Genomic DNA, 72,089 nt, shown 5'->3' with positions numbered 1-72,089 from the left:
CACTTCGATGTGCTTTGGAGCAGGATCCATTGAATTGGGCCCCCACACGGTTGTGAATTCGGCCGCCCAGAGACAGAGTGACTATCACCCCGAAAAGCTATTGTCTAGAGGTTAACCGATTGCCTAATAAGCGATTGGTGAAAGCAAAGGACACTAGCCCGGAAGGGACAAACCCCATCTTAAATTTTTGAAATGTGAAAGTCAAATGAGGTCAATTTTTGAATACTAGTCATATCCACCCGTTGTGTATAAAGATTTGAGCATTTCATTCCCAAAAAGCCTTTTTGTCAAGCCACTTTGTCGAGCTTGGGACGATCCATGACCTTTACTTTTGTAGAGAATTCGAGACTTGTCATGTCATATGCTACTAGCATCATAGGGATCATCATTCCACCACCATCCGATCGCTCTTGACGAAAGCATTTGGAAATTGCGGACGAAATTAGTCTAGTTTAACACCATTTGGAGGTGATTTAGTGCCATCCTCTTAGCCTTAGTAATTTGTTGAACTAGTATTTGTGAAGGATTACATGCTCTTAAATTTGTTCCTCTTTAGTGCCTCCGCCACTTGATGAGGAAGTGGCTATTCCTTTTGTAGATGCATCCATTATGTGATTTTGTGTGCTTAATGTTTGGATGTGTCGCCATTTTGGCAAGACCCACCTTGCCTTGCAAGAAGGCATCCTACCTTATGGTTGTCTTGTTGTGAGTTGAAGGGGCGGAGTGAGACCCGCTAATTGTCTCATATCGGCTATATTATTAGGTTAGTTTAAATAATGGTCCTAGTCTTTGTCACCTCTTTACTCGGGACGAGCAAAGGTTCGGTTTGGGGATATTTGATGTGACCATAATTAGCGCATATTTAGCCCCCGAATTAGCCTTGTTCCCATGCTTTTTAGTGCATATTTGGGTCATTTATTATCTTTAGTTCTTTGTTTTGCATATTCTTTGAGATTTTGATCCCTTGGTAGGAAAGGAGTAAGAATCTTGCATTTTCATGGCAAAACGAGACTAAATTGATCGAATCCAATGACCAAGCATCAAGGAGAGACAAGATTAGAAGGCCTTTGTACATATGATAGTAGATGAGCAATGTTGAGAAAGGATCCTTGAGTCCCCAAGGAAATCCCCAAGGAATTTATGAAGACAAGGGAAGAAAAGAAGAAGAAATCTTGCTGGGGAACAATCCGTGCGGATTGTCTACAATCCGGCCGTCCTCACCATGCACAATCCGTGCGGTTTCACCAGAAGACGCTCGGGTTCAGCCACCACAATCCGCCCGGATTCCTCCAAAGCCGCTCGTGTTCCACCGCCAGAATCCGCCCGTCCCGACACTAATCCGCTCGGATTCCTCTACAGCGCGATTTCCTCTTCTCCAAGCTACAAAGAAAGAAGCCCTTCCTTCGAAAAATACCGGCTCCTCCCTGCTCAATCTAAAAAGTGTAATTACTAGTTTAGCCCTTAGTTAACCCTAATGCTTCCTCCTAATTTCCACTATAAATACCCCATTAGTCTAATTAGAAGAGCATGTTCTTCTTATCAATTCTTAGAATAGTTAATATCAATCAAATCTCTCTTTAGTTTTGGAATCAACAATTAATCAAGTTTTAATACAAGTTTTATTTCCTTAATCTCTCTTTTGTTCATCTTTATTTTGGGTAATTGAAGATTATTTGGGTTATTATTGGGAGATTGACAACCTCTCAATCAAGCATCAAGTACTTCTTTTATCTTTGCTTTATTATTGGAATCATTAGTAGGTATAATTCTCTTAATCCCTTTTTAATTATTGTTAATTACTTTCATTTATTCATCATGTTTCATTTTGTTGGTATGATTGACAACCTTGCTAGCATGATCAACATGATAACGAGTGAGTAGTCTCTTAGCTAGGGTTAATGGGTGATTAGGGGAAACCAACATGGGGAATGATTCATGCTTCAATTAATATGCTTTCATGTTTTATTTGCTTGCTTGTTTTGATCTCAACTCATGCACATGTTATGTTTGATGAAATGCGAGCCTATGAATCCTTGCATTTTTTACCCATCACCTATCTTTTCAATGAGACTTGTAAGACATAAACCAACTCGAGTCTCATTAGACCATGCATGTTGTTGAGTAGGGAAGATTAAGTCGACTTGTAGGTGTTGTACAATCTAATCGATTCGGCTCCGGGACCCAAACTTTCCTAGGATTGTAAGATATAACCCAACTCAATCCATCACAACAATAATTGCTTGCTTATAATTTGAGAACATGTTTGTATGATCAATTCCCATGATTCCCCTATGATCCCATGACACCCTAGTGCTTTTTATCAATTGTTTACAACCCTTTTAATTCATCTTGCTTGTTTATTTTCATTGCTATTTTAGTTAGTGATCTTCTACATCAACCCAAATTGTGACACCCCTAAGACACCACTAGTTTCAATAGAAATCTCATCTCAATTCCCGTCCCTTGGGATCCGACCTTTACTTGCCTCTTTACTAATTGTAGAGTTGTTTGTGAAGCTATAAATTGTGTTTTGATTCGGACGTGACCCAACGACCACATCTATTTATTTGTGAACACGAAACGGACCGATCACTTACGCTGCAATCAACCATACAAATGCATAACAAATACCACATTGTCACCTACAACAACAATCACATAATTCCAATCACTAGCTGCAAAACCCCATTTCCCCCAATTCATGATTAAAGGCAAACCCTAGAATTAATCATCAACAAACATGGGAATAAAGACTTACCGACGAAAGGATGAAAGATTGAATGCGATTGCTAAGATTGTCCACACATACAAAGAGGAGAGATTGGGAGTGATTAGAGCGTCGTACGTTTGATTAGGTTTTGTAAAATGATGTTTAGAAACTGATTATTAAAATTATATAACCTCTAATTACTCCCGAATCAAACCGCTGAAATATTACTCGCGGGCCGGATACTCGGTCGAGTATAGAGTATACTCGGCCGAGTATCCTCTACTCGGTCGAGTATTCATCATACTCGGCCGAGTGTTCCTTGTCAGTAGCCAAGCCGACTCCGCGACACACACTATTCGACCGAGTAGGCCATATTCGGTCGAGTACCAGCCTATAAAATCCATAGTATTACAGTCTTCCCCCATTAAAAAGAACTTCGTCCCCGAAGTTCCAACCCAACCTATAAAACATGAACACCTAACACTAACTCCACCAACCACGCTTACTAGTTAACATATCCTCTCGATATTGACTCCATAATATTATCGAATAACCACAATATACTGTTGCCAACCTTGTCTCACTTCCATAACACTCAGTAGCAACTCAAGACCAAGAGAATCCACAAAATAAGATCAACTATCAAAACGGAATGTTACATTCTACCATCCTTAAAACGAACTTCGTCCTCGAAGTTTACTCACACACATAAACATCCTCACACAATCCGTTACTCACACTCGTAAACATCATACTACTACGAGCACTGCCATTACCTGTAATAAAACCGACCATCACACAAATCCATCCTTATTCTACACCAACACTCAAACTTCCAATTGCCACCTGTATGACCATCAAACTCTCTTGTCGCATCCTACTCCTCTTAAGATAAATGTTACATCCTCATAACTCACTAATACTTGGTCCTTTGCTATACCTCCCATAATCCTCATTACTACCGCATGACAACGATAACCCACTATAACCTCAACACCTACAACCATTCCTATATCCAGGACTCTCTGTCTCTAACAGTTCTCGTGCCTCCAATTATTCTGTACTCCCATAACATATATCATAAAATCCTCAGTATAATCACCACTCCATCTCTTCCACATTACGGCAAAACAACATACTTCCATATACATATACACTCATCTCACGATCTTAGCTCACAATCCACAATTGTTACACATACTCACATTAACTTCTCAAGTTTATCTATTTTATTACCACAAAACTCACCCTTAACTTGACATGATGCTAAGTCCCAAAACTCCGTACTCGCTGTCCCAAGAAAAGGTGCTAAACCATCTGTAGTTTCAAGTTCAATACCACACATGTTCCACAATTTCTTTTCACAACTATGTCCACCAATGCCTCGTCTAACACAAGATCAAAAGTAATCCAACAACCTCTCACAACGTTGTCCCATTAACAGAATATTACTTTACCATGACAACAACAGAACCATATCCAACTCTCTTTTATATCATCCTCTATACAAACCAATAGGAACATACCCATACCGACACTGGTAAGAAATATCGGGAAACAACACAACGGTCTATATGCCCCGACCGACACAGACAAGAAATAGCAGTAAACAAACAACGATCTATGACAACACAAAAATACTCGTATCACAACACGAATTACCGTGCACAGTGCACAAAAACCACATCGATAGCCATCACAACTTTTACAATCTCATAACACTGACTCAGCACAACTTCCTTGACCACAAGACTTTCTTAAAACTGCTCTACCAGATCACGACGCAGCATATTAGACGGGATCACAAATACCAACCTTATGAATATCATCCATACCATGACTCTTGAGGCCAGAACCTCACACTATTACTTACAGATATCATACATACACATACAAGTATAACATATGACGCGGAGCACACATATAACAACTCATAACTACCACACCATACCATTACTCGTGAGGTCAAGACCTCACACAAAGATTTACACACCTCATGGACCCATAATCGAATATAACTAGCCAATCCTGATTACGTAAGTTACCACTTGATAATGAATACCTCTCATCCGGACTTAACTCAGGTGCCTTTCATAACATATTCTCTCATACACACAATTATCACCCCTCCGTCAAATGTAGCCATAACATCAGTACTTAACATCCAGCGAACACCTCATATATCCACATCTTATACTCCCTCACAACCAAACATACTAATCACCTCCACAAAATCAACCTCATTAGAACAACTAACTTTCCTAAAGTAACATCATCCTCAACAACTAACGACAATACTATGACCGCTCTAGTGACAACAATACGACAATACGACACCACCATCCTTCATGTGACCGCTCTCTCACTATCACTTCTTTATACAACAGTCTATTTCCTCTTTTGGTTGTCATCCCATATAACGAGCATCCGATCCATCAACAAAATTTTCCTCAACATTATTCCCAATTCTATCCTTTATCGTATCATAACCTAACTCTCCACCAAAATCTCAGATCGCGCAAACACTCTACAAGCTTCTTATTCCCTTAATACCTCGAAACTCACGGCTAACACGTCGTCCTGTTCTCCTATATAACCATTAACTCACACCCTTCAATGAGGCTGTCGTAAATTTCCATAATTTCCTACTTACTTCCATCCCTCTTTCCCCCTTTTTACTCAATAATACCAATTAATAATTCATCTCCTTTCTCTTTCTACCTAACTCTTTAGTAATTTGTTGATTTTCCCATACCTCCACAACTTTAATTCCATTAATTCATATCAATATCTTATCATTCTTTCTTATCATTTATCCTCTCTCATCTTGCTTCTCACTCACCCTTGTCACCATCAAGTCTACACACTAATGGTTACTCTTCCATTAGTCGTATCTCCCTTTCGTATCTCTAGGAAACCAAAAAGTTACCTCATACCGTTAATTTCCCAAGGAATAACATACTAGGCTCACCTCTTGATATTCCAAATTTTCAAATCAACCACTATCTACTCATCGCGGCGTAACTCGATCTCACTATACACCATTCGTTTCCATCTCTCTATAGCGACCTTTTATCACATATATCACATATATCCTTAAGCAACTCAATCCTAACCGTCTCCCTCCATAAATCCTTACACATACCACTATGTCACTATTCATATCCCTCATCTCAATCTTTTATTGTCACGTTTCTTTACACTTACATCACCCTTGCCCCTATACACTTAATTTTATATTACTCAACACACTATTATGTTACTCATCATATCTCACAAAACATGCTCTTTACCTCAATTAGCCCATCAATGTACTCTTTTCTTATTCCACTATCCCTCACAACCACATATAACTCATGTCCTTTATATCCAACACCTATCCCTCATAAGCCGGCATTCTCCCTATCATAGCATTTGGTAACTTACGTATCAAGACCGTCACATATATAAAAGAACGCTTTAAGACCCAAAATATACGTGTGCACATACCCCATGACTCAAAACAAATGTAAGAACATAGCCACCGACTCAAAACAAAGGTAAGAACATAGCCACCGACTCAAAATAGCCGTCCATTGAGGTACTCGGTCGAGTACATAGCATACTAGGTCGAGTACATGATACTCGGTTGAGTAACTATATTACTCGGCCGAGTTTTCGACTCCAGAAGCGAACGCAATTGTCACATAGGATTACTCGGTCGAGTATTGGGAATACTCGGCCGAGTAGCCCTTACTCGGTCGCGTATTACTTTACTCGGTCGAGTACCAACACAGTTCTCAGCACCGTCCAGTTTTCGTAAAACAGTCATATGTCACTCGTTACTTGGTCATTCTGGGCGTGTGACCTATCGTTGGAATCGTAAGAAGACAAGCTATCACCTCAACTTGAAATCACAGAAATATAATTTCTAGAACTCGACTTATTACAGTTTTAAGACAACCCTTTCGTAATTGGTTTTCATACAAATCAAATTTTCTAAACCAAAACAATTTTGAACATGCATAAGGCAACAACAACCACTCAATATTTCAATAAACCAGTACATAATTGAACTCTTATCATACCCACATGAAAATTAAACACGACATTCGTATCCTACACATGCTTTTCTATCAAAATATACACGTGCACAACTACCCTTTTTAAAAGCCACGTATTAAACATATAACATGCTCAACATACTTCAAGCTCAAGATCTATCATATACAATTTCACAATTCACCTTTCATATACTACCATGTTCCAACACTGTCACCATTTCATCCAACCACTTCACAATGCTCAAGTTACAAGTATCACACACACACGACTCAAACATACAACATTGACCAAGACTCCCCCATGTGACCGGTTAAAGCTCGTAAGGGCCTTAGTGCGACTTCGGGACGTCTCCCAAGTCTTTGCGGTAGCTCCAAACAACTCTCCCCGGGTTCATTTTATTTAGACTCCCTAAGTTCATTGGATTGATTAGTTTTAGGTGCCAGAATCTTCGGCTCTGATACCACTTTGTAACACCCCCTCATACCAAGGTACCTTACCAAGGACTACCCTAGCATGAAAGACTGTTACCATCTCGGTTTCCCGAGGTTAGTATATCAAAGTTACCAATTCCAAACAACCTTTATTAAAGTATGAAGAGTTAGTGATTACATGTTTCCAAAACCAAACCAAAGTATAACTGTGAAAGGTCTAACAACTACAAAGAATGCAAGCTAAGTCTCTTGACGGCGGAAGCTAGACTCGAGTGATGACTTCCCATGACTGTCTCATAGCTAAACATCTGCATTACCTGTCACAATCTGCTCACCATTCCCGAATGGATCACCGCAGGTTTTACAAACAACAACGGGGTCAGTACCGTTCAATCAAGATAAGACAAACAAATAATGTAACCGGTTGATCATCCTCTATAGTAACTGACTACACACCGAAGTGTGTAGCCTTGCCGGCCGATTACCCATCGCAACAAGTAATCCACTCCGCCGGTGAGGGACCGCAGCCCATCCCCACCAAGTCCAGCTCATCAACGAGCGACTATCAATCCCTGTCCCTTAATGTGCACATCCCCTCCTGTGACGGGTTCCACGGAGGGCAAACTAGGGTGTCAAGCCACTCCCGCAAGTGACTCCACCACAATCACACAACACCACAGCATCACAGCTGTCACAACACCACAACCGTCACAACACAACCACATCACCACCGTCATCACAACACTCATACTCCGATGATCAGCAGATAACAACAATTACAACACAAGCACAGTCTTAAATCAATTAACAGTAACTGAGTAAGGAAACCCCACCTTTTCGCAATTCGCTTACGCTACAATCAACCATACAAATGCATAACAAATACCACATCGTCACCTAAAACAACAATCACATAATTCCAATCACTAGCTGCAAAACCCCATTTCCCCCAATTCATGATTAAAGGCAAACCCCAGAATTAATCATCAACAAACATGGGAATAAAGACTTACCGACGAAAGGATGAAGGATTGAATGCGATTGCTAAGATTGTCCACACATACAAAGAGGAGAGATTGGGAGTGATTAGAGCGTCGTACGTTTGATTAGGTTTTGTAAAATGATGTTTAGAAACTGATTATCAAAATTATATATCCTCTAATTACTCCCGAATCAAACCGCTGAAATATTACTCGCGGGCCGGATACTCGGTCGAGTATAGAGTATACTCGGCCGAGTATCCTCTACTCGGTCGAGTATTCATCATACTCGGCCGAGTGTTCCTCGGCAGTAGTCAAGCCGACTCCACGACACACACTATTCGACCGAGTAGGCCATACTTGGTCGAGTACCAGCCTTTAAAATCCGTAGTATTACATTCTGAGCCCGAGGTAGGTGAGGGGAGTGGGGGACCTAGGGTCCCAGCGGTACCCGAGTACTCTTCCGTTATCTTTGCGGACTTTACGCAAAGAGATACTTTTGTTGCTTTGCAGAGACGTCGTACGCGACCCACCTGTTGTATCGACGCCACTCTTTTGACTAACTTGGGGATTGAGACTGATGCTAGGCATATCTTCGAGACCTTGGGCATGGCTGGGTTGTACCGACTCCGGAAATACTCTTATGCTTTTCTAACCCTTGAGTTCATGAGTTCTTTCAAGTATGATGCGGTGGAATAGACCGTTGAGTTCCGCCTTATGAACACCAGTTTCTTCCTTACCATGGATATGTTTGCCACTCACCTCGGCTTGGCTAGACCTGCGAAGGGAGCTCTTAGGAACATCCCAACTGAGTGTGGGGCTAGTAGCCTTATGCCTTGCTTTACCGGCAAACCCGCCCCCACCTCTAGCAACATGTTGATTAATGATGTTCAACATGTCACCTTGAAGATTTTTCTCCGCGCTTTGACCTGTCTGCTTTATGAGAGGAAAGATGTGAGTAAGCTTAACTCACACGAGGTGATGTTGCTTGTGGCCTACCTTAACCCCACCCGATCCCAGAGAGTCACCTTTAGTGCCCCGGACATAGTGTGTGCCAGCTTGGCCTTGATGGCCTCTTCTGATGCTCGTTTTCTGAGCTGTGGAGCAATTGCCACTCGGTTGGCGGAGAGGCTTACCTCTTTTGTAGCCTCCTCGGCCTATACACCCTTGACTCCAGCGGTCCCTACCTTGGACCGTGAGTACTTTCTTGACCTCAAGTGGTTGAGGACTTTGGAGGATGGTGGGTTGGCATGAAGGGTTTAGGGGATGAGTTGGATGCGGATACCTGCTCCCGAGCACCTTCCCGAGACCGAGCCTTTACCAGCGGCAGTAGTGGCTGCCGACTATGATGATGAGGAGGAGGGGGTTCCTGATAGGCAGCTATACCTCATTGACCCAGATATCGTGGAGGTGATGCCTGAGCCGACGAAGGGGGATCGTGTGAGGCCTGAGGATGCCCAGCCCAAAGTGGGGAGAGGACCACGACGAGTGAGGGAGAGGGTGGCTGAGACCCAGCCGGAGCAGCCTGTGCCTCCACAGTACCAGTACCCCGGTTACCCTCCCTTCTATAGCCCTGAGATGAGAGTGAGCGAGCTCACAGAGAGGGTGTCTACTACCTTGACACTTCGGAATCTCCATGAGATGGCGTATGTGCAGGGCATCGGGACTGAGGCAGCTCAGCCCGTGTGGTGGAGGGGCGTTGGGGACGACAGCGGAGTCTTCCACTCTTTTGGCGTGGAGAGGTCTACTTGGGGAGAGCCCCAATCATATCCCTACGGTTGCTTGGCCCCATGGCATATGGGAGCAGATACGGGTGTTGGTGGCGTCGCAGGTCATGGTGCAGCTGGAGCGGGCACGTCAGGTGGTGATGGTGGTGACGAGGTGATGGATGATCAGGATGTGGAGTGATGACACTCCTTTTCTTTCTTTTATATATCGTTTCATGGATTTGTAGTTGTTAGTACTTATTTGGTTGACACTTTACTAGACTTTGGTTTGTACTTTGGCCCTAAGGCCGTATTTTGAGTACTTTTAGACTGTTTATGCAGGATTTTGGGGTCGGGAGAGCATCCCGACTCGTGTTTATATGATTGTTTGGTCTTAACATGGCGTTTTAGGGGGAATATGGACCTGTGGCTACTCGATCGAGTGCCCCTCACTCGATCGAGTAACTGCAGGGGTAATGTTGGGGGAGTATTTTGATCTCAGCCTACTCAATCGAGTAACTGATAAACTCGATCGAGTAAGCCCAGCTCGATCGAGCGCCTTACCAACTCGATCGAGTAGCACTGTTACAGCTACTTTTCGTTTTAAAAATTTGGTTGAATCATCATATCTTTAAATGTTGTTTTATTATTTCTCGTTGTGGGTGTCTTATATCATTGTTTAGCCTCAACGGTGGTTATACTTTTGCGTGTGGTCGTACGATTTATACAATTTTCAACGCTATGTATATAAATTAAGATGATAAACCATATTGTTTCGAGTTACGTGAGATTCAATGGATGTATATATATATATATATATATATATATATATATATATATATATATATATATATATATATATATATATATATATATATATCATGTGAGTCATGTTTACGTAATGTCAAGAAAGTGTCGTGGCTGTCGTAAGTCGAACATACATGTTGGTGAATTTGTACAACTCTCGGTGGTATTTATATAATTTTGTATTCTATATCAAGCCGTCTTAGAAAGGTAGTTTACAATGATTGTAATTTTGTTGCATAATTGGAGTAATCATATAATAAAGTAATCGATGACATGGTTCCTAATTGGTAATGGTATATCTTGTGGTGTGGTACACGTTTTCAGTGGTTTTACGTTTATACAAGTCAAGTTGTGTAATGTCAAAAAGTATATGGTGTCATCATGAGTCAAAGTTTGCTTTGCAGTTCATACGTAATGTCAATATGGTATAATATGTAATCGGTTTGAGGGACAGGAAAGTTGTTTGAAGGTGAACTTCGGGGACGAAGTTCCTTTTAAGAGGGGAAGAGTAATGTCGCAAAGGAAAAATGGCGTAATTATAACAATTTTACAGTATTTTTTTGTGATATTTTAAAGTATGTGAATGATTGTTTGAATAGTTTTATGGTAGTTATTGTGAAATTGACTAAGAGTTTATAGTTGTTGAATAAAATAGCATGTCGTTATACTTCATTTTCAGTAATTATTCGTTATGTTGTCATGAGAATTGTGTTGTGTGGCTAAAGTAATAGAGTGGAATGAATAATGTATGTTGTGAATCAATGGTAGGACCGTTGCTTTGTATGTTTTGTAGTTGGTAATCGGTGACAAATATTGGATGAAAGTATAGTGTGATAGTTGTGTTGGTGTGCGTTTGAATAATATTATGTACTAAGTGCAGGTGATAGTCGAGTTAGTTGTCCCGTGGTTAGTATATGTTCAGTGATTCAAAAGGAAGTTGGTAATTCGCTGAGAGTCGTGTTATGTAGTAAGTGCTAAGGTGGATGATGATGATGTCCGATGAACATACATAGTGGGATGATGTTTCTAAACGAGTATGTTGACCTGTGTCGGATAAGCAGTGGTGTTGACCTTTGATCCTTTGTCTTGTGTCGGAGAGGAGGATGAGTCGAACTTCGGGGACGAAGTTCTTTTTAAGGGGGAAAACTGTAATACCCGTCCTTTTACGGACCCGTTGACTGACCTTAGATACTGATCTTGACCTTGGGAGAACTTACGGGCGATATCTCGTCACGATGTGAGCTTTGGCTTGTGTGAGACTCGATCTAGCTGAGGCTACTCGATCGAGTAGCTTGGCAGCTCGATCGAGTAAGTTAGTTACTCGATCGAGTAACGGGTTTGCAGCGGGGAATTATAAATCGTGTTTCGTGAAACCTCAAATCATTTTCGCACTTCATTTCCTAAACCCAGATGCCGTCACTCTCCTTCTCCTTCACCATAGCCCTTGCCTTGAGGATGCTTACACCATGGGAATGGACTATCTTCCAAATCCAAGAAGGCGATGAAATCCAAATATGTCGAAGATATGACCCTCAGGTCGTGGCAGGTTATAAAGGATTATCATTTAAAGAAAAGCATTTCCACAGACGAACAAGTGAACTAGCGACCCTCAATGGAGTAAAATAATCTACCGTTGATGGAAGATTATTTTGCTCACTCACAGCAAATTGGCATCATACAGACACGTATCCTCAAAACTTTGTTCAAGAAATCAGAGAAACGCTACATGGCTTTCATAGCCAACATTCCTGGCCCAGAAGTCATTACGACCACCCAAGATACAGAGTAAATGGACATCCACGTATGATTAAAAAATATATTCCGGGTCTAAAAATATATATCAATGAATATATGTCCAGAAGTGAAGAAAGTGATTCTGATGACAGTGACAACTCAATGTGAACGTCGCCCTTTTCTGGAGACAGGGGGAATTAGACAAGGAAATGTTAATAAATAATCTAAATTTATCATTAGGGTAAATGGTTTGTACTAATCATATATGCTAGGTGTAAGCAATATATAAGTGTTAGGTGTAAGATAAATAAGCTAGAAAAGTGTCTTAGGAAAAGTGCAAAGTGTAACACCAAGGTATGCAAGGTGTATGATGCATGCTTATCCTATGCCCTTATGAAAGTAGTATAAATAGGGAAGGTTGGTACCTTATGTATTCAAGCTAAGTTCAATCAAAAAATACTTCTCTTATAAAATCCTTCCCTTGTACAACTTTCTTGTTAATAATCAAAGTCCTAGTTTTCTTATCATAAAAACTCTGATCCTAATTAAACCTCCTTTGTACTTGTACTTACTACGTGTTCGTAATCTTGGTATCAGAGCCATGGCAGTCTAAGCCTTGGCTCTTATCTTCCTAAAAAGTATTATAGAATAATGAGTTATCCCCTCTACTAATACCCTAAGTATGGAGAAGTATGCTCTGTGGTTGCCATTCTATGGATCCTCCACATCAGAAAATTCTTACTAGGCGAATGTAGACACCCAAATTTTATATTTTGGGAGATATTTATTAGATCGTATATTTATTATTTAGAGATAATTATCATTAAAGAATATGATATCTTAGGATAATAGAGAATATTTCCGTCTTGCCCTATAAGCTAACTAGAACTATAAATACAGCTGTTGTGTTTAGGGTTTGGGGGGAGCAGATGGATTAAGTCAAATAAACGACCCCGTCTTCCTACTACCAAATTGTAGGTAGGATGGAATAAGTCAAACAAAAGACCCCATCATCTCCATACGAGATTAAGTCGATAAGACCCTCGCAACACTATCAAAACCCTAAATTCTTTAGAGATGGAATCAAGAGAGTTATGGAAATTGTAACCTTCAATCTTTCAATAATAAAACTCTTGTTTTCCATATTATTTTCTTGCCTCTTTAATGTTTATTGCAGGTGTTAAATTTTTATGATTTACAAATTGGCACGCTCGGTGGGACAATTTTCGCTCTTCATCTCCATCTTCAAGGATCAAATTTAGTAAAAGGGGTTCGAGACCAAGTTGCAACCGACATCAAAGTCTCTACAACCAGTCTCGAGGGGGCATCTGTAGACACCGAAATTTTATATTTTGGTAGATATTTATTAGATGGTATATTTATTATTTATAGATAATTATCATTAAAGATTGTGATAATATCATAGGATAATAGAGAATATTTCCGTCTTGCCCTATAAGCTAACTAGAACTATAAATACAGTTGTTGTGTTTAGGGTTTGGGGGGAGCAAATAGATTAAGTCAAATAAACGACCCCGTCTTCCTACTACTAAATTGTAGGTAGGATGAAATAAGTCAAACAAAAGATCCCATCATCTCCATACGAGAATAAGTCGATAAGACCCTCGTAGCACTATCAAAACCCTAAATTCTTTAGAGATGGAATCAAGAGAGTTACGGAAATTGTAACCTTCAATCTTTCAATAATAAAACTCTTGTTTTCCATATTATTTTCTTGCCTCTTTAATGTTTATTGCAGGTGTTAAATTTTTATGGTTTACAGCGAAATAAGGTGTAAAAAATTAACTATGATGTTCTTAAAAACTTGTACCTTGAGACAAAAGTTAAGGTTATATGTTGTCTCGGTTTAGCAATTTAAGAACAAAAAAGTTAATCCTTTATCCCTTCTTATTATAAAAAAGGGAGGATAACTCATTACAATTTAAAACTTTGAAGGGTAGATAAGAGATAAGACATTCTGTTATGGTTTCTGGTCTCATATCAAAAATATGGAAAATACTTCTAATATCTTAGCACATACGTCTTCTTCTCCTTTTCGCAAATAAAATGCTAGTAAAATAGATTATCTTTATGAAGTAGAATATGTAAACTAAAATAATAAAGTCCCTATTACCCAACTTCCTTTGTTAAATCCACATCGAGCCTTTGCGAAACCAATTTCCACCTTTCCAAAAGTTATCAAACAAGCACTTGGCCCACATAAAAATACAGTTAGAGAAATTGTTCTGCCTCACAGTTAGAACAACATTTTGTTTCAGCTACGAAAGCAGAACAAATGATTCCCCTTCGACTCAATGAAGCCATGCTTCACACATGGAAAACAAGTGGTTACACCTACCTTCATTATGGAGCAGTACGTTTAGCACTAACTCTCCATGGTAGGAAGGGTCTTCCTATTGTAGCACGAATAGCTCTACTTGATACAAGGTACAAAGAATACCAACATGCTTGTATTACAACCATCCAGACAACCCTCAATGCAGGTACTGTATTTGTCACCCTATTTCGAAATTTTAACATGGCATTAGAAGATCCGCAAATTCTTCAAAATCTTCAAATCCAACTACAAATAACCGGATCTCCACAAGTTGCAAATACATATGCTGCAACTCTTCACCACCAAATGGCATATAGAGTTCAAAACTATGCAATGGATCTTAGAATTCCAAGAGATACAAATGATGCTCTCTTTATTCAACTTGAATCACAACATAGCCCATCTTGTATTCATATCCCTAGACAAATTCCTAAAAATGAACTCATCAAACTCCTCCCAGAGTCTTGGATTACCAATTATGAAAAAATACATGACACTAACACTCCTCTACAATCCCTAGACTCCAAAATTACCAAACAAAAAGATGGCACCATTGAAATATTTTTCAAAAAAGAACCAAGTAAAAAGTCTTGTCCATCAGTTTTCTGTACCGAAATAAATACTATCACTCCACTTTTCATCCCAATGAAACAAAATGAGAGTTATCTTAATATTCCCATACATTGTTTTAACTCTCTTGGAGACCCGGTATACGTATTTAAAGACAAATTAGGACACAAATTCTTTGATGTATGTGACTGTGAGAACTGCATGATGACAGACTCAGATGAAGATGACTATCCAAGGAAAAGAAATAGAAACAAAAAATCCTCCCAACAAATCCTTAAAGAAAAATATGTGTCAAGAGATCCTAGTGTTGGCCTCTTAGGAGAACCAACTGGGAAAACTTTTGAATATTATGTATGACACGGCTGTCGCAATCCTATCAAAAATAAAATCAACTCAACCTATATGCAAAAGTTTTATAATTTTTTTGTATTTTTTCAATTTTTGAAAATAAAAGACTATGCATACAAAAATTAAACGTGACAACAGAAATGCAATAAAAATAGTATGCAGACACAGATATGGATGCATATACCCTCCCCAAACCAAATTGTACAATGCCCTCATTGTACCCAAAATAGGGAAAGGAAATGCAAACTGAAAAGAAGAATGAAGCTGCAGAAAATTCACAAGAACACGCGAAGTAGGGACCTCCCCAAACCAGCCAGCAACAAGGGAGATCGCTAATAGCTTCATAGCAACATCATTGGAAGCGAATCCAAACAACGAACTTGATGGTACTCGATCGAGAAGATATAGTACTCGATCGAGTACATTGGGCTGCAAAAGTGGTCGATCGAGTAGACAAAGGTAGTCGATCGAGTGGTCGTCATCTGCGGGCCCTCGATCGAGAGCATAAAATGTTCGATCAATAGAGTAAAGTGCTCGATCGAGAGAATAGAGTACTCGATCGAGCTCCTTAAGCCTGAACTCCTAGGCGACCCTTGGAGCACCTGCAAACATGCAATAAACGACCACAAATACGACCAAAAACCAAGTCTAAAATGTTTCACAGTCTATAGTCTGAAAGCCAATTATTACATGTCCAACAAAAACTGAAATGTTTGAAAATTAAAGAAAAAGTTTTAAACTCCGGGTTGCCTTCCGGTCAGCGCTAGTTTCAGATAGGTCCCAGCTCGACCTTCTTTTCTTCATTTCAATTGCTCCAGTTGGTCACGATCAAAGCAACTCAAAGCTCTTAGCAACCGATCATAAATCTGCGCATGTGCTACACAAAAGCATAAGTAGCACCATAATACAAAAGGAGCATATAAAAGCAATCTGAGGTACCGTCTCACCCTAACAAATTTCCGATGACAAATGTGGTGAAACATTATTAACTTATTTGTCCAACCGAGAGAGGGTGGATCGTCAAAACAGAAAGTATAAGTCACATGAGGTAGTTTACTATCAGTCATGCCAATAATAATGAAGTTATCATTAACTACCTCAGGTCGGTTGCTCCCAACGTCGGAATCATTGAGAAAAGAGTATATTACCTCTACTGTGCTAGGAACATTCACTGACTCAGCTACCTTCTCGTTCCCCTCCTTTATGGGTTCTATCCCGTAAATTGCAGCCTCTAAGGCATCTAGCTTGGCTTTCCAAATGGGAGATTCACCATAACCATTGTCTTCCTTCGTATTATCATCCGAAATGGACCAAAATGACATAGCATCGCTCTCCGTGACCGTTGTATTCGATCGAGCAAAAATTGTACTCGATCGAGAGCTTTTCTGGCGAATAGTGCTCGATCGATCACATATAACTGCTCGATCGAGTGGCTCTTTGTGCAAAGTGTTCAATCGAATGTTGAATTCTGTTCGATCGAGCCCTCCCTCATATAATTCATTTGATCGAACACTGTAGCTAGTTCGGTCGAATTTTTGCTGCTGTACAGTGTAGAAGTCTTCGTATGATGCTTTGTTTTCAGATAAATCTCCGGATTCCGAGTCATACATATCATCATCGTCAATAGGCAACTCAGGTCTTTCATAGGAAAGACCGCTTCCGGTACAGGTAGTATACACCGTCTCCGAGTGCCTAAAGTCTAACTCGGCAGCTAATTGAGCTATTTGAGACTCAAATTCCTTGATATGAGCCTCTCTAGATTTATCATTTTCTTGCATTTGAAGTGCAAGTGTCTTCACTAAAGACATTCAATTCAGCAATCTCTTCTTTCTGTTTATCAGGAGGAGGAGCTTGTTGTTGCGGCGACCAAATAAATGGAGGCCTTTGATAGCCTCGTTGCTAAAACGGATGTGGTGGCACATATGCAAAGGAATGACTAGCTTGTCTACGCTGCTTAAATGCATAGACTTCGTCATTCTCCGCCAAACAAATAGTAGCATTGTGCCCAGCAGCACCACATCTCTCACAGTAGACCACCCGTTGTGCTATAGGATGGAACATAAGTGGAAGATCAAAGGTACTCAAGCCTTCCCTTTGATGATCTTTTACCTAGACCTGTCTAGGTAGGACCTATCAAAACAGAACTAGAAGAAAAGGTAAGAATTGCCTCAAGGAATAAATTCCTTGAGGCTAAAGACAGACAAAAATAAAGCAAGCAAATAAAATAGTTGCCTCCCCGGCGCCAAAATTTGACACGGCTGTCGCAACCCTATCAAAAATAAAACCAACTGGCTCTAACTAAAGCAGCAGAGGCAAGTCGGGTATCGTATCCACAGGGAGGCGGTCACTATCTACTCGCTATTCTAGTCTGTCTATGGTCACAATTTGGGGGTTTGAGTAATTTTGACTAAACTAAAGAGCAATAAAAGAAATAACAATTAAAGGGCAAGAGTAAGAAGGATTGAGGTCAAAAAGAGAGAAAGATGCCAGGATGTCGGTTCACCATGATAATACACAAATCAGCTAAAGGCAGGTCAGTCGGTCTGATGTAAGAAGGGTAAAGAAAAGGTCCTCTCGGTCCGCTATCCACCCTAAAATACTACTAACTTAGCTTTCACCCTCATTAGTGTATTCTATTGTTCATAACATGTCTATTCATTCCAATCTCTCGATCTAGGTCTGAATTTAACCAATTTAATTACTTCAGTTGCATGCATTCAACCTAATAATTACAGTTATATTGCTATTAAACAATTCTCACAACAAAACCTCCTAAACCAATTAAAGCATCATCGTTTTACTATCATGGCTCCCCTAATCCTAGCACTAAGGGATTAGCTACGCATAACAGTAGATGAAACAAGAACAAAAGATAAAGAAAGAACAAACATGGTAAAAACAGATGTGTAAAAGGGAAATAACATAAAAGAGAGAAAAGAAGTTACAAGAGTTCGGATCCGGAAAGGGAAGAGCAACGTCCAACAGTGAAGAGTTTTTTTCTGGTGAAAAAGAATTCATCCTAAACCTAATGACGTCTCTTCTATTTATAGGAAAGATAATTATTTGACCTAAGATACATAACAAGATACGAAAATCTTGCGTCTAATAACTAGTTACTCGATCGAGCACATTAGAACCACTCGATCGAGCAACTTCCTGCAAAAACCTCTCGATAGAGGAACTCCAAGATAGCACCTCTCGATCGAACAAGGAAACCATTCGATCGAGTACTGTTCCCCAACTAAAAGGTTTCGATCGAGTAAAATGGTCAGCGAAAGCTCTCGATCGATCAACTGCCACTGCACCAGCTCATTGCTTCATTGATTTAGCTTCCGAGACCACTTCACGCATCTCAAGGCAGTAGTATTTCCGCTTCACATCCACTCATCTCCTAAATGCAAGCTAAAAGGACAGTAAAAGGCTCGATTCTGCTTCTTTCGGGTCCATTGTGACACCCCGCGATAACGCGAAAAATATAACTAATAAATTAAAGCGGAAAAAAAAAAGAAATTTTTGAAACTTTAAAGCGCGGGTTCATTAACATCTAAAACACAAATAAAGAATGCGGAAGTAAAGTTTAAATTATACAAACGTGATAGTCATGGTGAGGGAAAATATATCCCTCGAATGACAATACAATAAAAGGTGAGTCTAAGCAATCCTAATAAACCGACTACTAGGCCAAAGTGCTCGCTAGCTCACACATGTCTTCACCCCATAGATGCACCAACTAATACCTGTCATTCATGTAAACATGAACGCCACAGTCAGTGGGGAGTAACTCAAGGTTCTCACAGCCACAAATTATCGAAATGAACATAACAAAGAACTAAAACAGGTAAATCACGTAAGATACTTACAAAAGATGTGAATATCAAGTTTATATGTAAACAAGGCAATCAGATGAGATGGAACAAGATAGATCAACATTAGCATGATCACGATTATAAAACTATTCATGTGAGACAATTAACTAATATGAAGGACAAGAATACGGTAATCTATACCAAAGCACGCATTTCAAGGAATTACAACCTGGATGTGAGATTAGAATCCGAATCATGTGAAGCAGTTAAGTAAGGGATCAACCAATGCAATTCACAAGAATAGAAATTGTAGTCATTACTTGGAAAACCACTTAGCAACCATTGCACGGGACGTGGCTACTAATGTCACATTCATACTTATGCTTGCATCTCACCATAAGAACGGATGGGAACATCAATCTCGGCGATCATATCGCAACTAGAAGGCTTGCATCTCACCTCTAGTATCCGATAGGACCAAGACTAACAACATAAGGCATAACTCTTGCCTTGAAAGATAGATACCAATATCTATAACCAAGCAAGACCTTTACTACTCATATAAGATATCCAACTCTCGGCAGGACGGCCAACGATAGAGGTGTCGAAAGAGTATAGTAACCAACTCTCGGCAGAGCGGCCAACGGGAGAGGCGTAAATAAAATAAGATATCCAACTCTCGGCAGAACGGCCAACGAGAGAGGTGTCGAAAGAGTATGGTAACTAACTCTCGGCAGTGCGGCCAACGAGAGCGGCGTAAATAAAATAAGATATCCAACTCTCGGCAGAGCGGCCAACGAGAGAGGTATCCAAAGAGTATGGTAACTAACTCTCGGCAGTGCGGCCAACGAGAGCGGCGTAAATAAAATAAGATATCTAACTCTTGGCAGAGCGGCCAACGAGAGAGGTATCGAAGGAGTATGGTAACCAACTCTCGGCAGTACGGCCAACGAGAGCGGCGACCTAAGTCCAATGAATAGAACAAACTTAGCCCAACAAGCAAGCTAGACAAGTCCAATTAAATTAACAAGACAAATCCACTTAAATTAACAAGACAAACCCACTCAAATTAACAAGACAAATCCACTTGAATTAACAAGACAAACCCACTCAAATTAACATGTCGGTTAAATAAAATAAATAAAATATAACAAGTGATAATGAAGGTTGGCGCGACAATTAAAACGTGACGAGTCCAACATTTAAAACATGTCAAGTCCAACAAATGGATTATATGCTGCCCAACAAATCAATCATATAAAGCCCATAAATTAATCATATGAAGCCCAAAAGTATGATCATATTAAGCCAACTTATAAATTAAGCAAGTCACCAAAAAAACAAAGAAGAGGGAAAATAAGATGGGTAATCAACACAATTGGCCCAACAAATAAAACTTGACAAGCCCAACAATTAAAACATGACAAGCCCAAATAAATAAATATGTAAATATTGGTCATCCAATATGTGCTTCAATATTATCTTAGTGGACCATGTTGCAAGTTTGTTGTGGGCTCGGATGATATAAACAAAGGAAGCAAGCAACACCGGATTTTGGTCTTTTGTGATTTTCAAACAAAAAGAAAAAAGGGGAACGAGGCATCACAATTTCACATTTGGATAGAGGCCTTCATTTTCATTGGTTTTTAGTGATTGGAAACAAAGGAGGCGGCCGTCATTTTGGAGGGGATCATTGACTTGTTTGTGTTCTGGGCAGTGAGCCTGCATTTTGAGACCGTCTTAAGACGAATTTTTAAGCATGATACAAGACGGGAATTAACCATACAAATGACCCATATCATAATTGGATACACACTTTGAGATGGAATTAAGAGAGTTGGCTCGAACCACCAACCAAACATAGACCAAAAACCGTCTATGAGACCGTTTCACAACTCCATTTTTCACGTTTGAGCAGCCCCATTTTTACAATATTTCGACCCCCATTAAGACAAGGTTTAAGACGGAATTTAACACGATAAATTCGAGCATACAAGTGAGAAAAGCATAAAGAACCAAACTTTATCAAACAAGGACATACAAAACGACCCATAAGACGGAAATTTCGACATTTGTCGAGTAACCTATCACCGTTACCTTATAACTTCCTCAACGAGCACGATTTCCGAGTTAAACTGCTCCGGGTCTTCAAATCCTTCATCAGAGAGCAAGAAAAAGAAAGGATTGAGGCACAAATCGAAACTTTTATAAGACGGCGAAAAACGAAACCGTCACAAAAATGAGACTTTATTACCTTGAAAGATGAAGGAGGAAGTAAGGAGGAGGATGGTACAAAAATTAAGGAAAAAGGGTGAGAAATGGAGATGGAATCTCGGGTTGAAGCTTGGTAAGAATGGCGTTTATGCTGTTGTTGGTTTGCTGTTGATTTGCAGCTGATTCACAAAAGAGAAAGGGGAAAGCAGGGGGTGTGGGGACGAGTAGGACAACAACATTAATAATAATAATAATAATAATAATAATAATAATAATAATAATAATAATAATAATAATAATAATAATAATAATAATAATAATAATAATAATAATAATAATAATAATAATAATAATAATAATAATAATAATAATAATAATAATAATAATAATAATAATAATAATAATAATAATAATAATAATAATAATAATAATAATAATAATAATAATAATAATAATAATAATAATAATAATAATAATAATAATAATAAGAGGGTTATATAAATGTAGAGTGTAAGAGGGAGGTATGACTGTTGTCAAGCTTTGATTAGTCGAGATTAAAAATAGTTTCACATATGAAAATGTGACGGTCTATTACTAGACGGAAATTCGCCTTAAACCTACTATAATTTAAGACAGAGCTTTATTATTATTACTACTGTCACCATTATTGTCCGATCAAAATATATAAATACATTTATTCTTATATAAATTATGCCTTAAAAATATAATTTAATAATACGTACTTTTATATAAATGAGCCTTTATATATTACTTTTATAAAAATCGTGTTTGACATAAAATTAATTAAATTAAATAATTCAAAAATATAAAATAAGGTAATCAAACGGTTTAATAAATTTTAAATGTCAAAATGGGAAATTCGCGGGTGTTACAATCACCCCATCTTTTAAAAAGTTTCGTCCTCGAAACTTGAAAGTAGAAATGAAAGGTTATATAAAAATATAACTGTAGTTTTGAAAACGGTAGTCAAAACATTTAAGAGGTGACTTATCGTAAGGATTAAAATTCCTTCAAAAGTTTCAAATAAAATTTTCTGACAAAACCAAATTCTCATCAAAGGAACGGAAGTGCTCTCGTTGCGCATTCAAGAACATCACATTCCAAATCAAAGATAAGGTCAAAAAGCAAATCATTTGTATAAATTAAAAATCAAAATACTTTCAAAAACATTAATGAAGAGTTTTCAGAAGTAAAAGTCTCATTCATGGAACCAAATTGCTCTTGTCGTGCACACAAGAACGCTAACTTTCCAAGTCAAAGACAAATTTAAAACAATAATCATTCGCCGACAAGCGTAGAACAAGTTATTAAACGTCTCTAATAACGAGTTCTAACATCCGATCAACGTCAAAATCAAAAGAAAAGATAATCTACTCAAATTTTCTTTTGCAAAAGCCAAAATAAAAATTAAGGTTTCACCTTTAAACTCAAAAAAGGCGTTAAATTCCTGAAAATATAATATTAAACTTTGACAAAGAAATCATAAATAGATCAAAGTTAATAGAAATTGGATAAAATTCAAAGAAATCCCGGGTTTAGCAATTAAAATCATGATAAATAAGTTTATATTCAAAGAACAAGCAGGGAACTAAATCAAATTTTCATTTTCGAACCTTTTAAAATAGGTAAAGTTTTGTAAAAGTAATATAAACTTTTAACAACGAATCAAAACTGGTAGCTTGAAATGTTTAGAAATTTTACGAAGTGAAAAGTAACTTAGATAGCATAAAAACAAAGTACGTTAAGAGAGTTCAAACTTAACTAATCAAAAGAGCTATGATGAACTTCATAGGATAAGAATTAAAGTCAAAGTTACAAGGATGTAAAAGATACGAGTTTTTATAGGTCACTAGCGTCAAACTTAAGGGAGGAGCAAGATGAAGCAAGGAAAAGAGGTATGAACGGTAACGCTTATGCTCAAGGAAAAAGGAAAATTAGACAACAAGGAAACGCCAGGTACTCAAATCTCAAACCACAACATCATCCTAAACGGTTCTGAAAACTTCCTAGTAACAAAACTTATGATCACAACACTCCCAAGGATTTCCCTCAAAACACTTACGTTACTTCATCCTAAGCTATCCCTTGAAACCAGGTGCTTCACTATCAGTGTGATTTCACCACTCCAAATTCTCACACGTCTACACACCACCTCCACGAGATCAAGGTCAAAACTTCTAACAAATTTATACTCATATCCAACTAGTGTCAACTACGAGTTTCTCAATATGGTAAACCATCAATCAAAATCGAAATTCAAAAGTTCTTTCGCACATTCAATCATCCCAAAGAGATCTTGTTATACTCTCGAAACCTAAAGCATAGATGGTGACAATCTCCAAATCACGAGACAACCACCCAAAACATTTAACTCATCTCAGCTCAACATCTATCGATCCCAACTTAGAATCACATCCCAAAGAACTATGGCTACTAATCCTCATTACCGCAAAGTGAATGCCCAAATGAGATTTCAAAACTAGCTACGACTCTCACTTAACAAGGTTTCTATGTAACCATCACAACACTCACAAAAGTATACCGATTATGCTAACCTCGAGCTCAACTCAAATTTCCAAGTATAAACAACAAGGCCAAGTTCTATAACCTTAGTATCATAAGCAACTCACACTTAACACACAGAATCCACCAATCAATTATACTAACTTTATCAATGAACTAGGTATAAGAATCACTAAGTATGTCTCAGCACATTACCTAAGTCTTTCTAACATCACAACCTCTCAAAACCAGGGTTATGGGTTAACCACAAACAAACTCCACAAAAGTCTAATTTTTCAACCAAGATTAACATTCCACAAAAGAAAGAGAAATATCTACAAGACGTTAAGGGAGGATAAGCAAGGAACAAGGACAAGTTGGGAGGTACAAGAGTAACTTCCAAGGAAAATGAAAAGAGGATTTAGAAGAAGAAATAAGCATCAAGATGTAAAGAATAAGGCATTGTACACAACGAATGAGGGATATCTTCGGGGAAGTAGAAGCATTCTTCAAAGGTTGAACGAATCTTCAATTCCCGGCAATAGGCACGAAATCTTGATCTTCACGTAGGTAAGCCCACGGTCATTGATCCAAGGGCACAACGATTATTAAATGACAATCAACAAACATGTTAGAACCTAACAAAGAGCAAACACACTACAGACTACCACCTTAGGTCCTTAAATCTACCCATCTCTCATTTATTATTCAAGGTCAAGTTCAAATTTAAATTTGGGGTACACGTGTGTGCGTCGGGAGCAACATAGGTTCTGATACCAACTGTGACACCCCACGATAACGCAAAAAATATAACTAATAAATTAAAGCGGAAAAAAAAGAAATTTTTGAAACTTTAAAGCGCGGGTTCATTAACATCTAAAACACAAATAAAGAATGCGGAAGTAAAGTTTAAATTATACAAACGTGATAGTCATGGTGAGGGAAAATATATCCCTCGAATGACAATACAATAAAAGATGAGTCTAAGCAATCCTAATAAACCGACTACTAGGCCAAAGTGCTCACTAGCTCACACATGTCTTCACCCCATAGATGCACCAACTAATACCTGTCATTCATGTAAACATGAACGCCACAGTCAGTGGGGAGTAACTCAAGGTTCTCAAAGCCACAAATTGTCGAAATGAACATAACAAAGAACTAAAACAGGTAAATCACGTAAGATACTTACAAAAGATGTGAATATCAAGTTTATATGTAAACAAGGCAATCAGATGAGATGGAACAAGATAGATCAACATTAGCATGATCACGATTAAACTATTCATGTGAGACAATTAACTAACATGACGGACAAGAATACGGTAATCTATACCAAAGCACGCATTTCAAGGAATTACAACCTGGATGTGAGATTAGAATCCGAATCATGTGAAGCAGTTAAGTAAGGGATCAACCAATGCAATTCACAAGAATAGAAATTGTAGCCATTACTTGGAAAACCACTTAGCAACCATTGCACGGGACGTGGCTACTAATGTCACATTCATACTTATGGCTTGCATCTCACCATAAGAACGGATGGGAACATCAATCCCGGCGATCATATCGCAACTAGAAGGCTTGCATCTCACCTCTAGTATCCGATAGGACCAAGACTAACAACACAAGGCATAACTCTTGCCTTGAAAGATAGATACCAATATCTATAACCAAGCAAGACCTTTACTACTCATATAAGATATCCAACTCTCGACAGGACGACCAACGAGAGAGGTGTCGAAAGAGTATAGTAACCAACTCTCGGCAGAGCGGACAACGAGAGAGGCGTAAATAAAATAAGATATCCAACTCTCGGCAGAACGGCCAACGAGAGAGGTGTCGAAAGAGTATGGTAACTAACTCTCGGCAGTGCGGCCAACGAGAGCGGCGTAAATAAAATAAGATATCCAACTCTCGGCAGAGCGGCCAACGAGAGAGGTATCGAAAGAGTATGGTAACCAACTCTCGGCAGTGCGGCCAACGAGAGCGGCGTAAAAAAAATAAGATATCTAACTCTCGGCAGAGCGGCCAACGGGAGAGGTATCGAAGGAGTATGGTAACCAACTCTCGGCAGTACGGCCAACGAGAGCGGCGACCTAAGTCCAATGAATAGAACAAACTTAGCCCAACAAGCAAGCTAGACAAGTCCAATTAAATTAACAAGACAAATCCACTTAAATTAACAAGACTAACCCACTCAAATTAACAAGACAAATCCACTTGAATTAACAAGACAAACCCACTCAAATTAACATGCCGGTTAAATAAAATAAATGAAATATAACAAGTGATAATGAAGGTTGGCGCGACAATTAAAACGTGACGAGTCCAACATTTAAAACATGTCAAGTCCAACAAATGGATTATATGCTGCCCAACAAATCAATCATATAGAGCCCATAAATTAATCATGTGAAGCCCAAAAGTTTGATCATATTAAGCCAACTTATAAATTAAGCAAGTCACCAACAAAACAAAGAAGAGGGAAAATAAGATGGGTAATCAACACAATTGGCCCAACAAATAAAACTTGACAAGCCCAACAATTAAAACATGACAAGCCTAAATAAATAAATATGTAAATGTTGGTCATCCAATATGTGCTTCAATATTATCTTAGTGGACCATGTTGCAAGTTTGTTGCGGGCTCGGATGATATAAACAAAGGAAGCAAGCAACACCGGATTTTGGTCTTTTGTGATTTTCAAACAAAAAGAAAAAAAGGGAACGAGGTATCACAAATTCACATTTGGATAGAGGCCTTCATTTTCATTGATTTTTGGTGATTGGAAACAAAGGAGGCAGCCGTCATTTTGGAGGGGATCATTGACTTGTTTGTGTTCTGGGCAGTGAGCCTGCATTTTGAGACCGTCTTAAGACGAATTTTTAAGCATGATACAAGACGGGAATTAACCATACAAATGACCCATATCATAATTGGATACACACTTTGAGACGGAATTAAGAGAGTTGGCTCGAACCACCAACCAAACATAGACCAAAAACCGTCTATGTGACCGTTTCACAGCTCCATTTTTCACGTTTGAGCAGCCCCATTTTTACAATATTTCGACCCCATTAAGACAAGGTTTAAGACGGAATTTAACACGATAAATTCGAGCATACAAGTGAGAAAAGCATAAAGAACCAAACTTTATCAAACAAGGACATACAAAATGACCCATAAGACGGAAATTTCGACATTTGTCGAGTAACCTATCACCGTTACTTTATAACTTCCTAAACGAGCACGATTTCCGACTTAAACTGCTCCGGGTCTTCAAATCCTTCATCAGAGAGCAAGAAAAAGAAAGGATTGAGGCACAAATCGAAACTTTTATAAGACGGCGAAAAACGAAACCGTCACAAAAATGAGACTTTATTATCTTGAAAGATGAAGGAGGAAGTAAGGAGGAGGATGGTACAAAAATTAAGGAAAAAGGGTGAGAAATGGAGACGGAATCTCGGGTTGAAGCTTGGTAAGAATGGCGTTTATGCTGTTGTTGGTTTGCTGTTGATTTGCAGCTGATCCACAAAAGAGAAAGGGGAAATCAGGGGGTGTGGGGACGAGTAGGACAACAACATTTTCTTCTTCGCGTGTTGCTGGTTGTTGCTGCTCCATAGTCCTCCGTCGTACGGCCACTTCTGCCACTGTTGTTGGGTTGTTGTGTGGGTGTTACGGGCTAAGGTTGTTGTGGGGTGTGGGTTACTTCTCGGTTGCTTTTGTGGCCGTTTTGGTTGTTACGTTGATTATTGATCTCCACCGGAGTGGGTGGTGCGTTGGTGGTCTTCTGGGCTGCCCTTTTGGTTGCTAGTAGCGGGTACATTTTGAGCTCTTAGCTGCTTGTGTGTGGTGGTTTCCGCTTAGGTGGTGTGTTGGTGGCTCTATAGTTTTCTGTGCAGGTTGGTGGTGTGTTCCTTCATGCCCGAGCTTGTGCGGTACCATTGTCCTTTTTCGAGTCTTCATGCTTGTCGGGATGGTTTTGGTAAGGGTCTTACTAAGGCAGCTTGGCAGAAACATTTTCAGGACCGACATTGCCAGAATGGTGCGTTGGACCTTACGCGTCAGACTCTTACTGATAGTTTGACTGTTTATTCCAATGCCGAGAGTGTTTTGAGACGGATGGGGCTCTGGTTGTGTGGGGTATATTTTATGACCCGTACCACTCGTGCTAGATGTCGACATAGTCGGGGTGATATTGTGCTGTCTCCGGAACGTGTTGATGGCCTCTACAGTTTTCATATTTATGGTATTCTGAGACCTTTGGCTCCCTCTACTTCGGTTTCTTCTGATGATGGTGTTGAGCTTGTTAAGTGGTCTATATCTTCCCTTGATCGTTTATTGTCTTTGGGCCTCCGCACCGTCAAATCTATTCCTCCTAAGTGTCGTCTTGGTTTTGCTCGGGCTTTGAAAGGAGCTCTGGATGAGGTGGCTGATTCCCCTAGTGATCTCTCCCGCTGGAATCGTTGCTTGTTTTACCGCTATGTCTGTTTAAGACTTTCTCTCCTCGGAGTAATGTTGAGTGTAGGACAGCTATTCGGCGCCAGCGTCAGGAGGAGAGTATTGCCAGGGCTATCCTTGCTTGGGGGGTTCCTGGAGGGGGGGGATTGCAGCTGTTGCAGGAGTGTTTTGATGAGGGTCCTTCTTTGTTTCATGTGGAGGAGGATCTGGATTTGGGTGAGCATAACCTCCGTCAATGTCGGCGGAAGATTTCTGATGGTCACTATACTGCTGCTGTTCGGGTGCTTTCTTCCTCTGGGGTCGCCCCCTACTCCGATGGCACTCTTGTGGCCCTGCGTGAGAAGCATCTTGTCGCCCCACCTCCTTCATTGCCTCCTTTGTCTGGGGATCATCATCCTTTGGCTGCCTCTGAGTCAGTGGTTTTGGATATGATTCGGAGTTTTCCTCGTGGTACTTCTTGTGGGAGGGATGGTTTCCGTGCCCAGCACCTTATGGATTGCTTGAGTGGCGGCTTTTTGTGGCTATTTCGATGAGTTGATCACTTCTATTACTAGGGTGGTTAATCTTTTTCTTGAGGGTCGGTGCCCTCTTGCTTTGGGAGAGTACATTGCCGCCGCCCCTCTCACGCCGCTTGTGAAACCAGGGTGGTGGGTCCGTCCTATTCTTTGTTGGCACGATCACGAGACGGCTTGTCTCTAAGGTTGGTGTTTTTATGGTGGGTCCTTCTTTGTCCTCTTATTTTGCTGGTTTACAGTTTGGGGTGGGTGTGTCCGGTGGAGGAGAGGCTATCTTACATGCCTTGAATCGGCTCATTGAGGCTCGGGGTGCGGAGGTGGGACTTTCCATGTTACTGGTTGATTTCCAGAATGCTTTCAACATTGTTGATCGTACAACCATGCTTCTGGAAGTCCGCCGACGTTGCCCGGTTCTCTCCCGTTGGGTGGAGTTTTGTTATTCCAACCCTGCCCGTCTTTTTTATGGGGAGCATTGCTTGTGGTCTTGTCAGGGAGTCCAGCAGGGTGATCCTTTGGGTCCGTTGCTTTTCGCTTTGGTTTTGCATCCCTTAGTATGCAAAATTCGGGACACTTTTGACCTCACTATGCAGGCATGGTACTTGGATGATGGTACCATTGTGGGGGATACTTTGGAGGTGGGGAAGGTCTTGGATTTGATTGTGGTGGATGGCCCCCGTTTTGGACTACACCTTAATGTCTCCAAGACGAAGGTCTTTTGGCCTGTTGAGGATTCTCAAAGTCGGCTCCCTGGGGTTTTCCCCCCCTCTATTGCTCGGCCCATGAGAGGTGTTACAGTTTTGGGTAGACCTGTCAGTACTTGCCCTGGTTTTGGCAGTGAGATTGTGGCGAGGAGAGTAACTAAGACCATTGAGCTAATGGACTTTGTTGCGAGGATTGAGGACCCGCAATGTGAGTTACTACTTCGAGCTTGTACTGGTATTTCTAAGCTCTATTTCTCCCTTCGTACTTGCTCCCCTAGTGTTTTTGGGTCCGTCCATCTTCCTTTTGATGCTTTGCTCTTCGTTCCGGCTTGAACGTATCGTCACCGCGTCGGCCCGGTTTTGGGGATTGCGGACTTTCCTTTTCATCTTGGTGGTCTTGGTGTCTATGCGGCGGGGGATGTTTTACATTATGCTTTTATTGCATCCCGTTTGCGATCTGGCGATTTGCGAGCTAAGCTCCTCGGACCCTCCGGTATTGTAGTCTGCCGCCCCGCTTTTGATGATGCCGCGCGGGGGTTTACTGCGACTATAGGCTCTGTATCTTAGGTAACCCTAGTGAAATTGCTGCCCCCAAACTTATGAAGAAATTGGCAGACATTTATTTCGCAACGATTGCTGCTGCTTCAGGGTCTGTTTTCTCTTTGACACCTCGCCAGCTTGCTTTGTGGCAGTCACAGCAGGGTTCCCACTCCTCTGATTGGTTGCGTGCGGTTCCTATCTCGGGGTTGGGTCAGACTATGAACGGGAGGACTTACCGTAGTGTGCTTGGGTATCGTCCGGGTGTTCCGTTATTCACGGTCTCTAGGCCCTGTCCAGCTTGCTCTCGGGTTTTTGATGATGATGTTTTTGGGGACCACGCTGTTTCTTGTACTGGTACTGTGGGCGTTAAACATCGGCATAACCTCGTCCGTGACACTCTTTTCGACATCTGCTATAGATCTGGTATTTCTGCGGGGAAGGAGGTTGATATCGGTTTGGTTGATGGGCATGGGGTTCTCTTCGTCCTGCGGTTTGCCGCTTTTATTCTTGGGACATGGGGCGTGATGTGTGCGTTGACTTGACCGGGTCTTCTCCTTTGACTCGGATCGATGACGAATTTTTGCCTGTCGGGTTGTTGCTTGATCCCGCTCGGCGTAAGTGTGCTAAGTACGGGGGATTTGTGCGCGTGCAATGTTATGGTTTCCTTCCTTTATCTTTCTCATCACTTGGGGAGTTGGGTTCGGATGCTGTTGCCTTGCTCAAGCGGATCCAGAAATTCTCGGTATCTCAGGATGCGGGGGCTCGGATGGCCGCTTACATTTTTACTAGACTTAGCTTTGCTGTTGCTAAGGGTGTGGGAGCCCAGCTTGTTTCTCGGCTCCCCACCAATTTCATGTAAACTTTTATTTTTCTATATATGATAGCTGCGCGCATCCTTATAATAATAATAATAATAAAATAATAATAATAAGAGGGTTATGTAAATGTAGAGTGTAAGAGGGAGGTATGACTGTTGTCAAGCTTTGATTAGTCGAGATTAAAAATAGTTTCACATATGAAAATGTGACGGTCTATTACTAGACGGAAATTCGCCTTAAACCTACTATAATTTAAGACAGAGCTTTATTATTATTACTACTGTCACCATTATTGTCCGATCAAAATATATAAATACATTTATTCTTATATAAATTATGCCTTAAAAATATAATTTAATAATACGTACTTTTATATAAATGAGCCTTTATATATTACTTTTATAAAAATCGTGTTTGACATAAAATTAATTAAATTGAATAATTCAAAAATATAAAATAAGGTAATCAAACGGTTTAATACACTTTAAATGTCAAAATGGAAAATTCGCGGGTGTTACATCCATTCCTGCAATAAAAGTCAAACGAACCAAAGTAGAATATTCGGGGCACTTCGTAACATGAAACTACGAGAATAGCATAGGAATACGTGCATAAGAGATATAAAAAGGCTATATAAAATGCACGTATCAATGTACAATATTCAAAACAAGAAAAGTCTGCCAATACACAAAAAGATACCCCTACATGTTACATGTTTGGTCCATCCTCTTCTCAAGACACAAATTTTCCACCAAGAGAATTTGAGGAAGAAAATAAAAAACATTCTTGGAAAATCAAAAATCCAGTCATCAAAAATTCAGATGGTTCAACAAAGCAAGTAAGTGCTGCAGAAGCAACATTAAACTGGCAATCGGAAAATGCACGAGCCCAAAATAATCTGTTGCAACAAATAGATCTGAAGATGATAATCATGGATCTTGCAGTAAAAGAGATATATCAAAAAATCTCTTCATTACACCAAGAACTCCTGCGATTTGCAACAACAGCTTCTATAGCCTCTCCACTCATTTTCCAAAAGGAGTCCGAATTAAAATCCTTAAAAGCACAGTTATTCTTCTTACAAAATCCATCAAAAACATCACCAAATATGCCATGCGACATATTTACCCCATACCCAGTTTATACACCACCCTTTGAAAAACATCCACAACCCCTTCATGTGCTCCCTCCAGAATCAAGCCCTTTCGGAGCATCGTCATTCCTTCCAACAAAAGTTCTTGATGAAAGACATATAACGAAAAAGAGGCAATCTACATCAAAAGATGGAGGAAAGACATCAACAATAACTCAAATTGAACCTCCTATAACTCAAAATCCAGAAGATGCCTCACAATTCATGCTCGAACATCATAATCCCATCTCCTCACTTTTAACCAGTCTGGCTAAACCAAAATCAAAGAAGCCTATGTCTCAAAATTCGGTAGACGAGGTTTTAATGCCAGAATTTATGATGGCTGAACCAAATCAAGTTGAGGAAGTTGTTGAAAGTGAGACAGAAAATCCAGAAGAACAAGACCAACATGATACTCATCCCCAACCCGGTTGGAACCCTAAAGGTCAAGATATACCAGGTCATGGTTTCTCTTTTGACAACATTCCTCCGTCAAAATGGAGAGACAAAATCTATGAAATACATGCCTGGTGTATCGCACAACTTCTTTATCCTGGAGCTAAACTTACAACGATGATAGACAAATTAGTATCAATATTTTATGGCCGTCTGCGACAATGGCGGATTAGTCTTGGAGCTTATCGACAAGTGCAAATCCGCCAAGCCTCTTCAGTTGACGCCTTCATTGGCAACATCTATAATGAATTTCTGGGTACTTGGGATCATTACACAACTCAAGCAAGAGAATAATTCCTTAGTATGAAATGTTGTTCATTTATGCGGAAAGACCTTGAACGACATTATGAAAAGATGTCCAAGCGTTTTTATGCTCTTGGAAGTATGGATAATGTAAATCTCAAACAAGCCTATTTAAATTCCCTCCCAGAACCATTGGGAAATGAAACATCTAGGCAGTTCTCTCTAAAAAAACATACCTCTGAGTACTGCTACATTTGGAGAACTCTATCAAACATCCCTTGCAGCTCTTGAAAAACTATGTAACCACCAGAAGTTTTTCAAGCAACTACAAGAACAAGGAAAGCTTTTAGGAAGAGCATGTGATCATCCAGAACTCTCCATCAAGTGCAGACCTAAAAAATGTAGATGCACGTCCTCCGAAGGAAGAAAAAATAAGGTCTACAAAAAGAAATGGAATAAAAGGTTCCTACGGTTATCTGAAAACAAAAAATGGAAATTTTTCAGAAAGAAAAAACAAAGAGGATTCAAAAAGTCTGATCGATGCTATATTTGCAAAAAGAAAGGGCATTATGCAAAAGATTGTCAAAACAAAAAAGAAAAGAGATAATCTTGTGGGATATTTGGCACAAATTGAAGATATTGATGATGCAGATATCGAGTCCATCTTCTCCCTTGATGATGAACCAACGGATGAAACCATTTTGGCAATGGGAATGGAATTTGAAGAAGATTCATCTGCAGACTCAGACCAAGATTCTGAAGAAGATGAAGGTATTACTGACCAATTTGTCAGGTTTGATCTTTGCCCCATAGAAGCCTGTAAAGCAGAACCACATGATGATATTATTCCAACTTACCCTTTCAGCCTTCCCCAAATGCAAAAATCTACATTTTCCCAAATAAATATGACAAACCCATACCTGTCATTGCATATTTTGATACTGGTGCTGCATCCTCCATCATCAAACCAAATATTCTCCCGCCATCACACTGGGAAGCATGTTCTGTGGCATTTAAAGCAGCAAATGGGCAGGTTTTCTATATATCTCTTAAGAGTAAGCCAATTTACATTCAACTATTTCCTGGTTACATGCTGAAAACTAGAGTATGTGGGTCTGGTCTTCCTGGAAAAGACTTTATACTTGGTTTTGATGTCTTACACAGTCTCAAAAGAGTGTCATGGCATCCAAAAGGCCTAAAACGCAAAAATCATTTGTTACCATGGACATTAACCCCTCACCTTTATTCTTGTGAAATCCTTCATCCCATAAGAGATAACATAGCCAAAACCCATGTGCTGCGTCTCACTCTGAATTTCTCACAAAATGTTCTCCCCATTATGGCAAAACCATGAATTCTTTATCACCTTGCCATTTAAAAAGAATGAAGACGTTAATCCAACAAAAGCCAGCCATATGGGAATGAACCCAGACCATTATACTCTAGCTCTTGAAGAAGTTGACCAGTTACAAAAAGAAAACCTAACTGAGCCAACAACCTCCCCATGGGCTTGTGCAGCATTTTATGTCAACAAGAGAGCAAAACAAGTACGTGGAAAGCTAAGGGTACTTATCAATTACCAACCCCTTAACCATTTCCTTACAGACGACAAATTTCCACTACCAAAACGAGAAGTCCTTTTCCAAAAACTACCCCAAGCACAAGTATTCTCAAAATTTGATCTTAAGGCAGGATTTTGGCAATTAGGAATCAAACCAGAAGAAAGGCCAAAAACAGGTTTCTACATTCCTGATCGACATTACCAATGGAAGGTTATGCCATTTGGGTTAAAAACAGCTCTATCCTTATTCCAGAAAGCAATGATCAAGATCTTTAAACCAATCCTCACAAATGCCCTGGTATACATAGATGATATTCTCTTATTTTCCACGGATATTGATTCACACTCTGCCCTGATAACAAAGTTTTTTGATATCATCCAACAATATGGGATAATGCTTTCAGAAAAGAAGATGGTCGTTGGAGAAACAAAAATTGATTTTCTTGGAATGCAAATTTCCAAAGGTCAATACTATCTCCAACCTCATATCGCTACCCAACTTGAAGAGTTCCCAGATGATAAACTCTCGTACAAGCAAATCCAGCAATTTCTTGGTATTGTCAATTATATGGCAGATTTTATTCATGACCTAGCAAAGCACAGGTCAATATTATCGGCCCAGTTAAAGAAAGACGTTGCTCCATTGAACCAGAAATGCACCGAGGCAATAAGAGAATTGAAACGCATTACAAAAACTCTCCTGGCATTAAAAATCCCATCTAAAGGAAAGAGAATTCTACACAGATGCAAGTCCGCTACATCATCAAATTCTTCATCTACCATGTTTGATTGTTTTCCAAATAAATTTCAACTTTTCACAACGAGTATGAACCTCTCCATTTCTTTTTTTCTCTATTCCCTTCTATTTCCTCTAATAAACAATATCTAATCATTAATCATTCTCAACCTCATAGAAAAATCGATTGTCGAATCATCTAGGAACAAAATCTAGACCATTGAGAGGAATTGGGAGGAAGTGGAGAGAATCCCAATTACTTTCCAACTAGATTTACATTAGAGTGATCAAGCCAATTAAATTCATCCATCCGTAAATCTTTTGTAAAAGCCATTGTTAAAGTGTCATCTGGTTAAGCGTCGTCTTACAATGAAATACCTTTCTTCTATTGGAAAAATGCATTCGTGTTGAATTCAAATTTACATAATGAAGTCAGCCAAAGCCAACGTGCCACACCGAAGCAACATTACTCGGTTACAATGTTTCTCACCCCAGAGTTTATCCTGTTAGCACAAAACTGCCCTTTAGACCCAAAAAACACATTCTCTACGTATATTGGTAAGAAATGAGTTAATAACACTGAAAGATATCTCTATACATGTCGATAACCTAGAAACAGTCCATCCACGACTCGTATTCTTTTCGATCCTTGTCTAGTCAACTGTTGCCCAAAACTTAGACGCCCATAGTGAATAGATAGATCTTGAGTGCAAGAGCCAGGGCAACTTGCAAAAAGAATATCGCAACCACGATCAGGAACCACCTCTCCCCAGCTGATGCGATGTGGGATTTCAGATTGAGTGCTACAAAGGATGCCGACATAAACCCGGCCACCCCTGTAACCACCCATCTAAATACTTCCAAGGGTACCACAGATAAACACTGCAATTTTATTATTATGTCATTCGACAGCTTGAACTAGTAACAAATAAATCAGTATAAGCGCTAGAAAGGAGAACCATCTATAAAAACAATATTCAAAATTACGCCAATGTGTCTAAGCTCCTAAGCTCTTGCAAATAGCGGGGGCAAGGGTAGGCGTACCCAGACTTATCCTTGTATAAGTGTGAGAGACTGTTTACAAAAGTGCAACCTTTTTTATGAGTCATTTTGCTTAAGTTCATAATAATCCAAAACCAAATAATAGCGAGCCTTTGGCTCCATTTGAAAAGGGAAACCATCAATAAAGCATGATACATTGCCTAGCATCACTGTCAGAATTATAGGAGCATACAGTATGTTCCTTCTATCCAAAGAAACGTCTCTTCTCATAAAAGACGGGCTCTCTATCTGATTCTTGGTGAGCACTAGCATCACTACCGGATTTGACAAGAAAACAGTCAGACAGCTGCTAATTCTGACGACCTAAGCATAAACCAAAGGGTTCAACTATAATAGGATGCCCAATTCTTGACAAGGCAACTTGATGTTCAAGCCTGCGGAATTAAATAATGAGACTAAATCAAGAGAGAACTTACCAAGGCAGGAATAAACACAAACAGTGAGTATCCATATAAGCAGAGAAGTTGAACGAAGCCAGATGGTGCTGAAAAGTACTTCAGGGCCACATAAAGACTCAGAGGAACAAGGGTTACATAGCCATAAAATAAACCAGCAGACCACGTCACCATGCTTATGTCATAATTCCAGTCTTTGCTCTGTGGCTTGTGGGTTACATATGAAACGAATGTACCTATAGAGGCGGCAATGAAGATTAAAGTAGTGCATATCCAAAACGGTCCATACCTGCTCAGTGCACAAACATAAGTGCAACAAACAATCAGTAGATATTACGAAGTCCATGCCATCAACGGTCAACCTGAGTAAGAGTGTCAATAGGTGAAACAGAGCCACAGAGCAATGCCTAAGTTCACAAAAATTGAAGTCGGCTAATATGTACCAAGGTAAAGGACAAAAGAATCGTGAACAACCACAAGACAAAAAAGAAGTAATGACAGAAAAATGTTTTGTGCCGTTTGTCTCATATTCTGGCATATAACAGAGCTCTTTTCTAATTGCAAACTTCAGCAACATTTATCTTCCTGTAGTAACATGTAAAGCATATTAGCATGAAATTGAAATTGAGATAATTAACACAGATGTTGGCAGAAGTATTAGCATGGAACTTTGTATACCATTCCAGCAGTATTTACCCCTCCATAAACACAAAAAAGAAATTATCATCAAAATCAGTGATGCACTGAATCATGTCTTTGAAATAACAACTTAGAGAGACTCACAATTGCACTTGATATGTATGGAGACAATTGTCAAATTTTGCATATATTTCCTCAATCCACATCACGGGATTCAATAATACATTTACCATCTAACACTTGCCAAGAATCTTCAGTTTTTATAGTTCTTAACTAATGGTACCTCAAATAACAAATTATGAAAAGGGAAACACCATCACACTGGCCCACGTGTAAAATGAAGTAGCACTACATTTAGAAGATAAATGCAACAATTACTCTACGAAACTTACAAATCTGGGTTGTTGGAGGTCATTTCGGTAAAAGTCCCTTTCCATGGAAGAAGTGATTCCTTGATCCTCTCCAAGACATCAGATGTATCAACATCAAAATATGGTTTGTAGGTAGCGACACTGAAAGCAGTAAACCAACCACCTGACTGGGGTTCATCAGAACCAACTCCTGGTTTTGAGAATGTATCTGTAACATTAGGCAGGAGGCAGAAAACTATGGTAAAATTATACAAAACCCTCCAAAAGCAAAATTGGTTAAGATACAAGGGAATTTGAGGAGAGCAAGGAACAACAATTGTGGCTGCGGGACAAAAGCACTTGGAAATTTAGGGCATCAGAATATTAGGGAATATATTATTGTTAGAGACAGAGAAAAAAATATATCTTGGGTTTGGACTTTGGAGTATTCTCAATATTATATTGTACTATAAATAGCTATCTACTTATCAATAATGATAAAGTCATTTAGTTATAATCTCCCTCTAATTATCCTACATGGTATCAGACTAAAACCGATACACACTACTCGAGTGGACATGAGTGTGGATAAATTTTAAGGAGGGAAGGGGAAGGGGGAGGGACGGAGGAGAAAGAGAGGAGAGGATGGGAAGAGGAATAGCACAAGTGAGTTTTCCTTCCACTTCTTTGATATGTTAGAGGAATTCTGATTAGGCTTGTAGGAAGGAAAATGGATCCTTCCATTTCCCTTCCAATCAAATTCCCTACAACCTACTCAACTAACCAAACAAAGGATTTGTCTTCTCTTTCCCTCCAAATCCTTCCATTCAAACAAACCCTTGGTTGTTTTTCCTACGATGGAAAAGAGAAACATTGTTTACAGCTTCAAGAATGGATTCTATTACCAAATCAAGTCTGCATCTAAACTTTGCATCGACAACTACAGCATTGCTAGGGGTCAGACAAACAAAATGTTAGCAAAGACATTATTGAAAAGCTTCTAAACACTGGCAGATTAAGACAGGACAAGCCACTAAATATGGCATAGAAAAGGTGACTTGTTTCTCTCTCAATCCAACACTTCAAGAACAATTCTACACTTTAAGAACAAATAGGGGACCTAATTTACCTATACCATTTAAGATCTAGCCTTTGCTGAATTGCCGAGAACTAGAACCTGTAAGGGGTTATTATCCCATGTTGCCTTCTTATCCATAGAGAAAAAGTTATTCTAAGCAAAATAGATTAAATTATAACGATTGAAATCTTTTCAGATTATTGATGGTGGCAAAATGGCAACTGGGTAAAACATAGAAGCTTGGGTGAAGGTAATTTTTCTTCTAGTCCTGGAAGTTTTTTTTATTGAAAATTTCATGCTAAAGCTTTTGAAATAAGAACCATTCTTCTTGGCCTCTTGGGCTTATAGAATAAGTTATCAGGGAAAAAAGTGTTGTACAATCAACATATCACAGAATTATTCTAACACCCCTTACAGAACTTTAACCTAATGAGGTCAAATGTAGGCAAGCCTGGTAATGGAGAACCTTATATCGTTGAAGCAACCTCTACTTTTGTATCTCCCCTGAAGAACGAAAATTTATGGCTTTCAATTTGTTCCCTGAATAAATTCTTTTAGAAATTTCTAAAGACCAGACTAAGAAAACATTGATAAATCTCTAGACAGCCCAAGCCTGAGGGATACACAAAGCAAAATTGCATGTACTCACACTGTTAACTGTAAACTGTTCACAGTTTACAGTTCCAAACATCTTCCTCAATTCATTCTGGTAAGAAACAGAAAGCTAGGCTTATTCACACTTACCGCCATAAACCATATCAGCAAAGGCACCTTCTTCTATCTAGATCACGTGAGTCCGTATTGGTTAGTATTTCTATAGCGGAAAGTGTATAAGAAAAAAAAGAGTAAAGACTAACACAATAAAGGAGAGACATAGATATCTCAAAATTTGCTTAAAAATAACATACGAAGGTCGCATGTATGTGTGTAATGGCCACAGAATTTCTACAGAATTCCCAAGTCCTACCATCATTACTTTCCACAATATATACACACTTGTTAACTGTAAAAACAACTATATACCCAAAAACACACAATAAAAATTTGGGTAACAATAAAAATTGAAACGTAAAGTAGCAAAATCGGACATTAGGAGACTATACGACATTAACCAGCATACTATCGCCAAGTAGAACTATATCGTCATATAACATTTATTGGAATACAGAAACAAGAAACTTGATTAGCAAAAGAAAGAAACTAGTTAGCCAACAAAATTATTGAAGAAACATTCGGATAAAAGGGTGAGGTCTCATATTCTATGAGAAGTTGAGAACACATTAGTTTGAAAGGCAAAACCTTTATCAGACAACACTTCACCATTTTATTAAAAAAACCGTAGACCACAAGCTATAGGTGGGATTGTCGAAATTCCAATTCTGTTCTATCTTATTTCCCCTACAAACTCAGGAGTTCCTTATGTTTCGGAATTCTTTTGAGCTTTCTATTATGACGACTTTTTTTACTCAGGTTTAATCTTGTTTCTCTATGTATATAATTTCCAGTCAATCCAAACACGAACTTCATCCAAGATTCATATTCCCTCTAACCAACCGTAAACAAAATTAAAGAATCTATTGAGTCAAACGTAGTAGTACATACGATTGTCGTTCTACTAATGGCTAAAGAACCGCATTAACGAATGAATCACTCAAATCTAGCAAGGCATTAACAAGCTTAGCAACAAATTAAAACAACATGCATTAACAAATGAGGTGGAAAAAAAAAAGAAAAATATACCGTCAGCGTCACGAGGAGGTCTACTACCAGCAGAAATCTTCCCGGAAGCTTCCGATGACAGAAATGTCTGAAGATTCGAATCTATTTTTACAAGTTTAATGATCAGAATGGAATTGAACCAAAAATACTACTTCCTCCGTCTCAACCGGAGACTTATTTTAATCAAAGGTAAACGAATGATTAGGACGGAACGAGTACTCTATAAGTAACACAAAGGTGAAATAACAACAAATGGCATATGAATTACCAGTGAATTGGACAGGGATAATGGTTGAATCAGAAACTGCCTGCAAAAAAACAAAAATATCAACTTTTGCGATCAAAGTTGGAACAATGAAAGTGATTAGAAGTAAATTAATGGAGGATTAATGCTTACGGCAACGGACCCGGAGACTTTTTGATTGTCGATTGAAGTGTAATTTCCAGACATCATCTTGCGTTCTTTGAATTGATCGCCCAAACTTTTAACAATATTTGGAGTTCGTCGATATAATGGCGTTTTCTATTTACGCGAAAGTTTCAAATTCCATTTTTGATCAGGAGACCACTCCACCTTCAAATAAGTAAAACAAATAATATACTTAGAAATTAGAAGTACACCATATATTTCACACCTAATTTGACATTAAACTCGGTTTAATAATGAGCAAATACTAATATTATTATATTTTTTTTCAGTTATTTTATCATAATTAAAATATGTATAAATTGTATTAAATCTATCATCTAATGATAACATTTTTTTAACAGAATCTAATTATATTATTTTCTCAGTTTTTTTTAAATAAACATATTATAATATCACTAATATATAATCCCCTTTATAAATATCGACGTGCTTAATATTTGAATGTTATTGTTTGTATTATGACAATACTTCAGAGATTCAAAAGATTTTGTGTTGATACCTAAGTTTCAATATGACTTATTTATAATCATAGGATCAACTCAGCTTATGATAATCTTTTGACGTGGGACAATTCACCTTATGACAATCTTTTGATGTAGGACAATTCCGCTATTTATTCGTAATATATTCATCACACCTACATTATTTTTCAACGTGGGACAAAAAATATACTTAGAAGTACGTCATATTTTTCGCACCTAATTCGACATCAAGCCCGATTTGATGATGAACAAATACTATATTATCTATTAATATCCGAACATTTTTTTCATAATTAAAATATGTGCAATTGATATAAAACTTATATTCTAATAATAACATTTTTTTACCACGAATCTAATTATATAATTTTCATAATTTTTTTTTACGATATTTTTTGCCAAATGAAATATATTAGTTTTTATATAAATAAAAATTATAAACATCGTCACTTGAATATGATATAGAAAATTATATCACAATGTGGAGAAAATGATACAAACTCATAAGAGCTATTTAAGACAATACTTAAGAGATTCAAAAGATTTTGGGTTGATATCTAAGTTCCAATGATGTTTCTTATTGTAGATACCTCATTTCTGCACCTCCCGCAAACCACCCGGTGATGATTGGGCCGCATGTTTGGTATACAAAACGATTTGTGACAGTTCGTAAGTTTATCGTCAAGATCGCTCAAACACTTGTGTCTACCTCTTAATTGTCATCTACGTGCCGATACGGTCGTTTTGGCAGTAATTAGAGTACATTTGGAGTCCGGGTCAAAAACCGTCTTCATTTTCTAATAGCCGAGTCAGAATGTTCTGGAATGTTTCGGATATTTCTATTCCATATTTTTTCCAATCTTTTGATCTTTGGTAAAATATCTCCCGTAATATTCACACAAAATATTAAGGAAACGAGATTAATCCGCTATTCCATAATAGAAACGCGGAAACCTTTCTTCCGCAGGAAGAAACCACTAAGGAAAGGACGCAGCAAGTGCTGCGCCTCTTCCAAGGGACGCAGTGCCTGCTGCGCCTCTTCCCCAGTCCTTTTCTGCGTATTTTCCGTATCTTTTCGAGATTCACTTCCAAAGTTTCTCCGAAAACCCTACTTCCTCCGTGTGATTAGTATAAATAGAGACCTTCGGTCTCACATATTTCTCACGCGAGTGTCCGCCCTTCTCTTCTCCCTTTGCATTCTAGATCACGTTCTTACTTTTTGGCGTCTACGTGCTTGAACTTTCGACCACGTAAGCTCGGATCCTTCTGAGTACCAGCCTCGTTTTGCATGACCGACCAATTTGACCAACTCCACATCAATCAACATTAATCAATCTTATTCGTTTTCCTCCTAGAGGGCACTTTCGTCGTACATTCGAGTCGAGCATCACTAAACGTTAACTTAGTTCATCTCGTTTCGTCAAACATGTAAGTCCGAGGGTGTAAATCCTTCTTTAATTATTGTTCTTTATTTTTTCTAATCAATATTGTAAGATTTATGTCGAAAATATGCTTAAAACCGATTTGTAAAACCTTGTTTAAAAACCCTTTTTTACGGATTATCAGAAGACAACCGTCGAGAAAGGACGCAGCAACTGCTGCGCCTCTTCGAAGGGACGCAATACCTGCTGCGCCTCTTCGTGAAGCTGCCACAGTTCCTGCTTCCTTTCTTCTTCCTTCGTCTTTTGTTCGTCCTTTTGTTTTTCACTTTGTTTTCAATTGTTCATTATTTCATTAACACGACAATTTAAGCATGATAATTTTAACCTGTAATTCATAATTCTTCATAATTAATTCATCTTTCAAATCCCGACCTAAACCCCTTATAATCCATATTTGCGGGTTTTCGTCATTAAAGTCAATTCGGTTTTTAGAGATTCGATTTACCCATATTGAATCTCTGGAATTCATCTTTGATATACTTGTATCTGTTATTTATCGTCACCATTTTTAATTCATCATTAATAGCCTGTTTAGTCTAATTAATTTGTTTGGTTTGTTTAATTCTTTAATTAGTCTCATGTTGTAAATAATTCGTTCCAATTAGTTTCATTCATGTTTTATCGTTTTTATGGCCTCATTCGCATGTAAATAATATGTAAATCACTTTCATCCGAGTCAATTATTCATAATCAACCATTAAATTCACCAACGAACATTAACGAGATGCAGTTCCGGCTTCACAGCCAGAACTCAGCCCAGGAACAGACGCAGCGACTGCTGCGCCTGTTCCCGGTTGATTTCTGTCCCTGAACTCCCGTTTCTGCCTTGACTTAGTTATTAATTACGTATTTAATTAACTATTAATCGTATTATCACCTAATAATCTGTTCGTTTATTCATTTATTCTTTCTTTTCCTAAAACCATCCGTTTTAAATGTATTTTCGACATAAATCAATAAATCCAATGTAATTATTGTAATTTTCATTATTGTATTTCTTTATTATTGCTTGTATGTTTTCACATGTAATCAACTCAAATTTCTACCTCGACATTAATTGTATGTTAAATTAATTGTTAACGACTTAGATAATTCTCACATGCTAGGATTAAGCTAATGGATGTTGCATTTGCACGCATATATTCGATAATATATCAAGTATAGACAATTTCCCTAATCATTAGTAGAGGCCGTTATCGAGGCGGGCGGGATTAGGTGTTCGATCAAAAGAGCTTCATAATATGTACCCTCACCCCTTACTCCAGATCTCTGTGAACATCCGTGTTCATTGGCATCCACGAGAGTCATTCTAGACATAGAATGCTAAGGGTAACGAGTGCTTAGTGTTCATGTCATTACTTTGTGTCTTGACATGACACGAAGTATTCGAACGGTTTCCAATTTTCCACAATAAATTGGTGGCGACTCCACAAATGCAAAACAAACCAAAGAGGAAAAGCTTGCTTCGCTTTTCGCCCCCGTGGGCCCGCGTCCACAGTTTGGCGACTCCGCTGGGGATAATACACTTACGTGTAGCTAAAAGGGTGAAACTTGAACAAGGTTAGGGAATAGTTTTTGCAAGACAATTGTCGGTTTTCATAACTCGGTCTTCCTAGATCGTTTCATTCGGCCTTCCTAGGCCCAACCCAACCCATTCGGCCAATCGTCCCATCTAAACGGTCCTAATTCTTATTTGGGCCTAAGGATGGATAACGATTGACGTCATCCATACCATGAGGAAATGTACTAGGAATCGGCCTTACTCTTGTTTGGTACGAGCCTCTCCACAGACCTCGGGTTTGATTGTTCGGTATGGCAACCCACCCTTTAAAACCAAAACCCTTTTAAATGCACTCAACATCCCGTTATAATGCTTGTATAATGTTTGTACCATATGTGATCACCATTTCTAAACAAAGCCATGACGATTTTTGTAAAATCAAAATCCCTTTCAAAATGTAAAAATTTTCGAAACGTAGGCCTAATATTAGCGCAAAACCAGTCGAAATTCTGTCCAATTGTCGAGTCAAAATTCGGGCCTTAAAACCCATTTCGAAACCTCACTTCGAGTCCACTCCTACAACTACACTAAAGTTGACTAGGACCAACATTTTCAAACTTTGTCATTTCCTCAAAACTCACTTGACACAAGTGGCACACTCCCACTTCACGAGTCAAAATATTTCTTTTTTCGAGTAAGTGTGCTAGAATGGTCGATCGTGTTTTGATTCGTCGTCGATCTCTTATCCAGTTCCCGAGATGCCTGAAACAAGCGACGTGAACTTCAACCAACTCCAGAATGGTAATGATCAAATCCTAGCCGCACTAGCTCGTCTCCAAGTCACTCAAGACTAAGTGTATGATCGCCTTGACACAATCGAGGGCCGAATATATGCCGTGGAAACAAGGATGCCTCCTCGAGAAAGTGAAGTGGCTGATGAATTTGTGAACAACTTCGAGGACGAAAACCCTCCCATAGGTATGACTACAGCTGAGAAACGACTCCAATACTTGGAGGAACAATTGATGTATCTCAAAGGGGATGACATTTATAGGGAAAATAATCGCAAATATGAAGCCGTAAGTTCCAAGTTGCCAACCAACTTCAACATGAAGGATATCCCTAAATTCAAGGGGCATGAAAACCCTTTGAATCATATCCGTGCTTTCAAGGATTACATGTCTATCAAAGGCATTAAACCCGAGATGTTCTTAAGGATCTTTCCTCCATCTCTTAACACCATCCCAAAACAATGGTTCTATTCTCTAGAGCACAAGAAAATTGCTACCTGGGACGATGCCGCAATTGAATTCGCCAAACAATACGCGGATAATGCTGAAATCCAAGTCAACATGCGCACTTTAGAGGTTCTTACCCAAAATGACAAAGAAGGTTTCACCGACTTCTAAGTAGGTGGAGGAAGACTAGTACTCAACTTGTTGAACGTCCAGATGAAGCTACCCTCGTGGAGAAATTCGTGGACAATCTAAAGCCCATCTATGCAAGCCATTTGAGGTACCAAAACATTAAGACCTTCAAAGACTTAACCGTACTAGGAACAAGGATCGAAGATGACATCCGTAAAGGGCTCTTGTCCAAAACGGTAGGTCGTGGATATCAAGGCTCAACAAGTCGTTCTTACGGCTCTACTAGCAAAACTGGTGAAGTTAACCTTCTCGAGCCATCTAAGAAGAGTACCCCACCAAGAAAATTCATAAATCTTGGGGACACATATTCCAATGCTCTAAAAAGGTTGATGAAACTGGGTAAACTTCAAACCATAGGTCTTACACCCGAACCAGAAAAGAAATCCAAGTTCTGGGATGAGAATTCGTACTGCGAATACCATAGAGGTAAGGGGCATGATACAAAGAAATGCTACAAACTGAAAAATGTACTTCAAGACATGATTGAAGACGGTCGTCTGCCAATACCGCCTGGAGGTAAGCCTAACAACACTCAGAATCCTCTTGGAATTCTAGTGATTACAAGTGAAGAATCTACCATAGATTGTTCACACCTCATTTCTCCAGTTGAAGATGAAATTCATGCAATAGAGAATGAAGGGAACTACTCTACCAGAGTACCATTTCCCCAACCATCACCGATTTCATTACATGGGCAAAAAGTGTGAATAGGCAAGTCAGGGAACTGGAGAGTGCAGTGGCCACCCTACGTGATCCCAACGCAACACCTAAAGAACGTACACCACTAGTCCTCTCTCAAAACACTATGATGTAAGAAGTAGCAGCCATGGTTGATGAATTAGTCGACCAAATTATCCAATTGGAGGTTGAAATCATAAGAATAAGGGAACTTGCTACTGTCAATGGAATATGGGCCGATGATGATGATGAAGATGAGTATCTCACTGAACACTACCTAGTCAAAATCAGCGAGCAAATAGTCCAAAATTGTGAAGATCAAGATGTAGACCACCTTACTCGTTCGGGACGCCCATACCAAAACACTTCTCAAAATGGTCCCATAGCGAATGGTCCAACCAATGTGGTTACACCAAATGATAATGAAGATAGCTCCACCAACCATTTGCTAAAGCAATTACAGAAGACAAAGGCTGATCTTTCAGTCTGGCAACTAGTGGCAAGCTCATTCCCACATCGCCAAGCTTTACTGCAAGCCTTGGCCAAACTAAATATGGCATATAACTCCACACCCGATGACGTAGTCAACTTGTTCTTCCAAGAATCAGCAAAGCTAAGTAATCCTATTACTTTCTCGGATGAAGATTTGCCACCCTTTGGTGCTAGTCATAATTTGGCTCTTTATATCACTGTCATTTGCTTAAAAAAGAATGTACCAATGACTTTGGTAGATGATGACTCCGCAGTCAATGTCATACCCTTGAAAACGGCATACAAATTGGTCATGAAAGAGTCGGATTGGACCCCTACCAACCAAGGTGTTCGCGCATATGACGGTACACGACGAAAGGTAGTAGGACTTATTAACCTAACCATAGCCACAAGGCCGATTGAGCGAAAGGTTAACTGTAATACTCCGTATTTATGAGTCTTGGGGTACTCTATCGAGTAGGCCTTACTCTGTCGAGTAAGGGAGTTTTGCGAAATAAAATAGTTTCTGACCTGTTGGGTACTCGATCGAGTAACTAGGGTACTCGATCGAGTAAGCCTTACTCGATCGAGTACCTTGGGTACTCGATCGAGTGTCCGGTTTTACGGGGGGATTTCTCGGGTTTTGTTAATTATGCGATTAAGGTATTTAGGTTTCGTCGTCATTGTTTTAAATCACTTTTACAAAACCTAAAACCCTGTTTAAGAGAGAAAGCAACAAGTTCATCTTCCTAATCGCATTCTTAGCAATTCCCGGAGTTCAGACGGTCAGTTCTTGTCGTTGTTTATATCGTTGGATTCCTTGCGTCGAGGGTAAGATCTACGTACCCTTTTTATTGTCTTTCCCTTGTTTTGGTTAAACCCTAATTTAGAGATTGGGGGTTTTTATGTGTAGTATGTGATGTGTAGCCTTTATGTGTTATATGATAGGAGGAGGGTTCGTAGAAGAGGCTTTTTGATACAGCTGTTGATAGCGTCTGACTGTTGTGCTTTCCAGGTAGGATTTCCTACTCAGTATTAGTCCCATAATGGGATGATTGTTGATGTGTTGAGATTGATTGTTAATATCGTAATTGTGTTGTGACGGTGGTTGATTGTGATTATTGATTAATATCGTAATTGTGTTGTGACGGTTGTGATTGTGATTGTTGTCTCTGGTTCTCGAGATGCGTTCTCGGCTGAGTGGAGTCACTTGCGGGAGTGGCTTCACGCCCTAGTTTCGCCCTTCGTGGAACCCGCCACGGAAGGGGATGTGCACATTAATGGACAGGGTTATCGCTCGGTATGATGAGCGGGGCTTAGGTGGGAACGGCTGCGGTCCCCCACTGGCAGGGCTGGTCCAGTGGACAGACAGTGATTGAGGTGATTGGACTTGGTGGTTGTGTGTGTGTGTGACGGTTAAGCTGTCTGTTTATCTTATTGTTGATATATTGAATTGTGTGATTAGTACTGACCCCGTTTAAATGTTTTAAAAACTGTGGTGATCCATTCGGGGGTGGTGAGCAGTTATTGAGCAAGTATGAGCTGATGCGTATGGGATAACTGGGAGGAGTCACCACGATGCAGTTTAGAAGTCTTCCGCTGTGTTTGATAGTTTTATAGTCTTTTGATAGTAGATAGTTTTGGAGAACTTGTATCTCTTTGTCAGTTTTGGTTTTTGGCATGTAATCACTTTAAACGTTAATTATTATTTAAATATGTTTCTTTATTGTCTTATGATAATCATTGCCTCGGGTAACCAAGATGGTAGCATTTCAATGCCTTAAGTGGTCCTGGTAAGGCACTTGGAGTATGGGGGTGTTACAAATGGTATCAGATAGACGATCCTGAAACCTGTAACCAATGAACCTAAGAAATCTAGGGAGTCAAATTAAAATGAACCCGGGGTAAAAGTTGTAGGAGCTAATGCAAAGGCTTGGGAGACGTCCTAAAGTCGCGAACTCGCCCTACAATTTTGAACCGGTCACCATGGGATATGAGTCGGGATCGCTATGTGTTTATCTTGTGAATTGTGTAACAATATGGTGATGTGTGGCATGAATAAGGGTGATTTTGTATGTTGTTGGTTGAAAGCATGTTGGATGATACTTGGTTTACCATGTTGATTGGAATAGTTGGAAAAGTATGTGAGAATGACGAATGATGTGGCGGAAAAAGGAAATAGTTTATATGTGATGAATAATGATGCGTAGGATGAATGATTTATAATGAGGCAATCCTAATAACATGTGGTTAGGGGGTGTGATAAGATTTGTTTTCATAGTTTTATTTGCGTAAAGCTATATATTAAGTTCGTATAATTGTCTACTATCGTATCATATGCGCTTGTTAGATGAAGTATGTGATTGAACTAGATGAATTGATTGGAAAAGATGAAGTGGCAATTTCGTAAGGATATGAATTTCTTGATTATGGAAGTGTTTATGTGACGAAGTGGATTTGTAATGTTGTTGTATTAGCAGCATGGAAATAGGATTTGTAGTGTATGGGTGTGGTTTGTGTCATGAAAAGTTATGAAAATTTAAAACATGCGGGTAATACATGATTGAAAGTTGAATGTTATATGAGCATGATAGATGGTAATGTTTGGTTTTGGTAAGTAGTAACATGAAGAATAGAGGTTCAATGATATGTGTTTTGTATAACAAATTGGATGAAACGCATGATGGTTGTTTATAACGTGGCACTTGATAACACGAAGTAGATTATTAAGTTGATTGTATGAGGAGTCGCGCAGATTTGAATGCATAGTTGTAATCATAATGCTGAAATAATAATGAATGCAAAGTACGTTGGGGGTATGTGAGATAACATGCGGGTAGTATTCACGAGTCTGCATGATTCGATCGAGTGGGTTTGATTCGATCGAGTGGGTATTTGTCGCTATTTTGACCAGAATCGTGTTTTTGGGCACTCGATCGAGTACCTCGGGCACTCGATCGAGTATGGGGTCACTCGATCGAGTAGCCTGGCTACTCGGTCGAGTAAGTCAGAGATCAGAAGGTCTGTTTGGGTTCTGGAGTCGGGGCACTCGATCGAGCATGTTGGGCACTCGATCGAGTAGCCTCAACTCGATCGAGTAGGTTCTGGTACTCGATCGAGTGGGGTCTGTGCAGGTCATATGCGTGTTTCGGGTCATATGTTTATCTTTTGACATTCGTTGCATATTACGTTTAATCCAAAGGTGTTGTATTACTTCTTTATGTATTGTTTTACGTATGTGTTGGTCCTGAAGCGTAAGTTACCCAATCTTATGATGTAAAGAGTGGCACTTATGATGAATATGAGTTCGGTGGGGAGGACATGAGTTATATGTGATTATGATGGATGGTGGAAAAAGAAAAGGAAGATTGGTATAGTTTATTGAGGCATAGAGCACGTTTTGCGAGACGGGATGAGTGATATGATTGTGTGTTGAGTAATGTAAAAGTAAGAGAATATGGGCAAGGGATGATGTGAGTATAATGAACGTGAGAATAAAAAGATTGAAAGTAAGGATGCGGATAGTGGCAGCTTGAGATGTGTAAAGAATTATGGAGGGAGATGGTTAGAAATAGAGTTGAGTAAGAGTATATGTAATGAAAGGTCGTTTTAGAGGAATTGAGAAGAGTGGTATATAGCGAACTTAATGGAGGCATGTCGCGACGTAGATTTGCAGATAGTGAGTGAGATTGGGAGATTTGGTTCATTAAGAAATAAAACTAATGTGTGACTTCCTTGAGCAAGTAAGTCATGAGAGATCAGGGTGAGTAATAGCATGAGGTGGTCTGGACTAATTTATGTTAAGTGTGAGTAAGAGCAGGATAAGAAAAGATTGATGGTAAGAAAGAGTGAGATGGTACTAATATGAAATGAGGGAAATTGAGTTTTGGAGCAACAAAAAAGGGTAACTGGTTTACTAAAGAGTTAGGTAAAAGGAATAAGGAGTGGAACTATTAATTGGTGTTATCGAGTGTAAAGAGAAAGGACGGATAAAAGTAAGCTGAGGAAAATGTTCACCGGAGTTATGTGATATAAAGGTAAGGAATCATCGAAATGTGTGATAGTATCACGAGGCAGTTAGCTAATGGTTATATAGGAGTTTCAGGACAACATGATTGATAATGAGTTTCGAGGAACTAAGGGAGTAAGAAGTTGGTGGAGTTTTTGAACGATACGAGATATTTGGTGGAGAGTTGGATGGCAATACAAATAAGATAGTATTGGGAATATGTTGAGGTAATTTTGTTGATGGGTTTGTTGTTCGTCGTTTGGGATGTTAACCAAAGATAGGAAAGAAATCGTGATGACTAGAGATGAGTGAAGAGGCTTGATGTCCGGACAGTGGTAGTTTTGTGGTTTTTGACTAATGGTTAAGAGTGACGGTATGTTAGAGAGATGGTAATTCTAAAGAGGCTGATTTTGCAGAGACTGAATTGATAAGTATGGTTGTGAGGAAGTATAAGATATAGTCTTGGGAGGCGGTTTCTCATAATGAGTGTTAGCTGTATGGTGATGTATGGCAGAAGGTGTTGGGTATGCGAATGGAAGAATGTGATGAGGGGCATGCGAGTTAAGCTCGGGTGACAGGTAACCTTGGTTGAGTGGTAACTTACGTGATCAGGATTGATTGGTTGGATGTGATTATGGGTCTATGTAATATATAAATGTTTGTGTGAGGTTCTGACCTCACAAGAAGTGGTATGGTGTGATAGTTATAATGTTGTTATCTGAATGTTCTGCAATATATGTTGAACACGGTAATTTAATTGAATGATATCCAAAAGGGTAATAATTTGATTGATCTGGCATGACTGGTTATACTTGTATGTATTCATGATATATGTTGATTCCGTGATGCGGTAAGGGGATGATATTCATGAGGTTATTATCTGTTTAATTCATATAATATGTTGCTTTGTGATTTAGTAAAGCGGATTTGAGTAAGTTTTTCTTGTTCAAGAAGTTATGTTGAGTCAGTACTTATGGGACTGTGTATGTCGTGATGTCTATCGATGCGGTTGTGGTGCCTCGGGTGGTGATCCGGGCACGATATTTAGTGTTTTGATGCGGGTATTTTCGCACTGCGGTGTGGCTGTTGGTGGTGGTGTTGTGATGCCGTCACCAGTTGTGGTGGAGTAGGTGGGATGATTATGATTCGAGTTTCGAAAGTACATACCAGTCATACATAGATTGTTGTTTTGTTTGATGTTGCTTCCTGTGAGTTTCAGTTTGTAAAGATATACAGTTGTTTTGTTATTGATGTTTCTTACCAAGTGAAGTTGGGAATGAGGGTAGAGTATGAGATGAAATAGAGTGGTATATGCTTTCGCTGTTGTCATGATATAGTGATAATCTGTTGATGGAACACGGTTATGAGAGGTTGTTACAGTACTTTTGATCTTGTTCTAAATAAGGCTTTAGTGGACATGATAATGGCAAGTGATTCGTAGAACATGGGTGGTAATGATCTGATATATGCAAGTGGTTCATAATCCTTTGTTGAGACAGTGAGTGTAGGGTGTTGAATAATTAGTGCCATGTTGAGTTATGTATGAGTTTTTCGGTAATGGAAGAAAGAACTTGAAGATCTAGTGTGAGTGTACGTAACAAGGGTGGATCGTGAGTTATGCTTTTGGCAATGGGAGTTTTATATAGTTTATATAGAGAGGTATGTCATGTTGCGGTAATGTGGAAGAGTTGAAGTTTTGGGTTAAGCTAAAGATTTTGAGGTATAAGTTAGGTGGTTTGATGAGTGAATTAAAGTATGAGAATTGTTTAAGTAAGAGAGCCTTAGATATATGCATGGTAAGTGTTTGGTTTATAGACGGTTATCTTTGACATGTGGTGGTAAAGAGGGTAATGATATGTATCTAGGATTTAGTATTAGTGAGTTACGAGGACGTAACATTTATCTTAAGAGGAGTAGGATGTGATAAAAGAGATTTTGATGGGTGTGCATATGGTAATATATTTGGAAGTTTGAGTCTTGATGTCGAATAAAAGGTTGATTCGTGTTGTGGTTAATTTTATTAAAGGTCATGACCGGACTGGTAGTAGTTCGATGTTTAGGAGTGTGAGAATATTTGGATAGTGTTGACAGTTGGATGATGATGGTTATGAGTTCGATAGTCTTGGCAGTTGGATGAGGATGTTTATGAGTGTGAGTAAACTTCGAGGACGAAGTTCCTTTTAAGGGTGGTAGAATGTAACATTCCGTTTGATGTTATGAGTATTTTGGTAGGGTATGGAGTTAGTGTTGAGAGAGATATAATGGAGTTGATACGATATCGTGAGACATGTTGTGGAGGTAGGAATAGTTAGTGGAGTTGGTGTTACGAGTTCATGTTTGGGTTGGAGTTTTGTTTTGAGTTCTTAGTCACGTTGTTGTGTCTTGATCGGGTTAGTATGTTTGTTTTTATGTATGGGTTGAACTTCGGGGACGAAGTTCTTTTTAAGGAGGGAAGACTGTAATACTCCGTTTTTATGAGTCTTGGGGTACTCTATCGAGTAGGCCTTACTCTGTCGAGTAAGGGAGTTTTGCGAAATAAAATAGTTTCTGACCTGTTGGGTACTCGATCGAGTAACTAGGGTACTCGATCGAGTAAGCCTTACTCGATCGAGTACCTTGGGTACTCGATCGAGTGTCCGGTTTTACGGGGGGATTTCTCGGGTTTTGTTAATTATGCGATTAAGGTATTTAGGTTTCGTCGTCATTGTTTTAAATCACTTTTACAAAACCTAAAACCCTGTTTAAGAGAGAAAGCAACAAGTTCATCTTCCTAATCGCATTCTTAGCAATTCCGGAGTTCGACGGTCGTTCTTGTCGTTGTTTATATCGTTGGATTCCTTGCGTCGAGGGTAAGATCTACGTACCCTTTTTATTGTCTTTCCCTTGTTTTGGTTAAACCCTAATTTAGAGATTGGGGGTTTTTATGTGTAGTATGTGATGTGTAGCCTTTATGTGTTATATGATAGGAGGAGGGTTCGTAGAAGAGGCTTTTTGATACAGCTATTGATACCGTCTGACTGTTGTGCTTTCCAGGTAGGATTTCCTACTCAGTATTAGTCCCATAATGGGATGATTGTTGATGTGTTGAGATTGATTGTTAATATCGTAATTGTGTTGTGACGGTGGTTGATTGTGATTATTGATTAATATCGTAATTGTGTTGTGACGGTTGTGATTGTGATTGTTGTCTCTGGTTCTCGAGATGCGTTCTCGGCTGAGTGGAGTCACTTGCGGGAGTGGCTTCACACCCTAGTTTCGCCCTTCGTGGAACCCGCCACGGAAGGGGATGTGCACATTAATGGACAGGGTTATCGCTCGGTATGATGAGCGGGGCTTAGGTGGGAACGGGCCGCGGTCCCCCATCGGCGGGTCGTCCAAAGTGGACGACAGATTGAGGTGATTGGACTTGGTGGTTGTGTGTGTGTGTGACGGTTAAGTCATCTGTTTATCTTATTGTTGATATATGTATTGAATTGTGTGATTAGTACTGACCCGTTTAAATGTTTTAAAAACTGTGGTGATCCATTCGGGGTGGTGAGCGATTATTGAGCGGTATGAGTGATGCGTATGGGATAACTGGGAGGAGTCACCATGATGCAGTTTAGAAGTCTTCCGCTGTGTTTGATAGTTTTATAGTCTTTTGATAGTAGATAGTTTTGGAGAACTTGTATCTCTTTGTCAGTTTTGGTTTTTGGCATGTAATCACTTTAAACGTTAATTATTATTTAAATATGTTTCTTTATTGTCTTATGATAATCATTGCCTCGGGTAACCGAGATGGTAGCATTTCCATGCCTTAAGTGGTCCTGGTAAGGCACTTGGAGTATGGGGGTGTTACATTAACTTCCAAATAGTGGACATAGAAGCATCCTTTAACATACTTTTGGGAAGACCTTGGATTCACGCTTCCAAAGCGGTAACATCCACCCTTCACCAGAAAATCAAAATCCCACTAAATGGTAAAGTGGTGACGATCACTTCGTCACCCATCAAGGCAATAATCGAAAAGAACTCAAGTAATCAAGTCCTTGCGGATCCAGTATATGAACTTGGGGGCTTCCATAGCATATACGTCATAGAAAGCGAGTTGGCACCTTTGTACTTCAATCCCTACTCTAATTTAGTGGTCAACCATATGCTTAAATCCCAGGGATACTTCCCAGGAATGCCTTTGAATCCTATCCGAAGGAACACCTTCGCACCCTACAAAGAAGGCAACTCACAAAGAATACCACTTGGACTAGGATACAAACCTACTAAAGAGGAAGTTCTCGAGATGCTTGCTCAAGTTCAAAACCGTAAGAACGTGGGAATCCAAATGCGACCTTACCTCCCTACCTTAAATGGATACTTCGTTAGGGAAGGAAGTCAAGATATCTTTCACGGATTTCCCGAACCTTGGCACTATCTCGAAAGGAAGCTAGCCGGAATCGAGATCTTTCACGATTGCTACTTCATTCCTCCAGAAACGGTTCCTACCGTCAAGACTCGTCAAGCACCTTGCTTAGACGAACAAGCTGTTAGTCTACTATTTGGAGAAGATCGATTTGTTAGAGCCGCGCAGGATGAGATCATTACCATGATACTTCAAGACGATCACTTCAACCCTACCGCGTTAATCACAGAAACAAACGCGAACCAGCAGAAAGGATGGAGAAAATCAATCAAGTGGACCAACAATCAAGGAAGACTCTTCAAGCTCACCACTGGAGAAGGAGAGATGTTCAAAGTAGAACCAGAAGACGATGAATTCGAGTCAGAGTCAGAGTCGGAGTCAGAGTCAGAGTCTAGAGAAGTTCCTAGAGAGTCTCCTCCTGTCGTCATTCCCATTCCCCTTGTTTCTTCTAGCTTAGCCTCGAGTAGTAACAGTAGTTCGGGAAATGTCCCAACGACTGTCCCTTTACCGCCACTGACTACAGATCAGATGGCTTCTTTGTTTCAACTTTTCTCAAACTTTAATATGAATAAATCAGGTTCTGCTTACTCTTCGTGTTATCTTGAATGCAACTCTGTTTACGATGATACTGAGGATGACCCAGACCCAGACTCGATCGAAATACCTCCCTACATAGCCAAAGAAATACTACAAAAGGGGGAAGGGGGACCAGTAATAGAAAACACTGAACCCATCAACGTAGGAACCGAACTAGAACCCCAAGAACTCAGGATAGGGACGACCTTGAGCCCTAGGGCCAGTTTCATAGACCTCCTACACGAGTTCAAAGACGTTTTTGCTTGGTCCTACAAAGACATGCCAGGGATCGACAGGGACATCGCAGAGCATAGAATCCCAATCAAACCGGGTTTCAAACCCGTGAAACAGAAGCTTCGTCGAATGAGGACATAATGGGCTCTCAAGATCAAAGAAGAAGTCGATAAACAGTTCAAAGCCGGGTTCATCAAAGTTTCCGAGTACTCAGACTGGGTAGCTAACATAGTACCCGTACCCAAAAAGGATGGGAGAATCCGTGTTTGTGTTGATTTTAGAGACTTAAACATAGCGAGTCCTAAGTATGACTTTCCTCTACCACATATCGATATATTGGTGGACAATACAGCAGATCACGCGTTACTATCCTTCGTGGATGGATACGTAGGATATAACCAGATCAAGATGGCCGTAGAAGATATGCACAAGACCGCCTTCGTCACTCAATGGGGAACCTATTGCTACACGGTTATGCCATTTGGGTTAATTAACGCCGGAGCTACATACCTACGCACCGCAACTACGCTCTTACACGACATGATGCATGAAGAAGTTGAGGTATACGTAGATGACATGATTGTCAAGTCCAAGGATAGAGAGGGGGACATTGCGAACCTTCGCAAATTCTTCTCAAGGCTACGGAAGTACAACATGAGGCTCAATCCTCAGAAATGTGCATTCGGAGTAACATCTGGCAAACTCCTGGGATACGTTGTTAGCCAACAAGGAATAGAAATAGACCCTTCTAAGATCAAAGCTCTAATCGAAATGCCGCAACCTCAAACGGAGAAATAAGTTAGAGGATTCCTAGGCAAGGTGCAATACATAAGTCGATTCATATCGAAACTCACCATGATCTGCGAACCTATCTTCAAGAAATTAAAGAAAACAGATCACACCATGTGGGATGATGACTGTCAGAAGGCTTTCGACCGAATCAAGGAATACTAGCCAAACCACCAGTGCTCATGTCACCTCAACGAGATCAACCTCTTGGTTTATATCTCACGGTAATTGAAACGGCCACGGGCGCCATGCTAGCTCAAACCATAGAAAAAGAAGAAAGAGCTATCTACTACCTTAGTAAGAAGTTCTTGGATTACGAGTTCAAATACACACCACTCGAGAAGACATGCCTCGCTCTTGTGTGGGCAACGAAGAAGCTACGCCATTACATGCTTAGCTACTCCGTCAAAATATACTCTAAAATGGATCCAATCAAATACCTCTTCGAGAAACCCGTTCTCAATGGACGCTTAGCAAGATGGACTTTGATACTCTCAGAGTTCGATCTCAAGTATGTTCCTCTGAAAGTTATAAAAAGGCGCGCCGTGGCCGAATTCTTCGTAGAAAATCCCATTAATGGTACACAAACGATAGACACCTGGTTGTTTCCAGATGAGGATATACTCCAAACCGATATAGACTCCTGGGACCTTTATTTTGATGGAGCATCGAACTTAAGAGGATTTGGAATAGGAGTGTTGCTCATTTCTCCTGAAGGCGAGCATACACCAATATCTGTCAAACTCGACTTCGAGGTGACAAATAACGCTGTAGAATACGAGGCTTGTCTCATTGGATTACAAGCAGCAGTAGGTTTAGGCATCAAGAATCTTCGAGTGCATGGGGATTCATCTTTGATCATCAACCAAATCACGGGATCCTGTAAAATCCGAAGTGAAAGCTTAGCACCATATCAAGCCAGAATAGACCAAATTGCCTAATTCTTCGATCAAGTAACCTACCTACACCTAGCTCTAGAGGAGAATCAATTTGCAGATGCTCTTGCAAAACTTGCATCTTTGATTAATATGCCGGATAACATGGTAGAAATGCCTTTATGCATCGAACGATGGTCAGAGCCAGCTTATATGCACCAAATCACCGATGAAGAGGAAATCACAGAGGAACCTTGGTTCCAAGCGATCCTAAACTTCAAACTCAACGGCACCTATCCACCGGATATGGACAAAAGAGGACAACGTGCTATACGCTTACTAGCTTCCCAATACGTTCTCATCCAAGGAGAGTTATACAAAAGAACACCTCTGGGTGTAATCCTACGCTGTCTTGATCATTCACAGGCAAGGAAAGGGATGGAAGAAGTCCATGATGGAGAATGTGGCCCTCACATGAGTTGACCCATGATGGCAAAGAAAATCACACGTTTGGGGTATTATTGGACCATAATGGAATCCGATTGCATCAAATATGTAAGACATTGCCACAATTGCCAAATCTTCGGGAATGTGCAACATGTCCCTCCTTCATTGCTTTACACCATGACATCTCCCTAGCCATTTTCTACTTGGGGAATTGACATCATCGGCAAGATCACTCCAGCCGGAATAGGAGGTCACTGTTTCATCCTAGTAGCAATCGATTACTTCACCAAGTGGGTAGAAGCGGCTTCCTACACCAGTCTTACAGCCAAGAACGTGGCAAAGTTCATACAAACTAACATCATCTGTCGATACGGTTGCCCACATGAGATCATCAGTGACAATGGATCACATTTCCATGCTGAGACTGAGCAATTGCTAGCCAAGTACAAAATCAAGCATCACCACTCCTCACCATATAGACTATAAACTAATGGCGCGGTAGAGGCGGCAAACAAAAACATTGTCACAATTCTCAAGAAAATGATTGACAACTATTGAGATTGGCCAAGCAAGTTACCTTTTTCTTTATGGGGATACCGTACTTCTGTTAGGACGCCCACTGGGGCCACCCCTTTCTATTTGACCTACGGCATGGAAGTCGTACAACCGGTCGAGCTAGAAATATCATCCTTGCGTATTTTACTCGAAAGTCAAATCCCAGAAGCCAATTGGAAGAGGGATAGGTATAAAGAACTCATCCTCCTGGATGAACGAAGATTGCATGCATTACATAATATGCAAACATATCAGGCACGTATCAAAAGAGCCTTCAACAAAAGGGTTAAGCCAAGGAACATCAAAGAAGGAGACTTGGTCCTCAAATCAATTAGAGCCCTTTTACCTGTCGATCCACGAGGAAAATTCAAACCCAATTGGCCCGGGCCATTTCTAGTCAAGTCCATACTTCCAGGGGGTGCGGTTAGGATCACAGACTTAGATGGGAATGAATTTGCCAACCCGACAAATCTCGACCAACTGAAACGTTACTATGCCTAGAATAGGAGCAAAAACGCGCCTCGCGTAACCTCACGTGTCGCTCTTGTGGCACGAAATAAACGGCCCCTGGCCAAGCCGAAATAAGCTAATGTCATCTTACTCTTGCATTTTGACAATTTGTCATCCTCATATCATCAAATAAACTGAAATGCATTTTAGGAGTAAGGGAAAGCTCATGCTTATTTTCTAAGTTCATTACAAGCTCGTGCTTAGAACAATTATTATTTTACATTTACTTGAACTACACGCAAGGGTTTGATTTCATTTTTTAAATGAATACGTAGGCAATCCTTCACAGGATACAACCCATTAATTATTTTAAATGTAAATAGAAGGACATTTGCAGATGCATTTGGAATTCGACAAGAATAATAATAGAGAATCGTAACGGTTTCATAACCAATCAACCTCTTTTATTTCATTCCTTTTAATAATAATATGCCACATAATATAAAAAATAAAAATAGGCTAGGATTCTAAAAACCCCACCTTCTTATTACAATAATAATAATAATAAATAATAATAAAAGACTTAGGCTATTCTTCCATTTTCCCTTTGCCTTTGTCATTTTTATCATATTTCTTGTCTTGACCTCGAGCCGGACGCTGTTGCGCCACTTCCGACCTAATCACCAACGGTCTCTCTCGTGGTCTAGCCTTGCCATTCTTGTCAACCACCATCTCGACGGCAGGAGAAGTCTTCGGTTTCTTCGAAGGATGAACAACTCGAAACCCGGCTTCTTCCTCTCCCTCAGTCAGATGCTTCTCTTTTTCCTTCTCTACATCTCGAACCTTGTAGTCAACAGGCCCGCGTTTCCTCATTCTCCCGCGCTCCTCCGGAGTAGTAGCTTTCCTCCACCGCAGATAGGAATCCGACACCCATAGAGCACTAACAGAAGAATTCAAGAACCATATATTCCTTTGAGCCCATTTGATGGCCCATTTTCTTCGACTCTCAGTGGTAAGGGCCACGGCAGTCTGCGGGACAGTGTCAAGCTTCGGAATCGTCTGCTTCAATCCCACCTGCCTCATCAACCTCTCCGGGAAGATGCATATCATAAACTCCAAGCCAGGAATGCGCACAGACCGGGTAGGATCCAAGGATGATACTCCAGTGACAAATTTAAGATGCCACCATGGTACGACCCATCTAATCAAGGGGCCATCGTCACTCTTCAATTTGTTTTCCCAATAGTTGCAGATTCGAGTGAAGTCCACCATGTAGAGCCTGGTCCTCATCGCGATTGAGCGAGCATGATAAGCAGGAACATTAACTGGGGGCTCGATCAATTGAAGACGCTCCATAAGCCAGACCTACCAAAAGCAGGTATTAGAAAAAAAAAGAAACAAAAAAAAAAAACGAAAAAAAAAGAAAAAGATAAAAAAAAAAGAAAAAAAAAGAAAAGAAGAAAAAAAGAAGGATGTTTTTTAAATTCTTTTACCTGCAATATGATGGGACTTCCCAGATAAGGAAGGTCACGGTTGGCTTTCCTGTTATCTAACCCCAACAGGATCTCTCCTAAGCACAGGCAAGCTGGGCTCCTGCGCAGCTCCATTTGCTCAATCAGGCTCAAATAACGAGGATCACCTCTCAAATCCTCATCCACATGCCCTTGAAGGACATATACATGTAGTAGGCAAAACCCGAATGCCCTTCGCCTGGCAACATAAGAGATAGTGGGATCGACCCTATTGATGAATCGATCAATGAAGTCCAACATTCGCACTCCCTTTGAGGTCACAAGGCGGTCCACCTCAGCTCTTGTCAACCCAAGCAAATCCCTAAACTTGTTCTTATATCGTTGAGAATTAGTGGGAATAGCAGGCAAATGTTCCGGGTCCCAACCACCAATCGCAGCAATTTCTTCGGGAAATGGGCAAATGTCGCCTCCAGGGAAGGCAAATACGTGATAATTCGGGTCCCAATAATCAAGACAAGCATCTAGGAACGGTTTGACCACCTTGATCAACTTCAAGCTCAAAGGTGATCCAAAATTATAAGCGCCCATGTCGTGTTTCTCCACATTGGAGAACTCATTTGTCCATTCCTTTAGACGAATTTCGAGAGTATTCATGATGTATGCTTATTTTGAGAGCTTTATGTAATAAGACGAAGGAAAGACGGAAGAATTATGCGAATAAAACCTCCCTCGACGTCTCTATTTATACTAAAAGCTGTTTCCTAAAATCCGTCAAGACGGATGCACTGGGGAACAGGCGCAGCACCTGCTGCGCCTCTTCAAAGGGACGCATCTCCTGCTGCGCCTTTTCCTCAGCCTTCTTTCTGTGTTTTTTCCGTGTTGGATCTTTCCTAATTCCTCAAATAATAATTTCCTATTCATACGGGTTATTATTTTGGTAAATCCGTCAAATTGCCATGTTTCGTATTTCCTAATTCCACGGGCACGCATTTCGAGGCGATATCGACATTTTCGTCATCTTAGCACGCTTATCCATTTCTTTTTTTAATTTTCTTTTGGGGAATCATTTCACCAATTTAATTTGTTCATTTTCAAACTTATCCATTTCTTTTTTTAATTTTCTTTTGGGGAATCATTTCACCAATTTAATTTGTTCATTTTCAAACTTATACATTTCTTTTTAATTTTCTTTTTGGGGAATCATTTCACCAATTTAATTTATTCATTTTTTTAAACTTATACATTTCTTTTTAATTTTCTTTTTGGGGAATCATTTCACTCCCGTTCCACATTACATTTCAAACTTATATGTTTCTATTTTTTCTTTTTTTAGGGGATAGCCCTCCCTACCTTCCGGTCATTTTCGACAAATTTTTTGAATTTTTTGTTTACATTTCCGAGTCGTTATTTTGCGCTAATTTAGGCCATGTGTACAAATGTATGTTCTATGTGATTTCTGTGTAAATTTCGGCAGCATGACGGCATAAACCGTCATCTACCAAACATGTTCAAAGCTAACCTGCATGTACAAACAAAGCAACCCAGCAACAAAGACACTCAGGCCATCATATATACAACCAAGAGGGGATATGTACACCAAACTAGGGGCTCGAGCCCCAAAACAAAGTCCGAATGTCCAAAATGTAGGTCCTAAAAATGTACAAAATGTGCAAAATACAGCCGAGGACAAAAACAACAAGCAAACTACTGCTGGTCGCCGCCTAGCTCAGCAACTCTCGCCTCGAGAGCAGCAACCTCGACGTCGCGGACCTCGAGCTCCCTCAGCAGGCGAGCTGTCTCCTCCCGGGACTGGGCAAGCTCTCGCTCCAGCTCACGCTCCCTCTGCAAACAACAAGAATTGGCTCATGTCAATCATTTCAAACATAAGGAAAGTTAGAAAATTCAAAAATGAAGTAAACGGAAGGTTCATACCTGACGTCCTCGGCCGCCAGCAAGTGCCTCGACGGCAGTAGCCTGCAACCGGTTGGCCATCCTCCACAAAGCCACGAACCGGGATGGCGCAACCTGCATTTCAAAAGAAGAGATTTTTAAATAATTGGACAAACTCAAGCAAATGTGTTCTTACACAAAATTATACAAGTTAGGAGACTCACCCTCCGAATCAGATGCTGCCACTCGTCCAAGCCAGCATCTCTCACCACCGCATCAAAGTCGCGCAGCTCGGAGATCGTCGTCATCCCCGTCGCGTCGGTGTACTCAAGGGTCTCAGGGTACTCTGGGGGATCGATGCCCGCCACCTCGACCTACCGCAAAGTCAAATGATTTCCGTTAACCGATGATCATTCATCGTGTTCTCAAAATGATCAAAAGTAAGAGTAAAACACTTACCACGACCGACCAGTACGCCAGCCTCCCGTAGAGGAACACCGAGTAGTCCTCGCCAGGAAGAAGGAGGGCGTCACCACCAACGCCAGCCAGGTCAGCCTCCCTCTCCGCCTCAGAAGGCTCCCTGAACATTGCCCGAGGAGGATCGATGGGAACCGTCAAGACATCCCGAGAGCACTGACGAGCTAAACGCTCGCCCAAGTACCACACAGGGCCCATCGACGTCCTAAGCAGCAATCAGCTCGAGCTCCTAGGTCGACAGACCTCAGCCACAAAGGGAGGAGCGCCAGCGTAGTCCACCCAAGGCCTGGGCACCCACTAAGAAAAGCAAATGAAGGGTCATTCTTATGATCAGTTCTAAAAAGTAAAGAAGAAAGACAAACAAAGCAAGGTGAAATACTCACGCCGTCCAACTGAAGAGCGTTCACCTCCCATCGATAGACGTCGTGAAAGGAACGCCGACTCCTCGTACGACACATCACCCAATCCCTCACAACGGGATAGGCCCTCTCCACCGGCTCCGTCCTCTTGGGCACGAGGCCCGGAAAGTAAGAGTACACCCACACCTGCAAAACAAGATAGTCAACAATGATCCTTCGTGATTCGATAAGAGAAGGAAATGATTTTTCATGAAATGAAAGGAAGGTTCATACCTCCAACAACAGTCCATCGCCAACAGCAGCAGGAGAAGTCCCCTTTTCCATCAACTCCGGACGAACCATGGCCCTCATAAAGCGAATGAGGATCGCATAACCAGCAGTGACCCAGTCCCAACGGCATAGGTCACTCAGGTCAGAAAGAAAGGGAAAGAGCTTCGTCTATAGCCTCTCTCCCTTGTCTCCAAGGTAGATCGAAGACAGGAACTACCAGAGCCACAAGCGGACTCTCTGCTCTGCAGTACAGGGAGGAGGAGCCATCTCCCTCCCCTCGATCACCAGCGACGCCGGGGTCTTCCCCGCAAAATAGTCCCGGACGTAAGAACTAGGCACCAACCCGGGTACCGCAGCAGCCTTCGGCATCAAGTTCCAGCCGATCAATCTCCTAGCCTCAGCCGAGTCTACCCTCATGGCTGTCTTCGGCCACTCCACCACCTCAGTCCCACACGGCAAACCAAAAATCATGCCGTAATCCTCCAACGTGACCCCCACCTCACCGAAAGGCATGTGAAATGTGGAGGTCGTGTCCCAAAACCGGTCCAAGAAAGCTCGGACCAGGCTGAGGTTTGCCCGAAGCTTCCTCCTCGTGATATCCCTCCAAGCCTGCACCAAAGCACCGAACGCTCCCCGCTCCATGATAGCTCGCTCCTCAGCCGACAGCCTCTTGTAGCACCACATCGTCGTCGTGTAGCCCGAGAATGATCTGATGTTCCCAGCCTCCTATTTGGATTCGGAACAAAAGCTATCTTTAGCTTGAATGTAGAAGAAAAGGAATAACCAAAAAGAAATGAAAGAAGATGAGTGAAAAGTGATGGATTCGATTTACCAAGCTCTTCACCGTCCTGAGGACTGGTGACCCTCTGCAGCCCAAAGTAGGTGCCTGTTGTCCCAAGTCTCAGCCCACGCAGGTGCTCCCCTCAGCTGGCGACCACCCCGTCCAACGTTGGCCCGTCTCGGGGCCTCCTCCTCCTCAAGAACCTCCTCCTCAAGGACCTCGTCCTCACCAGCCGTCACCGCGGCGGTAAAAACCTGCTCTAACGCCTCCTCAAGTGAACGAGAAGGGTCAATAGCAGTATCCACGTCCATGGGAGCTCTCCCTGACGTAGAAGCCTCATCACCTGCAAAATTAAAGTGAATTTAGGCCGCGTCAAGTGACGACACGCCTTGATTAGGGGATTTTCGAGTTTTCGGAGCTCCGAAATCGCTCTTTTCTCACCATCTTTGGCCATTTTCCCACAAACATGACCGCTCATGTGGTAATTTGGGTCAAGTCAAGCCTAAGTTGAAGCCTAGCCATGGGTTCGAGTCGAAATTTCGACAGCATTTCGTTATAACGACGATTATGCCCTAGAAAAGTGTCCTGAAAAAGCCGTCACAAATCAAAATTCCGAGATGATAGGAAGTTTACTCATCATACAAGGATTCCAAATATCAAGTTTCGTCACAAATGGGTAATCCTAGGGCTATTTTCGAAGCGATTTACGGTTTAGCTGTGAGACCGTCTCAATTTCACTCAAATGCTCAAAACTCAACGAAAATTCGAAATAAATACATGGTTATGATTCTTATACTACCAGTTAGCCATTTACAAGGTCAATTTTTCAAGGCAAAATCATTTGGGGGAAAAGCCCCAAATTTTTGACATAATTAGGGTTGAAAACCCTGATTTTGTCGGTCCAATTTGGTCAATTATAGAAGATTAATGCAAAAATAATACACATACCTCGACTAGTCATGGAAAATGCGAGTTTTTGATCAAATTTTGACAAGGAATGATTGGAATTTGAGAGAATATTTGAGGTTTTATTGTTTCGAAATTATAAAACAAAACCCCTGTTTCATCGGGTTTTTACCCAGGAATGCCACATTCAGGGAAGGACGCAGCACCCTCTTCCAAGGGACGCAGCTCTTGCTGCGCCTCTTCCTCAGTTTCCCTCCATACGAATTTTTGAAGATTCGTCATAAGTTCGTTATTTTGTGGGCCCATCTTTGGTGCGCCTCTTCCTCGATGTCATATCGCATATTTGGTCCGTTTGACATTTATTCTTCGCCCGGACCCGTATTTCCAAGCCAACTGCAAACTGTCGCCATATTTTTACCAAGACCTTGCTTGTCACAATGAGCGAATATTCTCTGACAGGTGTTTCGACACACCTTTATTATGTTCCCCCAGCGAGAGTACACAGACAAACGTTCCCTCTCGAGCCATGGAGATCAGTTATCGATTATGTTCCCCCAGCGAGAGTTCACGGACAAGCAATCGTCCCTCTCGAGACATGGAGATCAACATCGACCCTAAGCTCTTCCGAAGTTTGTTTGAAGCCGACCCAAGTAGATTTCTCCCAGCAGTTCCTGACTACGTCCTGCTGTCTCCTCCCAATATCGCGTTTTGTTTCCTCTGGAGTTTCAAGGAATTTCAGGTACGGTCTCTTCTTATGGCTGGCGAGCCTCCTTATATAGTATAATGGACTTTAAACGACCCTCCCCGATAGTCGACAGACTCTAAAATGTTCCCGACGACAGGTCATTGGCTCAGACCCCTTGAGCCGCCTCGCGTCGCCATAGTCGTCATGTTGTAATTTTCGATTGACCTGATGACTATACTTTTACTTTCGCCTTGTCCAAGCCTCAGTCAAAGTGGGGGCTCTGTAGATACCTCATTTCTGCACCTCCCGCAAACTACCGGGTGATGATTGGGCCGCATATTTGGTGTATGGAACGATTTGTGACAGTTCGTCACTTTATCGTCAAGTGACCGCTCAAACACTTGTGTCTACCTCTTAATTGTCATCTACGTGCCGATACGGTCGTTTTGGCAGTAATTAGAGTACATGTGGAGTCCGGGTCAAAAGCCGTCTTCATTTTCTAATAGCCGAGTTAGAATGTTCTGGAATGTTCCGGATATTTCTATTCCATATTTTTTCCAATCTTTTGATCTTTGGTAAAATATCTCCCGTAATATTCACACAAAATATTAAGGAAACGAGATTAATCCGCTATTCCATAATAGAAACGCGGAAACCTTTCTTCCGCAGGAGGAAACCACTAAGGAAAGGACGCATCAAGTGTTGCGCCTCTTCCAAGGGACGCAGTGCCATCTGCGCCTCTTCCTCAGTCATTTTCCGTATCTTTTCGAGATTCACTTCCAAAGTTTCTCCGAAAACCCTACTTCCTTCGTGTGATTAGTATAAATAGAGACCTTCGGTCTCACATATTTCTCACGCGAGTGTCCGCCCTTCTCTTCTCCCTTTGCATTCTAGACCACATTCTTACTTTTGGTGTCTACGTGCTTGAACTTTCAACCACGTAAGCTCGGATCCTTCTGAGTACCAGCCTCGTTTTGCATGACCGACCAATTTGACCAACTTTACATCAATCAACATTAATCAATCTTATTCGTTTTCCTCCTAGAGGGCACTTTCGTCGTACATTCGAGTCGAGCATCACTAAACGTTAACTTAGTTCATCTTGTTTCGTCAAACATGTAAGTCTGAGGGTGTAAATCCTTCATTAATTATTGTTCTTTATTTTTTGTAATCAATATTGTAAGATTTATGTCGAAAATATGCTTAAAACCAATTTGTAAAACCTTGTTTCAAAACCCTTTTTACGGATTATCAGAAGACAACCGTTGAGAAAGGACGCAGCAACTGTTGCGCCTCTTCGAAGGGACGCAGTACCTGCTGCGCCTCTTCGTGAGGCTGCCGCAGTTCCTGCTTCCTTTCTTCTTCCTTCGTCTTTTGTTCGTCCTTTTGTTTTTCACTTTGTTTTCAATTGTTCATTGTTTCATTAACACGACAATTTAAGCATGATAATTTTAACCTGTAATTCATAATTCTTCATAATTAATTCATCTTTCAAATCTCGACCTAAACCCCTTATAATCCATATTTGCGGGTTTTCGTCATTAAAGTCAATTCGGTTTTTAGAGATTCGATTTACCCATATTGAATCGCTGGAATTCATCTTTGATATACTTGCATCTGTTATTTATCGTCACCATCATTAATTCATCATTAATAGCCTGTTTAGTCTAATTAATTTGTTTGGTTTGTTTAATTCTTTAATTAGTCTCATCTTGTAAATAATTCGTTCCAATTAGTTTCATTCATGTTTTATCGTTTTTATGGCCTCATTCGCATGTAAATAATATGTAAATCACTTTCATCCGAGTCAATTATTCATAATCAACCATTAAATTCACCAACGAACATTAACGAGATGCAGTTCCAGCTTCACAGCCAGAACTCAACGCAGGAACAGACGCAGCGACTGCGGCGCCTCTTCCAAGGGACGCAGCTCTGCTGCGCCTGTTCCCGGTTGATTTCTGTCCCTGAACTCCGGTTTCTGTCTTGACTTAGTTATTAATTACGTATTTAATTAACTATTAATCATATTATCACCTAATAATCTGTTCGTTTATTCATTTATTCTTTCTTTTCCTAAAACCATCCGTTTTAAATGTATTTTCGACATAAATCAATAAATCCAATGTAATTATTGTATTTTTCATTATTGTATTTATTATTGTATTTCTTTATTATTGCTTGTATGTTTTCACATGTAATCAACTTAAATTTCTACCTCGACATTAATTGTATGTTAAATTAATTGTTAACCGACTTAGATAATTCTCACATGCTAGGATTAATCTAATGGATGTTGCATTGCATGCATATAATCGACAATATATCGAGTATAGACAATTTCCCTAATCATTAGTAGAGGCCGCTATCGAGGCGGGCGGGATTAGGTGTTCGATCAAAAGAGCTTCCTAATACGTACCCTCACCCCTTACTCCAGATCTCTGTGAACATCCGTGTTCATTGGCATCCACGAGAGTCATTCTAGACATAGAATGCTAAGGGTAACGAGTGCTTAGTATTCATGTCATTACTTTGTGTCTTGACATGACACGAAGTATTCGAACGGTTTCCAATTTTCCACAATAAATTGGTGGCGACTCCACAAATGCAAAACAAACCAAAGAGGAAAAGCTTGCTTCGCTTTTCGCCCTGTGGGCCCGCGTCCACACTTATTTAAAATCACAGAACCACCTCATCTTATGTTAATCTTTCGATGTGAGACAATTCTACAATTTTATTATTTATATGTAATAATTATTTTTCAATGTGGGACAAATAACATACTAAGAAATACACCGTCTTTTTCGCACATAGTTCGACATCCAGCCCAAATTCCGATTATGGGCAAAGGCTATTTCAATATATGTAATAGTTATATACCATCTATCAATATTCGTAAGTTTTATTTCTATTTTTTATCATAATTAAAATATGTGTAAATAATATGAAATTTATACGCTAATGTTATCATTTTTTTTACAGTTAATGTATTATACAAGTGGTTATATATACAACTTATTTAATGTAGTTGAGCTTTGTTATAAAGTTACCGAGCTCTACTAACAGAATTATCGAGTTATGATACAAAGTTATTGAGCTGAATAGAATAATTATTAAGCTTAATAACTTTATAAAATAGCTCAATAACTTGTAAAATAGCTCAACAACTTTGTGTAAGAGCTCAACAACTTTGAGGCGGTTGTACAATGCTACTATACAACTGGTTTAGGATAGTATTTGTGTTTTTTACCACCAATCTAATTATATTATTCACATAATTTTTTCTACTATACTCTAATAATAACATTTTTTTTTACCACAAATCTAATTATATAATTTTCATAATTTTTTTTACGATAATTTTTTCCCAAATGAAAGATATAAGTTTTTGTATAAATAAAAATTATAAACATCGTCGCTTGAATATAATATAGAAAATTATATCATATTGTGGAGAGAATGATACAAACTCTAAAGAGTTCATTAAGACAATACTTAAGAGACTCAAAAGATTTTGGGTGATACTTAAGTTCCAATGATGTCTCCTATTTATAATCATAGAATCACCCAATCTTATGCTAATCTTTCGATGTGGGACAATTATATTATTTATATGTAATATATTCACACACGTGCATTATTTTTCAATGTGGGATAAATAACTTACTAAGAAATACACCATCTTTTTCACACCTAGTTCGACACCCAAATTCCGAATAAGGGCAATTGCTACTTCAATATATGTGATAATTATATACCGTCTATTAATATTCGTACGTTTTATTTCTATTTTTAATCATAATTAAAATATGTGCAAATAATATGAAATTTAAACTCTAATAATAGCATTTTTTACCACCAATCTAATTATATTATTTTCGTAATTTTTGTTATGATATTTTTTTGTCAAATGAAATGTAAAATTTTTATGTACAAATTATAATTATTGAATATAATATAGAAAACATATATTATATTTCCATTTATAATAATAATAATAATTAAAATATTTTCCACTATATTTTTTATATCAAAAATATTATTTAGGATACTTTCCTAAATTAATTAATTAATTTTTAATAATGCCCTCTTAAGAGTCCTCTAAGACAATACTTAAGAGACTCGAAAGATTTTTGTTCCATACCTAAGTTTCAAAGATTTATAATCATAGGATCACTGTAACAGCCCTAAATTTTCACGACCAGAACGATAAAGTAGAGATGGAAAATTCACGGCTGTCACTCCACACTTAGCTGAAAATGCCAAGTGCAAGGTAAATACAGAGTCAACTTTTAAAAACAAAATACATGTCTCAAAACTTTATCAAATAATTAAAACGTTGCAGCGGAAGTCTTACAAAATCTAAAACAATAAATAAAATTCAAATCAAGCGATATTATAAAATAATAAATAGATTAAGACGGAGTTTTTATTCAAAATCCTTCCATGCTCGTACTAAATCACCGAATCCAGTATGCACCCATGCAGCATCTCAAGCATCTCAATTGTACCCAAAACATAAATAGGTACTGGTTCCAGTGGGGGAACGACCCAAAACATAAAGACGTCAGCAAAGCTGAGTTTTAGGAAAATAATAAACAATGTTAAGTTTACAAAGATAAATTAATCAAACTTAAAACTAGAATAGGAATAAGAATAAAATAATATTCCGAAGGCAGCATTTCCAATAACAATTATCAAAATATTCAAAAACCAAAACTTTCACCACCTGTGTGCCAAGGTCGTATCCTTGACACGGTCTAGAGCCACCACCTGTGCTTTGTCAGATTTTTAATAGTGCGCACCTCGCACATTTGGACATCCAGTAGGATGGAACCGCCAAAGGAGAAAGTCTAACTACCTAGCGAGTGGGCGCCGAACAATCCTCACCCAAATGAACTCGGGCCAAGAGTTTAATTTTCGGGACATAATCCCAGGAGCGTCAGAGACGACCTTATTAAACCGTCTAGACCAGAAGAAACCAAATTTCCAAAGCGGCCTGAGCCGAAACCATTTTAATACGTAACATTCAAAATTTAGAAATACGAGTAAAAATTCATCGGTGCTAAAGTATTATAAAAAAACAGTTTAAAAGTTTAACCGAACATGCTCTTTACTTAAATTTGAAAAGGGGAAAAGTCCTTACCTCAAAGGCGACCAACCACGGCTACGCTTAACACAAAAAATCTCTTCAAATCCGCAAGTTACAAGTATAAGGGTTACTCGATTACTACATAACTCACATAAAAAAAAAATAGCCGCCTCTTATCAGCACACTCGTAATGCAAACAACCCAGCTTATAGTCATGTCCCTCAAATACTAGTTAACAGTCCAGAAAAAAAATTCATTACTGACCTCTCTTATCAACGGCCAGACCAAACGAGTTTTAAGCTCACTGATAAGGACTCATACACTAATCCTATATATAACAATACCATGATTCAAAACCATAATGCCAATGTTACACTAGTGTATCTCCCTTACGTTCCTTAGCTTCTACTCCAAATATTATGCCTAATATAAACATTAACTCAAAACAAGTGGTTGTACATCCAAATCAACACCAACCATCTTAATAAACAACCTGCAATTATACATGTGTAACTCCGTCTGACTTCAAATGATAACACTGCTCAACCCCTATGTTTCGTATAACCTCATATTCGTCTCACAAGAAGGAAACTAATTGAACTAACTATTATCATAATCGTGAAAGAACTCGGGCTATATACTTGAAATCAACCAAAATAATTGCCTAATTCTTACAAATCTTGATCGACATATTAAGATCAAATGACTCATTAATTTCCAAAAAGAAAGCAGATTTATAAAACCGAATAAAACGAGATTGGATGGAACACTTAC

The 72,089-nt window shown here is 39.7% G+C and overlaps 1 protein-coding gene across 1 annotated transcript; it reads right to left on the bottom strand.

Moving 5' to 3' along the window:
* Positions 1-35,740: 35,740 nt before the first annotated feature.
* Positions 35,741-41,211, bottom strand: LOC141647849 (uncharacterized). Its single transcript, XM_074456200.1, has 6 exons — positions 41,019-41,211; positions 40,890-40,929; positions 40,643-40,723; positions 37,867-38,053; positions 36,857-37,124; positions 35,741-36,260 (listed from the first exon to the last, which is right to left on the bottom strand). The coding sequence occupies exons 1-6, from the start codon at positions 41,073-41,075 to the stop codon at positions 36,054-36,056; spliced, it is 840 nt and encodes a 279-aa protein (XP_074312301.1). The 5' UTR covers positions 41,076-41,211; the 3' UTR covers positions 35,741-36,053.
* Between the last annotated feature and the right edge of the window lie 30,878 nt (positions 41,212-72,089).

The sequence above is a fragment of the Silene latifolia genome, chromosome 3 (assembly GCF_048544455.1).
Source record: "Silene latifolia isolate original U9 population chromosome 3, ASM4854445v1, whole genome shotgun sequence".
Lineage (NCBI taxonomy): Eukaryota > Viridiplantae > Streptophyta > Magnoliopsida > Caryophyllales > Caryophyllaceae > Silene > Silene latifolia.
Note: the sequence above shows the minus strand (reverse complement) of the source record. Positions and strands in the feature narration are given on the sequence as shown.

Excerpts from the sequence above, each read along its gene's own strand:
- LOC141647849 (XM_074456200.1), bottom strand. The coding sequence starts at position 41,075 with ATGATGTCTGGAAATTACACTTCAATCGACAATCAAAAAGTCTCCGGG. Across the intron at positions 38,054-40,642 it reads ACCTCCTCGTGACGCTGACG|ATACATTCTCAAAACCAGGA; the intron begins GTATATTTTTCT and ends CTAATGTTACAG. Across the intron at positions 37,125-37,866 it reads ACCTCCAACAACCCAGATTT|GTATGGACCGTTTTGGATAT; the intron begins GTAAGTTTCGTA and ends TGCACTGAGCAG.